The sequence below is a fragment of the Sturnira hondurensis genome, unplaced genomic scaffold (assembly GCF_014824575.4).
Source record: "Sturnira hondurensis isolate 20B ecotype Veracruz unplaced genomic scaffold, ASM1482457v3 Scaffold0014745, whole genome shotgun sequence".
Lineage (NCBI taxonomy): Eukaryota > Metazoa > Chordata > Mammalia > Chiroptera > Phyllostomidae > Sturnira > Sturnira hondurensis.
In genome coordinates, this window is record NW_028087376.1 from 1,296,111 (window position 1) to 1,355,250 (window position 59,140).

Sequence of the window (59,140 nt, forward strand, 5' to 3'; positions counted from 1 at the left end):
TTCCTTCACCAAACTAAGAAAGTTTTCTTTCATTATTTTTTCAAATAGATTTCCAATTTATTGCTCTTTTTCTTCTCCTTCTGGCACCCCTATGATGTGTATATTGGACCTCTTGAAGTTGTCTCAGAGGCTGCTTACATTATACGTGGGGTTTTTGGGGAAGGGTGGGGTTTTTTTGGATTCTTTTTTATTCTTGTTGTTCTGATTGGTTTTTTGCTTCCTTATGTTCCAAATCACTGATTTGACTCTCAGCTTTATCCATTGTACTGTTGTTTCCCCGTAAATTGTTCTTGATTTGTTAGTGTATACTTCTTTTCTGACTAGATCTTTTCTACACTGTTGAGGTCCTCACTAATTTCCTTGAGCATCCTTAAAACCAGTATTTTGAACTCTGCATCTGATAGATTGCTTATCTCCCTTTTGTTTAGATCTTTTTCTGAAATTTTTCATCTGGTCTTTCATTTGGGCTATGTTTGTCTTGTCATTTTGCCAGCCTCCCTGTATTTGTTTCTATGTATTAGGTAGAGCTGTTAGGACTCCATCTTGGTAGCATGGCCTAACATAGTAGGTGTCCTGTAGGGTCCACTGACACAGCCTCCCCTATCACTGAAGCTCGGTACTTGAGGTACACCCTCTGTGCAGGTTGAGCACACCCTCTTGTAGTTGAGCCTTGATTGCTGTTGGTAGGTCAATAGGAGGGATTTACCCAGGCCAGTCAACTCCAAGGACTGGCTGTGACCACTGACCACCAACCTCTCCACTCTGTGGAGGATCAGCTGTGCAAAGGGCAGGGTGGTGTTCCAACATGGTCTGTAACTGTCCACTGGGTATGCAGGCTCTGGGGCTTCCTGGGTGGTACAGGCCAAGTTCAGCCCCCACCCAAGTTCTTCCCAGGACCACCCTGCATGAGCTACAGAGTAACCTGCAGGTGGCTGCTGCTTGTGTCGGGCTTGGCAGTTCCCAGGCAAAGCCAAGCTGTAAACCTAGGCTGGCTGCTGCTAGTGCCAGACCTGGGACCATTAACAAGTGGTGCAAGGCCTGTGGACTGGCTAATGCTGGCTGTTGCTTGAGAGAATTTAAGTTGTGAAGCATGAGACAAGACAGGCCATTTATATGGAAAAGCCACTATTAACAGCTTGGGTGGACCCATAAGTTGGGAGGGGCAGAGCTTCAGGGGTTCTCCAGGGTGGGGCAAACAATGTTAGCCAGGTTGATGGAGTCTCAGATATAATACCTGGGGATTCTGGGCTACAGAGGGAAGGCTCAGGAAAAGTACAATGGCCCCCTGCCTGCCTTTCTGTCTGGGAGAATGCTATACTCCAGCTCTCACCTCAATGCCAGACACTCCAGTTCCTCCCCATATGGCACTGGTGCCTTTCAAGCTGCTACCCTGGTGCTGGAGCTGAGGGCATGAGTCTAAGTAAGTCTGTGTGTGGGTTAAGAGGAACTGCTTGGGACTTCTTCCACTGACTCAATCTCCGCTGGTTTTTCCATCCAGAAGTTACGGGGACTTATTTTCTTGGCACTGGAAAACTGGGCTGGGGCAGGTGGCAGTGGGGGCTGGGACTCCTCAATCCCGAAGTATCCCTCCCAAGTTTTATCCACCACATGTGGGTGTGGGACCGGCTTGTTCCATGTCTCCACATCTCTGACCCTCCTATTGGTCTGGATGGATGTAGTTTCTTTAATTCTGTAGTTGTTTGTTTAACTTCCATTCAACTCAATTTGTGATGATTCCAAGTGATGGTGATTTTGTAGTTTACCTGCCATTTTGATGTGATTGTGCAAGGAAACAACCCATGTTTACCTATGCCTCCATCTTGACTGGAAGTCCTCACTCTTTTCCCTTCTTTTGAAATAGTAACTTCTAAAAATAGATTTTGGTGTATGAAGGTGTATTTGGGTTTACTTTGGTACAATAAAAGTATCTTTGAAAAGTATTTCTTCTTTGTTCGTTTTATCAATTTGCATTGTTTTGTCTTATTGGTTTGTTTACTTTCCACATGATGGTATGGAATGAGTTCAATACACAGACATGTAAATACCCTTACTAGTGCATTATGTGCAAGAGCGTCTCTCGGTGTTTATACATTGAAGCACAAGTGCCAGAATACTCCAACATCAATATCTGTGGTCAAATTACTCTCAGCGTAAGTTGTTTTTCCCAGTATTAGCTATACTTTCATTATCACCTAGGGAATTAAAACTCACATGCGTATGTACAGACACATATAGTGGCACAAATCTCCACCCCCCAAAAAAAAAATATCTGTAATTACTTGACACTATTGATTTGATACCATGTAGTTGGGCAACTTAAACAGAAACTTATTTTCTCTCACTTCTCAAGAATGGAATTCCAAGCTCCAAGTGTCTAGAGGTTTGGTTTCTTCTGAAGCCTCTCTTTGCAATGCTGATGACCATCTTATCCTTGTGTCCTTAAACGGTCTTTCCTCTGAGTGCATGTCCCTGGTGTGCCTATTGGGGTAATCAAATTTCCTTTCCTTGAATTTCCTTTTCTTAGATTCAAGTGCACTGGCTTTGGCTTATGTTTTGGTTTGTTTATGAAGGTACCCCAGTCTAATGGCTTCCTTGTTTAACTACTCTAACACATATTAAGAAACTATTTTCAAAAAGTTTCCACTGCCCATTTATTTACTTATATTTACTTATTGATTTGAGAGAGAGGAAAACATCAATCTGTTGTTCCACTTATTTATGCATTCACTGGTTGCTTCTTGTATGTGCCCTGATTGGAGCTTGAACCCGCAACCTTGGTGTATTGGAACAACACTCTAACCAACTGAGATACCCAGCCAGGGCCTCCACTGCCTACTTCAAAATGTTAGAAGATAATATGGCTTACTTAATTCTGCACTGTGGACAACAGCCTTCAATTAAATACATAAACCATCACACAGAATAGTCATCAGCAAGCTTCTCTGCAGAGCCTAGATGAGCTCTTCAAATCTTTGTACACAAACTTACAACTTTATGTCTGAAGCAGCCCCAGGTGGCAGGTGACAAGCTCAGAAAACAACTTGATATAATCCCCAAAAAGATCCTAGTGCCAGTAAACTATCAAAATTGAAAGCTGCAGGTAAAAAAAAACAAAAGAACTAGTGAAAACTCTCCTTATTGACAGACACAACTATAGTGGTAGCTACAGACCCTAAGAGGAAAAGACCAGGAAGATAAGCAGAGTAAGTTTCAAGGTGATGATTATTATTGATAGAGAAGCATAAATTGTATTTGCTATAAGAAAATATGTTTAGGAAACAAAATAAAAACCCTAATTCCCTGACTGGTTTGGGTACTCACCCTCCCTTTTCAGGCCACATTCCCAGGAAAGGTTACACAACTAGCCCAAGGAACACAGACCTTGATGAATCTACATCAAGTCAACTTCATTCAGGAAGAGTTAGGAAGGGGCCTGTACCATAATTCTAGCCAATGAGAAGTCTGGGTGGGCTTCTGGGAAAGGCTGCCCACCAACACAAGAAAATATCTGGAGGAAATCCTGTCCTGCTGTTGGAATTGTAGCAGCCACCTTTCAAGTGCAAGGGGAGTAACCCACAGGATAAGCTAAAAATGGCAAAGTAGAAAAAATAGAACCCCAAAGCCACCCTACCCCAGGACTTCTTGTTATATACACAAGATATAAATCCCCTTATTGTTTAAAGTCCTTTGGGTTGTTTTCTGTTACATGCAACTAAATACATCTTATTCACATAAGCAGGTGGGCATATGATCCAGCAAATAACATTAGACCAAAAACAAGAGAGCATCAGAACAGTTCAAGCAGCAGCTTAAACTTGTTTTTTTTTTATTTTATTTATTGATTTTAGAAAGAGAGCAAGGGAGAAAGAAACACCAATTTGTTGTTCCACTCATTTATGCATTCATTGCTTGATTCTTGTATGTTCCCTGACCGGGAATCGAACCTGCAGGTTTGGCATACAGGGACAATGCTCAAACCAACAGAGCCACCTGGCCAGAGCCGCAGCTTTAAAACTCAACTGCTTCTGCTTAAAAGGAATAGGGGAGAAAAAAAAGAGGAAAACTACCAAGAGCAAAACCCACTGCTGCAGGGGAAAAGGGGGCAAAAAGGAAATGCTTCTGCCACTAATAAAGTTGTACGACTTCTTTAAGGCCTAGAAAATTTCAAAAGCTGAAGTATGGGGTCAGGTGATGGGGTGGTGGAAGAGGAACAGTAAGGCCCAAAATTTAACGGCCACAATAAGTAAAAAATTATGTCTCCCAGGGCACAAGCAGAAAAGTGAGGCCAGGTTCATGAAGTCGAGAAAAGAAAACCCAACTCAAAGAAGAGATATCCCAACTTCAGAATTTGAACAGCTTATCTTTTGAGTCAATGCATCTATAGCTCAATGCCATTAACCATTAAGATCCAACTAAGTTTCCTTGCTTAGATCTGTGCTGCCAAAAATACTTCTCATAACTTGTTTCCCCACATGTATCTCCCAGTCCAAGAAATGAAACGACCAGAGAAACTGTAAAATCAAATATTCTGAAAGTTAGTGGTTTATTAGAAGCACTGTAAGTTGGTATGTGTTTGGTTCAAACATGTCTCTTGGGAGTTTGGTTATAATAAACCAGACTCTTTTTCACCTTTGACAAAACCGGAATTGCTACTCCTTTAAAAGTCAGTAAGCTGTGGTAGCTTTACTACAAAATAGATATCCTAGATGACATCAAATGCCCACCACCCAACCGTTCCCACTCCCCATTTAAGAATTACCACTGTAGCGAGCTAGTTACAACTGGGAGTGGTTTACCTTCCAACATACCAAGGAACAGGGAAAGGTTAAGCATTTTGATTTAGGCTGAGTTCTGCCAGAAGCAGACTCTAAAGACAGAATTTGTATGCTTTGAGGATGTACTAGGAGGGAGGGGGGATGTGAAACAAGATACAAGAAACTATGTATTTCAACTGGAGACCTTTGAAAGACGGCATGAAAACCATTATCCAACTCATGGGGTATTTCTCAAATATGTATTCAGTTGTGTCATTTTTCTGGTCAGCAAGGAATCTGGATGGGTATACACCCTTAAATCCCCATGTACCACTAGCTGAAAGCCAGCTGATCCACAGCACTTCAAGCAGAGAGAGAGCCTCAAGCAGGTGCCTGCGGGACTCCTGTTGGTGGCATGTGTGGGAATGGTGACTGACTAGGGGACATGGATGGCACACTGACACTTCCTGTTACACACCTGACGGTTCCTGATTATTCCTGATTGGCTTCTGTCCCTTTTAGCTCTCAGCAATTTACCTTATTTTGCCATCTTTCACAGTCCTTGACACAGGTCTTCTCGTTGCTCCATCCAGAAGAATTAGCATCTTTCTAATGGCCTATCAGTTCCAAAATAGAAGCACTTTATTGATTACTCATCTAATTAATAATAAGCAAAAATGTCAGTTCCTTTACGAAGTTCCTTTAAAGTTTTTGTGAATACAATCAAACACTTATCGGAGATTCAAATACAAAGTTCCATTTATTTTCAATAACAAAAGCAACACAACAAAGAGGAATTAGTCCACGAATTTTAAAATCTAACATAGCCTTAGCATAAAACTACCCTCAAGAAATAAAAACTTATCACTAATATCCGAGTAAGACTATTCTTGAGACTCTATTTTGTAATTTAAACAAAACTGGGTAGTAAGTCAAGAAACACAAGCTTGACTGATACTTGACTGATAGGACTCAAAGAAAAGAACTGTCAAGGAACAGGGTCCCCAAATATTGTTAGCAAAAGAAACATGGGGTTTTCAAAGCAGTTTAGAAACCCAAGCTCATAAAAGATGCAAGGGTATGGGATGGTCCATGTTCAAGGCCTGGTAATGAAATCTTTCCATATTTCTAGGTTCTTGATTTAGAATCTATCACAATCTAGAGGAGCATCTGCCAAAGGATAGGAGGCTTTTTATTCACACTTCCAGAAAAGACCTGTCTCCTTATTCTTCTTTGACTTGGTCACTAGCTCTGTCACCAAAATAATAGAGGTTCCATTCAAAAAAAAAAAAGATTACTATGTAGACCAGCCTCTCTCTGGTTTATATTCTCCTTTCAGAAACACACCGATACTGCCAAGGACGCTCTGAATATATCCAGTATCTTTTATTTTTATCCTCCTACACAACTCTCTGTAGCTACAAAATCTGGGACTCAGAGTAATGGCAGCATTGGTCAGAAAATAAGTGTCAGTTCCAATATAAGAATCTCTAAAGTTCAATGGTCACAAAAATTTTTTTACCACCTCATCTGCCACATCTTTTCTCTTTTCTCATTGTCTTGTGAATTATTTCTTTCGGAATGCAATCCTCCGAGCTACATTCTGAGCACCAAATTTTTTCACCAATGCATTTCGGACATCCTCATCATCTTTTTGCAAATCTAAGTCATCCTGTCGGGACCAAATAGGATACCCATCAGCCCTCTGACCAGACTCTAAAAAAGAGGTTGTAGCCTCCAGCTCACCACTATTTTTTAGGAAGGCCTGTGTAACTGTTGACAGATCCAAGTTAAACTTTTCCATTAATTGCCGGATAACCTTAATGGCAGCTCCCACCTCTGGTGGAGAAACTTTTTCTTCTTCTTCTTCTTCATCAGGCTGTGTTTCTGAGTCTTCCTCAGGTGTTGGTGGATCATCATCACACATTGTTATGTGTATTTCAAAATCAGGGCTTTCCTCCACCTAGAGAAAGTGATGAACAAAACCAATCTAACTACCTAGTTACAAACATTCTTTTTTTAAAATATTTTATTTATTTATCTTTAGAGGGGAAGGGAAGGAGTGAGGAAGGAAACATTAATGTATGGTTGCTTCTCGTGCATCCCCTGCAGGGAACTGGCTCCTGCCGGAAACTGGCCTGCAACCCAAGCATGTGCCCTGACTGGGAATCGAACCACGATCGTCTGGTTCGCAGGTCCACACTCAATCCACTGAGCTACACCAGCCAGGACCACAAACATTCTTGCAATATCTGGTCTCTCCTAACTACCGCCTCCATGCCCTCTGCACTCCAATCACACTGGACTTCCTTCAGTTCCTCTAACATGCCATGTCCCTTCTTATGTTTAATTATCTTGGACGTGTGTGTATGTATGTATGCTCACATGTGATAGGGTAAGGAAGAATGTGTGTGCAAGTGGGGTGTATATGTGCATTTTTGCATATGTATATTTATAATTAACTATGATGTTCCAACAGAACATCAGAAGCTACACTGAATATGAAAAAATATATGTATATGCATATATATGTGTATATATGTCTGTATCAGATTATTTAAAGTATGACTTCATTCCTGGATTGTAAGCTCTGTAAGGCCAGAAATTGTATGTTTTGCTTTTCATTACATCCCCAGTGCCTACCAGTGGTTCCACATACTAAGTACTCAAAAAGCATGCCGTACTAGGGCCTCTAAGCTATACTACATTTAGGCACATTACAAAGCATGTTATGTGAGAAGAGACCTATGCAGGCCCTATTTGAAAGCTTTTGAGAGCATTTGGAAGTTTATGGAAAATGAACCTAATATCAAATAATAAAGCAAAATTCAGATTACAAATCCCTGAATTCTACCAATGTTTGTGCATTCCTTCTTTCACAAAATATAGAAATTTAAGTTATTTTCCTGAGTTAGACTTAGGCCTAACCATTTTTCTTGGCATTAATAAAAAAAAATTAAATATCTTTTTTCTTGGAGATGATATGCACATGTAATTTGGCTTTTTTCCCAATTACTCATTATTTTACTCAAGGCTCCTGACTTTTTCTATAACAATGATTAAATATGGGATTCCAACTGAGTATTAGAAGCTAGACTGAATATGAAAGAGCTAAAATTTTCCCACAAAGCTCTAAATACACAAAAAGCTAAATTTGCTTGGTTGAAAAAAATTACTCTTTTAAAAGAAGCACAGAAACATTTTTAAAAGATAAATCCATTCTTAACTTTGAAAAACTTATACTGAGATCAAAGTACTCAAAATGGGATGGTTTATACTGTTTAAGAATCCTCCTTCCCAACTTTTCTAACTCTCTCCCTAGATTTCTCTTGCCAAAAACTAAAATCTACATGTCTAGAACCTAGGTCAGTCCCAATTTCCACTTTCTTTTTCCATCTTGAACTTCTCCTACCTTTCAGGACTTGGGTGTATAAAAAGGGTAGATTGGATGAACAATTTCAAAGGAGAAGAATGGGGGTACAGAAAAAATGAGTTAAATCTAGTTAACATACCACAACATCCTCAAACTCCCGAGTGGCTTCCACAAGCATCTTTTTGACTGTTTCTTCATTCTCCTTGATTTCTTCCTTTACAAATTCTTCTTCAGGCAAATCTGGAGTTCTCTTATTCTGTGGTTCTATCGCAGAGAAGAATAGCACTAGATTAGAATGGGCCTCTTTTACAGAAAACAAACAGATAGTGCATGCTTTGTGAGCTTTGAACCAAAGGTGAGCCTGTACTTTTTTTCCCATTATTAGACATGTTTTTTATCAAAAAGATAAGAAAAACATAATATCTGCATGCTCAATAATTTCTACTCTTGCTTCTGAAAAGTTGTACTATCCAGGGATAATTTTTCCAGGTTCTGATATGTAAAATAAAAATATCCTTCAAGCTTAATTCATTTTTGCCTTGTATTGATGAATCTGCAAATTAACTGTGGAATAAATTGAGTTCTCTGGGAAGCAGATCCCAAGATAAAGGTTACTATGTAAGGTGTTCACTAGGGAGTGTACCTGGGAAGACCCCCACTGAAGAGAAGAAAGCAGGATGGGCAGAGAAAAGTTGAGCTCTGAAAGAATACCAAGGCCTCAACTGAAGCTAGGACAGTCCTTCTAAGTTGACCAGCTGGGGCAAGGAAGGCAAGATTTTACAAATGTATATATATCAGTCACTGGATACTAATCACCCTGAAATGACAGTACTTTGGGCAAGGCAGCTCTCCCAGCCACTGAAGACAGAGCTGGACAGAAGGGTACATCACAATCTACCATACCATCAACACAAAGGAGAGCGCCCTAAAGCTAAACATCCTCTTGATTCACCTTTATGTTTTGTTCTCCAAGGATTTTACCTAGCTCTTTTTCACTTAACAAAAAGACTACAGAGCAGAATGAGGGAGGTTTTTGTAATGCAACAGTTCTGTACCCTGATTTTTTCATACAAATCTACACATGTATTAAAACACACAATTGGAAAATGGTATGGCAGTTCCCCCAAATATTAAACAAAATTACCATATAAATCAGCAATCCCACTTCTGGGTTTTTACCCCCAAAATTGAAAGCAGGGTCACAAACAAATACTACTATACCCATATTCACAGCAACATTATCCACAATGGCCAAAAGACAGAAACAAACCCAACTGTCCATCCATGAATGAACAGATAAAAAGTGGTATAGATACACAATGAAATATTCGTCTTAAAAAGAAATGAAATTCTGACACATTATGCTAAATGAAATAAGCCAGACACAAAGGATAAATGTTGTTTGATTCCACTTATGCAAGGTACCTAGAGAGATCAAATTCATAGACAAAAAGTTGAATGCTATTTGTCAGGGGCTGGGAAGAGGGAGAAATGGAAAGTGTTTAATGGATACAGAGTTTCACTTTTGGAAAATCAAAAAGTCCTGGAAATGGATGGTGGTGATGGCTACCTGGCAATATAAATGTACTTAGTGCCACTGAACACCCAAAAATGGTTAAATGGTTTTATGTAATGTATATTTTACCACAAGAAAAAGTAAAACAAATTTTTAAATGTATGAACTCTACACAAAAATAAGTCAATTTTCTTTTATATAATTTTTAAAATAGTAATTAAAAAACAAAGGCTTGTCATTTAGAGCTATATGCTGCAATAGATAAAATGGTATGCTGCCTGGCATTTGCTTCAAAATAATCTCAAACCTAGATTGAAAGGAATAAATATTTTTAAAACACCTGATCATCAGCTATAATCAGGTGAAGTTAGGTAATGGGAACATAATTTGTTATACTACTTTTGTAAATGTTTGAAATTTTCTATAATAAATGAACAAACTATGGTTCATTCACATAACGTAATACAATCAACACGGAAAGAATAAGTCAAAGCAACGCACAGACACAAAGACTTCAAGATCTATCATTAAGTTAAAAAAAAAAAAAAAGCAGCCCTGGCTGGAATAGCTCAGTGGATTGAGCGCAGACCTGCAAACCAAAGGGATTCCCAGTCAGGGCATATGCCAGGGTTGTGGGCCAGGTCCCCAGCTGGGGGCACATGACGGGCAACCACACATTGATGTTTCTCTCCCTCTCTTTCTCCTTCCCTTCCCTTCCCTTCCCTCTAAAAAATAAATTTAAAAAAAATTTTTTTAAAGCAATTGAAGAACTGACTTCTAGTGTATTAGCACTATTACGAGTAAAAAGGACATATAACAAGGACAGTAGCGGTAGTTGCCTTTGGGAAGGGAACCAGAGGAAAGGGTATGTAGCAGGGAGACTTTTCACTGTGTACCCTTTTCTATGTACAGAGTATACCTGTAGGACAAATTCCTAGAAGCAATATTGCCACATTTAAAGGAACATACAATTTAAATGTCATCAGATGTTTTCAAAATGCCCTCCAAAGAAATAGTACCAATTTCCTTCTATTAATGTATGTGTGTACTTGTTTTCATATACTTCACTAACTTTGAGTGTTACCCATTTTGTCAATTTTTGTCAATTTTTTCTAATTTGATCCATAAAATATGACATTTCCTTGTACTGGTTTACTTTTGTTTTTTAAAAAAGACAAACCAAAAGATAAAAACAAGACACATTTATTATTTCACAATTTCCATGGGTCAGAAGTCCAGGCATCGGTTATCTAGTCCTCTGTTCAGGGTCTAGTTTACTTTTATTTAATAACAACATTTCTGTATTTGTTTATTGGTGTTTACTTATTCCCTTTTCTGGAAACTTCTTGTTCCATTTCTTTAGCTCATTTTTCTACTATTTTTTTCTTTTAGTTATTAACTTCTGCTCTTTGGATATTTAAGAAACTAACTCTGTTGCAATGTATTGGGACTATTTTTCCAGTTTGTCCTCTGATTTTATCATGAGAAGATTTTTATTTTAAATAATAGAAAACTTTTTCTTAGTCTTCTTGGTTTCAGGATAATCACTATGCTAATATTAAAAAGTAAATTCACTTACTTAGTCATCTTAGGATTTTAATTTTTACATTTACATATCTAATCAACAAAACACCATTTTGAGTTGGGTAAATCCAGGCTAATTTTGTCCCAAGTCACAAATGGCTTGCCAGTAGTCCCTACATGATCTACTTCACCCGTACACCTAGCCCTGTCCTCTCCTAGAATTCCCCCTCTTGCTTTCTCCATTCCAGTCACACTGATCTCTTTGTTTCTCCAAGAACGTATATTCACCTCAGGACCTTTGCACTTACTCACTTTATCTGGACCACTTTCTCAGATAACCACCTGGCTTACTCTCATTTCCTCAAATGTCTTTGCTCAAGTAACAGCTTATAGTGACCTTCCCTAACACCCTATAGAAAGCAACCTCCTTCCCAACCTTTACCCTGATTTTTCTCTATAGCACTTACCACTTCCCAGCTAGCATGTTAAGCTCCATGACCACAGGGACTTTTACTTATTGTTACATCCCAGCAGGATAACAGTGTCTGGTACTCAAATATCTGTTGAATGAATAAATCTGAAATGTCACTTATACCAAAAACAAAATTCCTACTAAGCATACTGAACAGGAGAAACAGACTTCACATCCCAACAGTTGTTCAACTGTTACAAGAAAGTCACATAAGGAAGAGAAGGGAAGTGGGGGGAAAAACACGCCTCTTTAAAAAAAAAGGCTTCTGTCAATTTGAGATATCAATAGCTATAATTACATTAAAGGAAGCATCTTCAAAGCTTTGCACTGAGTACAAACCACACCTGAATCTTAACATTCTCAACTGCGTTAAAAGCTCACTCTATCCATGAGACCAGGAAGCAACTTCCACATGACCAGAACCCTCTTGTGTGAATATGCAATTTAAACAAAAACATGAAAATAAACTGATCTGACATGCCTTTAAAATGGTTTATACTGAATCTGACCATAAGAGAAATATTTTTTTTAATTGGTGGTTGCCAGAGAGGAGTGGAATGGGAGGCACAGGCAAAATACGTAAGGGAGATTGAGAGGTTCAAAAGTCAGTCACCAGGATGTGATGTACAGCACAGGGCAGCAATTTTCAACCGTTTTCACCTCATGGCATATGTAAACTAATTACTAAAATTCTGCAGCACGCCAAAAATGTATTTTTTTGCCAATCTGACAAAAACAGGTATAATTTTTATTCATTTACGCCCACTGGCTATCGCTGTATTGGTTATTGTCATTTTTAAATTTCACAATCTAAGGAAAAAGATGTCAGTGTTCCTGACTAAATAGTCACGAATTGTTTTAAAAATTCTTGAGGCACACCAGTATGCCCACAAGAGTTGAAAATCACTAGCATAGACAATACAGTCAATAATATAACTTTGGCCCTGGCCAGTGTGGCTCAGTTGGTTGGAGCAGGCAGATGGCAGCAGTTAAGGTCACAGATTAGATTCCCCATTAGGGCACAAGCCTAGGTTGCAGGTTCAATCCCCCGACCCGATGCGTGGGAGAGGCAACCCTTCCATGTTTCTCTCCCTCTGTTCTGTTCTCTAGAAGTAGTAACAATTTTGTTTGATGACTAGACTTACTAAAACAAAACAGGACGAGTCTTTGAAATATCTGTTAAAACATACCCAAAAAGCTGGTTCCCCACATTGCCTTTGGGAAGGAAAACTGGATAGCTAAATGGTGGTTAGAAGGGGAGAACTTTGATACTCTTTTTGTACCATTTGACTATCAGACCATGGCAATATCCCAGTTATTGGAAAAGGAAACTGAAGTTAGAAAACAGTGCAATTTTACCCCGATGTCAAAGGGGGAAAGGGGCCGGAGGGTGATACCAAAAGAGCCTAAATGGACGCCAGACAGGAAGGGTGCGAGACGACCCGCCCCGACCAGCACAGGAGCAGGCAGCGGGGCCGCACGTTCGCAGCAGCAGGCCTCACCCCCGCTATCGGCAGCCTCCGGGTCTTCCTCCGCTTTCCGTTTGAGTTTCTGGGAGGACGGGCTCACGGGGGCGTCCCCCAACATGTACTTATGCTCCTGGCCCCGCAGGTGCTTTAAGTAGCGGTCCTTCAGGGACTGCCACGAGTGCTGAGTGAGCGCGCTTTTCTCCATCGCTTTCCACAGGGCGTTGCCCGTGACGGAGCTGGTGGAGCGGGCATTCTCCTTCACGTAGGTCAGGATGGCCACGTCGTCCGCATCCGTGAAGGCGATCCGCCCCGTGGGCGGCTGCCGCTCCGTCGCGGCCGCAGCGCCCTCAGCCTGAGCGCCGGGCTTCGTTTCCGGCGCCGGGTCGGCCACAGGGGCCAGGCCCAGCCGATAGGCCTCCAACGCGAGCCTCTCGTTGCGCTCCACGCAGTCTAGAATGTACTGCGTGGAGATGAAGTCGCCCGAGGCCTCGGCAGCCGCCTCCCCGGGCTGGGCCAGCAGCACCGCCCCGGGCTCCTGCACCCGGCACAGGGTACCGCCGCCGTGCAGGATGAGCGTCGAGAGCCGGCGTTTTGCCGGGCTGGGACGCACGTAGAAGGACATGGAGCTGCCATCTTCCCTCACGAACAGAGTCGAGGAATGAGTGGGCCCGTTGAGGTCTTTGCCCAGATCCATTGCCTCCGCCATAGCTGACGCCAGGAGCCGGGAGAATTAGCGCCTATCTCCCTAGGACCTCACTAACCTGAGTTACTACCCCGAAGCGGCGGCAGCGCCAAAACCCTTCACTACTCACGCTTGGCGGGAGCGCACGGAGCACCGCCCCCTCCCCCGGAACAGGCGGGGCTTCCGGCTCCGACCTGGAAATTGCGCTGTACTCCTCGTTCTTTTCAGTTTGGGCCTGCGGAGGCATGGCTACGTTGCAGGGGCCTGAAGTGAATGTGGACCGCGGCGAGGAAAAACTGAGCAAAAAGTAAGTGTCGCTGCGGCCACTAAGGCCTGTGCAGCCTGAACGTCCGGACTAGGAAGTGCCTCTAGGCTCCGGCAGAGGCGGCGTTGCCTGGGGCCTTCCTGCTGGTTCTCGTGGGCGCGGACCCGCCGGGAACTTGGCTAGTATGCCCCGGAACTACATGCCCCAGCTTGCTGTGGGACTTGGGGCTGGTGGGATCCTTACCTGTCGGACTCCTGGAATAGGAAAAGGCCGGTGGGGAGGAAATGGGGACAACTGTAATTGAACAACAATAAAAAAAGAGGAGGCGGAGAACTGAGAGGTGATTGGAAAGCGAACTTCTGAGAAATGCTTTTAATGTTGAGCCACGCTACAATAAGAAGGCTGGAGAAATGTTGATTTAAATATACTAGCTTTTCCCTTTTTAAAATGTTTTATTCATTTACTTTTAGAAAGGGCAATGAAGGGAGGAAGACACCGAGAGAAACATCACTGTGTGGTTGCCTCTAGCGCCCTACCGCACCCCCCACCCCCCACGCTGGAAACCCAGTCTGCAACCCAGGGTTGTGGAGACTGGGAATGGAGCAGTCCCTTAGTTCGCAGGACAGCGCTCCATCCATTGAGCCACACCAACCAGGGCTGATGACAATTTTTTCAGAAAGATCTTAATTTTCCTTGGCCTCACTAGGCCATTCTGAACCATGTGTCAGCCAAAAAGTCCATTTAGTTTTTTCCTGTAAAATAAAAGACATTTTTCATTTTCATCAGTAATTTTATTGATTTGGATATTTTGAGTCTGGGCTTCCTGCTCTTAGCTTCTATTGGGTAGAGGACAGGGGTACTACTAGACATCTTCCAATGCATAAGACTGCAAAGAATTATTTGGCCAAAATGTCAACAGTACCAAAAAACTTTGCAGACCACTTTTGTTATATGTTTTGTTCCAGACATGTGTTCCATCAGTCACAGCACCATCTCCATACATTTCAGCTTTTCATTTCGGTTTTTACCTTTCTTGAAGTAATAAAGCATAATATTTATTTTCTTCCCCCTTCAATATTAAAATGGCTGCAAAAAAATTCACCAATTTTTTAATGCTTGCTGATTCTAAGCTGTCATGATACAAAAAATTGTTTCAAATAAAATTAAACAGAACTAAGCACTAGTAGAACCATTGTATGGAAAACACTAAACAAACTTTCTGGCTAACTCAATGTTAAAGCAATCAGTTCTATCCTACCCACATGGGTTATTTAAAGGGCCACATTATTAAAGCAATATACCCACATGGGTTATTCCTTGTGAGGACTGAGGGAATGACCAATGTCTAGCAGTAGGGACTGTCTTAATCAGACACACCAAGCTGCTGAATATAACTTTGTTAATCATCCCAAATCCTTGGAGTGTAAAGGTAAATATAAATAAATCGAGATTAGCCAACCTTTTTAACTGTCTTATAGTCTCTACATACTACATTCCCTCTTAACCAGGGTTCTTTGCCGAACACTGATAATGATCTGAGTGACTTTTCTCAATATTCCCAAGGATGGTACATAAAATATATAGAACCATTCCAGCCCTGGCTGGTGTGGCTCAGTAGATTGAGTGCCAGCCTGCAAACCAGAGTGTCACCAGTTCAGTTCCCAGTCAGACACATGCCTGGGTTGCAGGCCAGATCCTCAGTAGCCAGGTGCATGAGAGGCAACTACACATTAATGTTTCTGCCCTCTCTTTCACCTCCCTCTCCCTCTCTAAAAATAAAATAGAACCATTCCAAAAGCATTAGGAGAGAAGCATTCTCTCCTAATACATTACATGTAAAGTATTCATTACATGTAATGGTTGCTTTAGTGCACTAAGGCTCAATTCTTTTCCTGAACCCTGATGGAATTGCACTCAACTAGTAAAAATTGATGTTTTCTTTGTGTGTCCTTTGGGTTATTTAAATATTCTAGAAAAATGAAAAATGAAATATTTAAGTTTATGGTCTGATAACACCCTAATATGTTGTCCTGAGAGTGTCTGGTGGATCTCCAGTGTTCAGAACCTGGTCTTGGACTTAGGTCTTTGGAAAGATTGACTGGACTTTGATCTGTTACTTCAGCAATTGAACTTTAGGGTTGTAAATCAGATACTTCCTAAGCAAGGTCTCCAGTTGAAAGTATGATTTAATGGTAAATTGAGGAAACTGGCTAGTTCTTTCTACTGACTTTTCTTAGATTAATCATAGCTACCACTTTTTAAAGCAGCTTTTATGTTTCAGGCACTGTGCTGGAACTATACAAACTTTTTTTATTTCTTATTCTTTTTGGAACTTCCTCGGTTTGAATCTTGAGTGAGCATCATTTTGTGCCAGTTGCTTTCACCAAAACAGATGGACTGCCTGACAGGTGACTCATTTCCAAATAAATAGCCAAATTTGTTTGAATGCAGTTATGAACATGATCCCTGTAATTCTGTTGCCTTCCAGTGTTAACATATAAACATAACGCGCAGTTTAAGTTCCTTCTTGAAATTCTCCCTTCCTCTTTATTCCTAGAGCTCCAAACAAGTCTTATCCTTGACTCAGGTACTTTTGGGTGGCTTGCTTTTAGCTTCATCTAGAGTTTGTGGTTGACAGTGACATTTTATGTGCTCCCCACTGCCAAGAGAGAAACCACATCAGGGGCTTCAGAAACACTGCTTTAGATCCTGTCTCCCATTTTCTAGAATGTTGTGATCATTTATACCTGTAAGTCATTGATTTACTTGCTGTTGACTTTTGACCCAAGATTCGCCTCTTTTTACCATAGCCAGGACTGAGAACACTGTCAGTTCCAGTAGCAGCAGGGTGTTAGAGGCTGCGGTCACTTAAGTAAAATGGGACACAAAAAAGTTTTGCAGCCTCCCCCTCCCCCAACCCATAAGAGTAGGAGTGCTGGTTGGATTTATGTATACTGTCTGTCCCATCTGACACCACATCTCTGTGTTTCCTGTTAGGTGGTGGTAATCATTAGTTCCAAGGTGTTCTGCCATGTTGACGCAAGCTGCTATAAGGCTTGTTAGGGGGTCCCTACGCCAAACCTCCTGGGCACAGTGGGGGCAGAGGGAGCTGCGACTGGGTCCACTTGCTCCTTTAACAGCGCTTCACAAGGACAAGCCACTTTCTAATAAAAGAAGGTTGGTGCCCCTTACCTTCTTTATTGTTCTGGGAGCAAAAGTCCTCCCCTTAGTTAGGTCCTTTCTGTTAAGCCTCTGGCAAAGTCTTTGGCCTTATTGCTAAAAAAAAAAAAGCCTTAATACCAAAAAATAGTCCTTTCTCATTTTATCTTTAATAAATTCACATTTTCTGTCCTTAAGTTCTTGAGATGACTGTGTTTCTTACTCTAGAACAGTGCTGGAACAAAACCCTTGCATGAATCAAGAATTTGTAGTTCAAGTTGTTTTCCCTTTCCTGTCGCTCTGGAATTTATTTGCTGCTGAGATTAATTTGGTTTCTAGTCTTATTTCTAATAAGGACCTTTTTTGGATTATCCTTAGGATTGATTTGATTTAAAGAGCAACACATAGTTGAATGAGTTTATTATATTAATGCTAGAAAGAACTAGGACTACCTGGTCCCTGACTGAAGTATATAGTCCAATAGGCCCAACACACTATTATCATTGGTGGTTTAAAAGAATGATCAATTTTATTTGAATAATGAGGGGATCCCTCTCTACCCAAATCTACTTGGTTTCTGGGTTCACATAGCAAGGTGTCAGATCATAAGAAATACCAAGTTATGTTAATTGCTTTACTTTTTGAGTCTCAAATGACAAGTACCAAGAGTTTGACCAAATCCATAAGATTTCTGTCCTGCATACAGAGAGTAAAGGGTTAAGATAGTGAGGGATATCTATAATAGCTCACATTTGCATGTTTATTATATGCTAGGGACAGGGTCAGCTCTTTACATACATTATCTCAATCGTCACAATAACATTTGGGGAGTAGGGGTTGTCTTATCCATTTTACAAAGATGGAAGGAAATTAAGTCACTTGTCCAAGGTCGCATAATTGATAGGTAGGTGTGTCAGAATTTAGTTTCAGGAAGTCTGACTCTAAAGATGGTATATTACCCTCTCTGCTCTGCCACTTTGTATACTGTTCTGTCCGGTCTGTTGTCAGAGCCAGGCTTCAGTGGGCAGAGTGAGACTAATGAATACCGAAGGTCATTGTCAATGGCCTGCCTCTCCTTCAGTTCTGTAGGAGAGATTATCAGTGGAGTGCTTCCCTGAACTCTGAAAAGCCATCCTTTCCCACTCCAGACTAGCCTACTGCTTGGAGTGGTAGGGAGGAGTAACAAACTGGAGATGTTGCCTTATCATATCAGGTCTGGTACTCAAGGAACTTCATATTCTACACAGGATAGATACCAGACAACTAAAATGCCTTCTGCCACTGACTTGGGGGATGACCTGGCTTTAAGTGGCTTCCTATCCTAATTCGCTTATAAACTAATGTGCAGGAGGGGGTTTTTTTTGCCATGAACCTCAGACTGGAAAGTAGATTCTCTCTCTCATGTATAGAATTTAGTAACCAAGAGACTAGTAACCAAGAAGTGGGGTTAGAAAACTGAGCAAGAGCATTTCCCCCAGGCTGTTCATATTTTCAACAAGTGGCTATGGGGCAGAACATAGTAGAGGGCTCTTCAGGCAACTGTCACATTGAACATTTTCATCTTCCCAACAGTGAGCTAAAGAGACGCCTGAAAGCTGAAAAGAAAATAGCGGAGAAGGAGGCCAAGCAGAAGGAGCTCAGCGAGAAACAACTAAGTCAGGCCAATGCTGCTGCCACCAACCACACCACTGACAATGATATGGGTGCCGAGGAAGAGGGCCTGGACCCAAATGTGAGTCCCCTGGACCACCACCCTGACGGGCACAGGGAGGCTTTTGATGGGGCTTCTGCAAATCCCTGGGAACCAATGACTAAGAAGATAAAATAGGGACTGGAATAAGCACTGAACCGTAAGTCACTGCAAAAGGATCAGAGAGCCTTCCCTTCCATCTGATTGAAAACACGGGCCCTTTCTCATCAGATGTCAGCAAGCATTTAGGAGAATCTAGTACTTCAGAGTGACTGATTAATCTTCCTCTTGGAACTTGCTGGGCCTCAATGCAGCCCCAGAGAAAGTGTCTTCCTAAAGATGGGTTAGGGTATACTTTAGACCAGAGATTGGTAAACTGGTCTGCAGGCCCGATCCACTCTCCCTCATTCCTCCTCCCTGGTGTTGTAAATAAAATTGTGTTAGAGCACAGCCATGCCTATTTTTTAACGAATGTCTGAAGTTGCAGAGTTGAAGAGCTGCATCAGAAAATGTTTGCTGACCCCTGGTACATAATATTCTTTTTCTACAGTCCTCCAGGCCCTGTGGGCCTGCCTTAGGGAAAAGTCTGATGTGGGTGAGAAAGTGGGAAAGAAGTGACTCACATGCAGATGTGTCCACAAAACTGGTAACTAAGGCCACCTGTACCAGTCAGGCTTATTACTTTAGATAGAACTCCACTTTTTCTACTTGTTGAATCTTGCTTTTAAGTGCAAGTCTCACTCCATATCCAATCCTGTGATTTCAAGTTTATTGGGGTGGGGCAGTTCAAGAAACCTTAGTGTATTGGGGGCACTCTTGAGGCAGAATATAGTGCTCTACCAGATGGTCCACTGGTCTGACCAGGTTCAACTTCTCAAAGGCGTTTCATTTTTGTTTTTTTATTTAAATAGCAATACTACAAGATCCGCAGCCAAGCAGTCCACCAACTAAAGGTCAATGGCGAAGACCCGTACCCACACAAGTTCCATGTAGACATCTCGCTGACTCACTTCATCCAAGAATACAGTCACCTGCAGCCTGGCGACCACCTGAGTGACATTACCTTAAAGGTGGCAGGTAAGAAGACTCCAACTTCACTGACCTCTCTTCTGTTGTTTTAGTGAAATGTTCAGAAATATAGCAGCTTGCTTTCTGAGATTTCCAGGTTCTCTTTCCCCTTCATTTTTGCTGGACCTTCTCTTTCCTTTGTATGTTTCCCTGGTTTTATTCAATTTTGTGGGGCTTTGTCCTAGAAGGGACCCTTGGCTGTTAAACAGAGTTCCTGCAGGCTACACTAAAGGGCATCATCCCCTCAACCTTAATGCAGCCCATTATACTCACTCACAGGCAGTAGGCAGAGCTCCTCCCAGTATTGGCTGCTGTTTCCTGCCACATTTTCCAGTGAATACCTGTGGGCATCTGGGGGATTTCCAGTTTTCAGACCCACTGGACACCCCATTGCTCCCACATAGAGATGTGGGGGCTCTTTTGCTCCATTGGTGGTGATTTGCCCCATTGCTTATATTTTGGGATTCTTGGAAATATTTTTCCACATGATTTTGTCATAAATTCTGTCGGTGGCTTTTTGGCCTTACCTGTCTAGTTGTATTTTCTATTTTTGTGTGAGAATTCAAGGAGATCCAAAAATATCCATGCTGCCACCACACTGTCATCTTGTCGGAATCCAGTGAACATCTTTAACTGGTTGGAATGGAGATCCAACATTGTCGTGAAGACAAAGGCAGGGCTTAGGCCTCTGGCTTAAATAGTTCTGGTTTATGTTGTGCCCAGACAGACAAAAAAATGTAGAGGGAACCTTTTTGGCACTGACATCAGTCAGTGTTTTTGCTGTTCATTTTCCAGGTAGGATCCATGCCAAAAGAGCATCTGGGGGAAAGCTCATCTTCTATGACCTTCGAGGAGAGGGGGTCAAGTTGCAAGTCATGGCCAATTCCAGGTATACAGAAGTATCCAATTACGCGGTTTCTGGGTTGGACCAGAACAACAAAGTTGAGGGAAAAGTCCTGTGTGGTCTTCTTTTCCTCTTGGTGTTTAAGGTTAGAAGAAGTGGGATATGGTTGGGTAAAGCTGAAGCGAGAGAAGGCCATGTGGTCACCTGGAAAATAGTAACTGCTTTTGTCTTGTGTGGCAATTTAAAATGAAAGATACTACTTTTTTTTAATAACTTTTAAAAGATTTTATTTATTTATCTTTAGAGAGGAAGGGAAGGAGAGAAATATCAATGTATGGTTGCCTTTCATGAGTCCCCTGCCGGTAACTGGCCTGCAACCTAGGCATGTGCCCTGACTGGGAATCCCACCATGATCGTGTGGTTCGCAGGCCAGAGCTCAATCCACTTAGCTACACCAGCCAGAAGATTTTACTTATTTTTAGAGAGGGGACAGGAGGGAGAAAGAGAGGGAGAGAAATATCAATGTATAGTTGCCTCTCACATGGCCCCCACTGGGGACCTGGCCTGCAACCCAGGCATGTGCCCTGACTGGGAATCGAATCAGCAACTCTTTGGTTCACAGCCTGTGCTCAGTCCACTGAGCTATGCCAGCCAGGCACATACTACTTTGTAATAGTTGATCTTGAATCTGAGATTTTTCTTGGGCTCGCATTAACTAGGCACTAACAGTTTAGTGAAGGTTCCAGAGTAAACCAGGAGTCGGTTTTAATTTAGAATGTTGTATACTGAATTACATTTTTCTTTTACTCAGGAATTATAAATCAGAAGAAGAATTTATTCATATCAATAACAAACTGCGTCGGGGAGACATAATTGGAGTTCGGGGGAATCCTGGGAAAACCAAGAAGGGTGAGCTGAGCATCATACCCTATGAGATCACACTGCTATCTCCTTGCTTGCATATGTTACCTCATCTTCACTTTGGCCTCAAAGACAAGGTAAGCTCTCGTGACCTTCGGCTGTGGTTTGTCATACCATTAAATCAGATGTGTTAGTGATCTCTGTTGCTTCTGGTTTAGGAAACACGGTATCGTCAGAGGTACTTGGACTTGATCCTGAATGACTTTGTGAGGCAGAAATTTATCATCCGCTCAAAGATCATCACATATATAAGAAGTTTCTTGGATGAATTGGGATTCCTAGAGGTGATGGAGAGTTCCTAACATGATAAGCTGCCTTGCTATGTTTTCCTCTTACTGTTCCTTCCCTTCCCTTTTTTAAGGCGTGTCATATGTCAATATCCTTCATGCTCAATGAAAAGTCCCCTTTCTTGCCAGCGTTGCATACCACCTTGTTTATTTAGTACCCTGATTAGGAAGGCAGAACCTGACTTCTAAGATAAAGGCAGCGTAAAGCCATCCACACAGTAATGATACCACATTCAATGTGTGATCAACTCATTTTGCTTTACTGTAGCATTAAAAAAATTCAAATTTATTTAAACTAAAAAATACATTTTTTTTTTTTTTAGGAAAAATAGGGGGTTTTTTTCTTTCTTAAACATCAGTGTGAAAGAGAAACATCAATTAGTTGTTTCTTCCATGCCCCCAACTGGGGACCTGGCCCTCAGCCTAAGCATGTACCCTGACTGAGAATCGAACCAGTGGCCTTTCAGTTTACAGGCTGATGCTCAATCCACTGAGCCATGCTAGCCAAGGCAAGAAAAACATTTTTTTTAATTATATGAGAAAGATGAATGTATGTTACTATCAAACAAATTCAAAAAATAAATAAATAGAACCAAAACTGAAAGTCCTCTTTTATTTCTCCCAGCCAACTTTCTTCTCCAAACTTGCACTTGATATGTATCCTTCTTCTCCATCTACTATGCATATTTACATGTATACCAATGCATGTTGTAGATGGGGTGCACATTTTGGAAGGGTTTTATTGCCTTTAAATATAAATGAAGTCATGGCCCTGGTAGCTTAGTTGGTTAGAATATTGCCCTGATACACCAGGATTGCAGGTTCAGTCCCTGGTCAAGGCACATAGTAATGTATGCATAAAGGTGAAGAACATATTGATGTGTGTATGTGTGTGTATGTCTCTTTCCCTCTCTCCCCCACTCCTTCCCTCCCTCCCTCCCTCCCTCCCTCCCTCCCTCTCTCTCTCTCTCTCCCCCCAACCTATGTTTCTCTCTTCCTCTTTCTAAAATCAATAATTTTTTAAAAAATACTAAACATAAATTAAGTCACGTTTATGTATTATAATGGACCTGTTTGGGGGTTTTTTCCCACCTAATATATTCTGAACCATTTGCATGTGTCTCTAGGCTGCTGATTTTCTGATAATATTTTAATGAACATCTTTGTGCCCTTGTGCAAGTGTTTCTGTAGGACAGATTTCTAGAAGTAGAGTAAGTCAAAGGATATAAGTAGTTAAATTTTTAATAAATACTGAAAATGTAATAAATTGCACTCAAGAAAAGCTTTTCCCCATTTGGATTCCCACTTAGAGTTAATGAAAGTTTATGGCACAGTAAATCTTCTCTTAATAGATTCTGTGAATTCAAGGGAAACAACATGTAATGAGATCAGTTTTACCACAAGGTAATTGATAAAAACAAGAGTTAAGTTCCTATGGCATCTCAGTGTTATAACTAACATTAACAAAACGTTATTCAAGGAACTGTGGTACTACGGTAAGGTGTTTGGTCTTAATAGAAATTGAAACTATTTTGAAAAATCAAGCTATCTCGAGTTTTTTGTCAAGCACTTGCACATTACTATGGAACTTAACTTTTACTTAGGTGTATAACATGAGCTTTCCTCAAGGCTTCTGGTGTGAGCACCTCTGAGAAATGTTTCTCCCTGTCCTTTAGATTGAAACTCCCATGATGAACATCATCCCAGGGGGAGCTGTGGCCAAGCCGTTTATCACCTACCACAATGAGCTGGACATGAATTTGTACATGAGAATTGCTCCAGAACTCTACCATAAGGTAATCAAGAAGATGCCCTGTTCCCTTAGAACAGCAGAAAACTGGGAAACCATTGGTTAGATAGGTACATTAGCAATAAGAGGAATAGTGAGGGCAGAACAGCCAGGAGAATGTTCTACTTTGTCGGGCTTGTGAGTGTTACACTGTCAGAATTTCTCTACAAGATCAGCTCTAGAGTGTTACAGGTCAGAGGGCAAAGGGAGTGTCTTTCCTAGGTGTACAGATTCTTCTAACATGCTTTAGTTTCCATAATACTTCATAGTTCTTGAATAATCTCTCTCTGGAAGTCTAAAATAACTAACTTCACATTACCAGAGTGAATATTAAAGACTATCATTCAAGATTCTTAGTTGCAGACAACAAAATCTATTATAGCTAGTTTAAGCAAAAGAAAAATACTCAAATATATGAGGAAGTTCCGTTTCCAGGAGGATCAAACAATCAGGCTTAGAGATCATGAGGGTTCTGAGTCCACTCTAAGATATCCCATGGGGAACCTCTTTTCCACTAGGCACAGTTACCACAGCTCACCCTGGCACTAGGCACAGGTCACTGCCCTTACAGTTACTACCTCTAAAAGCTCGATTTCTCTAGCCCCCTTGGCCAGAAGGAGTTCTGTACAAAGCCTACATCTTTCAGTAGCTTCCTACTGAAGTCACACAGATGTGTCTGATTGGTGAGGAGCTTTGGTCATGTGTCCTACCCCCAATAGAGGCATCTTTCTGGGGGAGGCTCACTCATAAGATGGGAACACGCCAGACAAAGGAACAGTATTCAAAGGTCCTAGGCAACCAAAATAAGTGGTGACTACCCACTGCAAAAGCCTAAAGAGAGTAGGGTAGTCTGCATTTAGGTAAGGACTCGAAATCATGCCTGAGCTATAAGAACCAACTTGTAGTTTTTATAGACAAAAGCTCTCTAGAGCCATTAAGATTAGCCACCATGACCATGCCCTGTGTTGTTATTAGATGCTGGTGGTTGGGGGTATTGACCGGGTTTATGAAATTGGGCGCCAGTTCCGGAATGAAGGAATTGACATGACTCACAATCCTGAGTTTACCACCTGTGAGTTCTACATGGCCTACGCAGACTATCATGATCTCATGGAAATCACGGAGAAGATGATTTCAGGTGACCCCCTCCTGCTTCCTTTGTCTTTCACGGGAGTCTCAGGGGCTGGTATGCTTCTTTCAGGACTTCCTGTGGGTCCTGTTTAAATGATATGTCTTTCCCAGGAATGGTAAAGCACATTACAGGCAGTTATAAGGTCACCTACCATCCAGATGGCCCAGAGGGCCAAGCCTACGAGATTGACTTCACTCCACCCTTCCGGAAAATCAGCATGGTAGAAGAACTTGAGAAAGCCCTGGGGGTAAAGCTGCCAGAAACCAACCTCTTCGAAACTGAAGGTAAAGTGATGCACTCCTCGATGTGTGCTCCCCCTTCCCTGTTTAGCTCTGAATTAGATTGTGTAGGGGCCAGCATTTCCCACACTGTTATCTTTGTATGCTTTTTTGCTGGGGTAGTGTAATGTCTTCTCTTGTAACCTGTACATTTGTATTACAGAAACTCGCAAAATTCTCGATGATATCTGTGTGGCAAAAGCTGTTGAATGCCCTCCACCTAGAACCACAGCCAGGCTCCTTGATAAGGTACAAGGCCATGCACTTTAGTACATGCCCCCATCCAGTGGTAACCAGCCCCCTGCTCCTTATGAAGGTGAACTAGAGATAAGAGAATAAACAAGTTTTGCTGTACAAAATATTAATGGACATTACCTCATACAGTCCTGAGGGGTTTAAGATAAATCCCCCTAGCTTCAGGTTTATGGGGAAGCTGATTCTCTTCCACCTGGACTGAAACAGTCAAACTGCTATTCAGAAAGGATCTCTAGGTCTCTTTTTCTTTCTCACTAAGCTTGTTGGGGACTTCCTGGAAGTGACGTGCATCAATCCTACATTCATCTGTGATCACCCGCAGATAATGAGCCCTTTGGCAAAATGGTAAGATAAAGCATGGTGTGTCAGTTGCCTATTGCTGCATAACCACCCCAGAAGTTGGTAGCACAAAAGTAGTCTCTCTGCTCTGTGTAGTGTTGGCAAGGTTAACTCAGGTGGCTTCTTTCAGCTGGGAACTCTGCTGGGGCACCTTCTCCTCCACATGTTTCTGACAGCATAGCCTGGGCTTTCTTACATTGTAGCAGCTGGGTTCTAGGAGGAAGCATTCCACAAGGATAAACCCTAGTGTGCAAGCATATCAAGCCTCTGCTGATGTCCCATCGTCCAGAGCAAGTCACATGAGCAACCCTGGGTATGTGTGACAGGGACTACAGAAGGCATGACTGCAGGAGGTTGTGGTTCGGTGTAACAGTCTACCACACAGGTTTCTTGTGAAGATAATTAGAAGTTCCTTGTCTCTCTGTCTAACCCTCCTCACTATTGTACCACATACTTTGGTGCTGAGAATGCATGTAGGCTTCAGTAACTTTCGAGTCAACTGGAATTCAGGAACTCTTATGTTTTCACCATATGTTAGATTATTAGTGAACCTCCCCTTTACTTTCTTGTCCCCAGGCACCGCTCCAAAGAGGGTCTGACTGAGCGCTTTGAGCTTTTTGTCATGAAGAAGGAAATATGCAATGCCTACACTGAGCTGAATGACCCCATGAGGCAGCGGCAACTTTTCGAAGAACAGGCCAAGGTAAGGAAGGAGAGTGAGCAAAGGCACGGATTTCACCATTGTCAGTACTCACTAGCTTGAACCCTGGCCTGTGTCATTGTCTGCATCTCTTGGTGACTTCAACAGAAATGAAGGATAAAGCCACTGGCTTCACTGGAGGAATTCACATTTCAGGATTGAGAACTGGACTGGTTTGGCCCTAGAATTTCCACATAAAAAGAAATTCAGGCTTGATTATCTGTGTAGGGAGTGCGACCCTTGTCTTGAAAATATATTTGCCTAACAAGAACATAATTTTTCTCATTTGGTACATTTACTGAAGTGGCTTTGGAGGCAGGGGTGAGAGGCAGATAAAGATTAGTGAAGACAGCCCTGGCTGGTGTGGCTCAGTGGTTTGAGTGCTGGCCTGGGAATCAAAGGATTGCCGGTTTGATTCTCAGTCTAGGGCACATGCCTGGGGTGTGGGTCAGGTCCCTGGTGGGGGATGTGCAAAAGGCAACCACCCATTGATGTTTCTCTCCTTCTCTTTCTCCCTACTTTCTCCTCTAAAAAATACATAAATAAAATCTTAAAAAAAATTAATGAAGACAAAGCCCCCGTAGACATCATGCACTAACACCATCACTGACGGGTGTTTCAGGAAATGAGTAGGACACTTGAGAATCATCAGAGACTGAAATCAGTCTCACTGGCCACACAGAGCCCCACTCAGTGGAGCTGTTTTCGTTTCAGAGAAGTTCGCTTGGGTCCTGAGGTAGATTTCATCAGTCCTAACCTCCAGGCTCCGTCCTGCAGTTAGTAGGAAACCCAATTCCCAGTGGGTGCTGTGTGTCCAGAGCATGGGTCATCCGAGTGTGTTTTAATGTGATGACTCAGACCCTGAGAGATGATGCAGCCCAGAATCGTGTCACTGTTTGGTCCTTCTCTTCTAGGCCAAGGCCGCTGGTGATGATGAGGCCATGTTCATAGACGAAAACTTCTGTACTGCCCTGGAATACGGGCTGCCCCCCACAGCTGGCTGGGGCATGGGCATTGACCGAGTCACCATGTTTCTCACTGATTCCAATAACATCAAGGTACAGCAACCCTGCATGCACACTGCCCTGAAGAGTCCCACTGTGTTGAACGTGGGACTTGGTGGGCCTGGTCAGTAAGAGTGGACTTTGGGCTGGAGGGAAGAGCGGCAAAGGAGTTTATATGCAACGCCATGGGCAGAAGACCAGAGCATCTAACTTTATAGGGTTTGTGGCAGAAGGAATACTAAGTGCTTGCATTTCTTGAGGATTCAAGAAATATGTTAAGTTCTCTGTGTGCATTATCTCACTTAAGTTCACCTTTGAGGTATACAGACAGTTGTTAATCCCAGTTTTATAGATGAAACCAAATTTTCAGAGTACCCCTATGTTTATTGATTGTTTTGACATTCTGCCCTGGGCAGTACTGTGCATGTGTTCTTTTCCATCTTCTGTAATTGAAAGGAACTGAGGTGAATTCAAGAACACATCTGTCTTTTCAGCTGGGAGGTACAAATATCTGGGTTTTTGTTGTGACAATAACCAGAGACCAAAGGAATGGATGGATAACTGAAAAAAATGGTGTTTCTTAGCTTCAAAATGCATTTATTTTATCTCTTATAGGAAGTACTTCTGTTTCCTGCCATGAAACCTGAGGATAAGAAGGAAAATGTAGCTACTGCTAATACACTGGACAGCACAACAGCTGGCAATTCTGTCTAGAAAACATTAATTACAAGTCACATCACTCAGGCACCTTTGCACTTCTGCAAAAGATCAAGGACTGCAAGGGATTTCTTGTATGTTGCTATCCATTTGACTATTGCAGTTCAGTCACCAGAGAGAAAAAGGGAATTAAGGATTCTTTTGTTCCTTGTTACCAAATAAACCATTTATCTCTACTCCTGCCTCATCATTCTTTTACCTTTGTGAAATGTCAGCTTTTTTCTCAGGTTCCTGACCTAATGAAGATTTAGGATTATACTGCTTTGTTCAGCAAATTTATATTAATGCCTTGCGTTGTTCTGAGAGATTAGAGACTCGGTAATGAACAAAAGCCAAATCCCTGCTTTCATGCAATTTACGAGATGAGCAGACAAATGAGACAAGTAAGTACATACTACTTCTGGTAGAGGTATATACTAAGAAAACTAAGGAGATGGGGTGCTATTTTAGAAAGGGGTGTATGGGGGCACTGCTGTTTCCAAAATGTGATCGGGCAAGGACCTCTTGTAGGTGACTAAGAATCCAGCGATAAGAGATCTAAGAGAAAAGGGCAATCCACACTAGAGGACCATGTTTGTGAGGAAGCACAAAGTTTGTGGTGTGACAAGAGGAGTGAATAAAAATCAGTGAAAGGCCAGATCAAGCCCCTGTAAGTCATGCAAACTAGTATTTTATTGTGAATGAGATGGAGAGCCATTAGGTTTTGGGCAAAGGAGTGTTTTTTGAAAGATTATTCGAAGTAGCATATGAAAGGCAAGAGTGAAAGGGAGAACACTCAGGCTATTGCAGTGAGTTTGGAGACTTGCTGGCTTAGACTTGGGTGGTTTAAGGTAATAGTTACAAGTCATTGGGGCTCTGCCTGTGTTGGCAGGGCCATCAGCAAAATTTGCTGATGGTAAGTGGCTGGTGAGAAAGCCTAAGGTAATTTTAAGGTTTTGGGCCTCAACAACTGGAAACTATAGAGTTGCCCTAAGTTTACAGAGATGGGAAGAACTGAGGAAGGCCAGGTTTGAAAAGGAAAGTCGAGCATTTGGTTAAGATTGACATGCCTGTTATCAAATGGGAATAGCACATTGAATAGTCAATCTAGAGTTTTATTTTTTCATTTTCCTTAATCCTCACCAGAGGACATGTTTCCTTTGATTTTTAGAGAAACGTCAATTGGTCTGCCTCCTACATGTGCCCTAACTAGGGATTGTACGTGCTCCAACTGGGGATTGAACCCACAACCTAAGCATGTGCCCTGACTGGGAATTCAACCGACAACCCTTCAGTGCATGGAATAACACTCCACCCGAGCCACATGGCCAGTGCTAGAATTTTCTTGTTTTCAGCTCAATTCAAGAATGACAAGAGAATGACTGAGAGACAACTGTTTTTATGGAGTCCATGATCCCTGACAGGGAGGCAGCCAATGGGATTTTTTCCAATGAGTGGAAAAAATACAACAGTGGACTTGTCTTCTTTCTGTACCTCAACAAAACATCAAACAAGCATCCTGGTTTGGAAGGTGCCACTCTAATTTCACAGGTTTCTCCTTAGCTGATAAAATGATGTAAGCATGCAGAATTACCTAACTGAGGGGTACTTCAGAGAGAGGTGACCACCTGGCCCTCTCGCTGTTACTTAAGCATAGGCTCCAGGAGAACTTGGCACTGATAGTAGATAACCAGGTGGCACTCCAGAAGAAACACTTCCACCTGACACATGTGGTGTTAAGTAAAATGAAAACAGTCATCTCACCAAGGGAAGTGTAGGGTCAAGATAAGGGCCTGGACTTCAGGCAACATTGTATTATCAATGTGCGCCTTTGGAAAAGGCAGGATTAATGAGGTCACAAGTGGGAAAAAGCTTTTTCGAAGGAGGCTGGGGACAGAACTGAAGCAGTAGTAGGCAACTACTACTGCTTGTAGGGTCAGGAAAAATGACAAATAGGATGAAGCTAGAAGGGTTATAAAGTCATAACCTCCTTAAACAGTTGAAGGCCTACAATTTGCCAACTGCCATCCTGGGGTGAACATAAAGGCATGGTGGCAAGCTTCATCAAGCTTCTAGAGGTGTAAGGAAAGTTTACATTTAATAAACCATTACAAATGTATAAAATGGCAACTCTAGTAAATGCTTTGAAGGATAGGTCCATGGGGTATTGAGAAACTAACAGACCTAGTTAAGGAAGGTTTCCCTGAGAACATCAGAGATCTGAGGGAAGATAATCAAAGGAGAGTAAGGGCTTTCCATGGCGCAGCAACTAGTGCAAAAACCCTGAAGTAAGAAATAGCATGGAAGGCCCTGGCTGGTGTAGCTCAGTGGATTGAGCACAGGCCTGCAAACCAGATGATCGCGGTTTGATTCCCAGTCAGGGCACATTCCTGGGTTGCAGGCCAGTTCCCAGCAGGGGATGCACAAGAAGCAACCATACATTGATGTTTCTCTTCCTCTCTCTTTCCCCTCCCCTCTAAAGATAAATATATAAAATATTTTTTAAAAAAGAAAGAGCATGGAGAAGGCAATGACAGCAGAATACAGACGCCCAAAGAAATACACAACCAGATGAGGCAGGAGGGGGCTGGTCATGCAGGACTGTGAGCCCTGCTGTGGACTTTGGTATTTTAAGAGTGGTGGATAGTGGTGACCACTTCATAAGGTATGTAATTGTCTAATCCCTATGTTGTGCACCTAAAACTAATACAACGTATGTCAACTATAATTGAAAAATAGATTTTAAGTGCTGGGAAGCCAATGAAATACTTAAACAAGGGAGTGACATTACATTCGCATTTTGGCTTCTCTGAAAAAGAACTGGAGTTGGGCAAGAAAAGGCAAAAGTTTGGGGTTAAGAAAAGGGAAATAACAAGGAGGGTGACTCACCTTTTAACTTATGGGACTAGATTGATGGTGGTACCAATCCCTGAGACAAAGAACCTTAGAAGATGATTCCCCCGCCACAAGCAGCTCTTTTTTAAAGATGGAAGGGGGAGTCTGTTGCAGATTAAAGATGATGGAGAGACAGAAAGAGGGTCAGGGTCCTTAGGCTTGGAGGAGGCCTCTGGAACTTGTCTCTGAACTAGAGAAAAGGATGGGATCAAGTAAATTGAACTCCTGTCTCACTTTTGAGAGCTAACAAGAAGAAAAGTGAATTCTCTCATCTTCAGTAATTGAGGTATACAGCTATGGGATTGTACAGTCTCCTGAATGACCCAGACAGCTTATTCTGCCCATCTCTGTCACTCTGAAGGTTTTAGACCTGTGCTAACCAATACAGTAGCCACTAGTCACATGGGGCAATTGAGCATTTACATGTGGCTGGTTCAAATTGAGATGTACTGTTAAGTATAAAATACAAACCAGCTTCCTTAAACCTGTACACAAAAATAATGTAAAATACATCAATATTTTTAAAGATTTTATTTATTTATTTTTAGAGAGGGGATGGGAGGGAGAAAGAGAAATTTCGATGTGTGGTCGCCTCCCACACAGCCCCCACTGGGGACCTGGCCCACAACTCAGGCATGTACCCTGACTGGGAATTGAACCAGCAACCCTTCAGTTTGCAATCCAAGCTCAATCCACTGAGCTATACCAGCCAGGCAAAATACCTCAATATTTTTAACATATTGATTATATGTTGCAATAATATTTGGATTTAGTGGGTTAAATAAAATATGTTATTAACATTAGTTTTACCTATTTCATTTGATTTTATAAAATGTATCTACTATCTACAGCCACACCACCCTGAACACACCACCTAAAATATATCCACTAAAACATTTTAAATTACATACCTGACTCAAATTATATTTCTACTGGGCAGCAATGTTCCATACAGAAATTTAGACTAGTGTTCCAAGACACGATACCATTCTGCTACTTGAACCATGTCTTCCCACGCAGTCAGTGTCTTTCAGCTCATTTCACAGATACTGCCTCACAGTTCTGCAAGCCATGGGACTGAACGCACCAAGCGCCGCTCCCGCAGCCTCTCCAGCGAAGGACTACAGGAGCCAGCGTTCACCGCGCACTTCTGGGGGCGGGGCCTTGGAGGCAGCCTCTTTGTGACGTCATGTTCCCTATTACCTGTTCCGCTCCTTCCCTCCAGCGTGCGAGTCCTAAAGGTGGGCGGGGGAGTTTCGGTGTGGTGTTGGGTTTACGTTCGGGAGGGCGCTGGAATGAGGCGGGGGACTCTGGAGCTTGGGGGGCGGGGTGGGGGGGGTTGAGGACCGTGCCACCCACGTTGCGCGGTACGAGGAAAAGTGCAGCTACTCGCCTGTAGAGCGGCGCGGGGTGTTGCGCACTTGCAGCAGCAAGACGTAAGAGGCAGGTGCGCACGTGGTCCCTGCCCTTTGGGCCGGAGTCTACCTTGTAACCTTGAGTTGCTGTTGTAACCAGCCGAATGGAGAGGTAATCGAGAAGAGAGCCGGCCTCCCAGGGTACTGAGGCTTGAGGGAAGTAGGCTTACGGTCCTCCCAGCACTGCTTAAACCCTTCCCCCCACCCCCCACCCCCGCCCCGCTGGCAGCCTATCTACCTTAATTTTTATTTGGAAAGGAAGTGGGTTCTTAAGATTTTCGCTATTGTTCTAACAGGTGGTTTTGTGGGGGGCGGGGGGAGGGCCTGTTTAATCCAGTTATTGTTGCACTGAAAGAAGCTATTCAAGAGCTAGGAGACAGTGGATTTTAATTTTAGTGGATCCAGTGTATCAAAAACATTCAACAATTGTGCACACTCAGACTTAACTATGTGAATGAGGTGATGGTATAGTTCTGGGATGCGTCATCTCAAGGAGTCATCGTTTCTTCTAGCAAGTTCCATCTTCCTTGGCTGCTATTAATGTTTTGTGATGTATCTGGTTTCGTAACAGGTCGGTTTTCTGAGTATCTGCCTTCATACTCAGAAAACCGACCTGTAATGAAACAATATATACTGCCTTGTGATAGCCACCCTCCACCCCTCCCAGAAATGAGAGGGAAATCCAAATGGAGGAGTTTAGCATCGTCCAGACTTTTCTTTTGCTCCAATATATGCAAGATTTATGTTGGTTTTCTGACTTTAAGGTAACAACCTATGTCAGTTCCTGCCAGATCCTTGTTTTAAATCACTATGGTCTGATTTTCCAGTGACCATTTATTGCAAAACCAGATCTGCATATGTGAACTGTTAAAAAAATAAATAGGCATATTAATATTTCCAAGAGCTTATTTGAGCAAAAACCAATACCAATCCGCCAGAACCAAACCAGAAGCACGCTGCAGGTACAGCTAGAGGAAAGACAGAAAATGCATAAACAAGAAAGGGAATTATTTGCACCCTGGCTGGTGTAGCTTAGTGGATTGAGTGCAGGTCTAGGCACCAAAGGGTCACCGGTTCGATTCCCAGTCTAAGGTTCAATTCCCAGTCTAAGGCACATGCCTGGGTTCTGGGCCATGTTTCCAGTAAGGGGCTCACAAGACATAACCACACATTGATGTTTCCCTCTCTCCTTCCCTTCTCTCTAAAAATAAATAAATATTTTTAAAAAGGAAGGGAAGGAAATTATTTGTTTGACTCTAGCTTAAAGCCTAATTGGCTGTTTGTGATTGGTTATCCTTAGTGTTTTGATGTAAGTTTTGTTCAGGTAAGAAATGTTCAAACCTAGGGAGAATTTTTATGAGTTTATTTGAGCCAAACTGACAATTGCCAGCAAACACAATCATGATGGATTGAAAAAATAGTCTGGAGAATGGCCATTCTACAGTTCATTTTATATATTAGAATACAAAGAGTAGGGAGGGTGACATGAAATCCACGTAGATTAAGGGGCCTGGAGAAAGCTAAGCAGGGAAATCTCTGGGATTGGATAAAAAAGGCAAAAGAAACACAGTTTTTACATTGTGGGTACAGAACAGTTAATAGTTAACTTTTATAGCACATAAAGTTGATATATGAGAAACAAGATAACAATGAGGGGTTCTGGAAAAGATTACTCTGATATTTCAAAAGTATGTTATCTTAGATGCGAAAGATAATACACAGTTTCACTTAAGGTAAATTTTGAACTTTGTCAAGGAAGCTACAGGCCTAAGATGTTACTACCCACCATAACTCACTTTTAGTTACAATTTCTTTTAAACTTTTTTTCTTAAGTTTTTGTAGATTTATTTTTAGATAGAGGGAAAGAGAGGGGAAAAAGAGAAGGAGAAAAACATCAATGTGAGAGAGAAACATTGATCAGTTGCCTCTTGTATTCACCCTGACCAGGGGCGGAACCAGCAACCCAGGCGTGTACCCTGGCCAAGAATCAAACCAGCAACATTTTGCTTTGCGGAACAATGCCCAATGGACCCACATCATTAGGAATTTTTGTGTACAGACCATCCATGTAGGTACTTTTGGTCTTGTAAGGCTGCCATGCAGGCCTCCCCTAAGCTTGTCAGGTTTAATATTTGGCCCCTTTTCCTCCACACCTTGAAGCATTTACAGGCTTAGATCTTGGTTTGCTTACCTAGTCCACCATGGCCATTAGAGCCATACAGGTCTAAGGTCCTCCGTATGTAGTTAATTTAGCACAAGATAAGGAGCTTATTGGAGAACATCGGGTTTCAGAAGGGTGGATGTATTGAGGCTCAGTAACATCTTTTTTCTTTTTAAATGTTTAGCTTTGTCCTGGTCACTATGTGTTCCCATTTTCTACAAAGAAGATTTCATATATTTCAGCCCAAATGACATCATTGATAGAGTCAATAGTCAAGAATGGGAGAGTTTCTAGCAAAGTAGCCTAGGCCTCTTTCAGGTCTGATCTAATGAATGGTTTTTATTCGTGGCTTTATGTTCCCACTTACAGCTCCCCTCCCTTTCAAGGAGCTCAAGGCAAATCAATCAGAGAAATCGAAGTTTCTTTTTAATAATATTAAAAAATATTTTAATCACAGTTGACAGCAAGTAAAAACTCAATGTTATAGCAGTTTTTAAATTTTTAAAAATTGAATTTAGAGAAAAAATAAAACAAAAAATTGGTTTTAGAGAGAGAGAGGAAGAGAGATAACAAACAAATATTGATTTGTTATTCCACTGATCTCTGCATTTAATGGTTGATTCTTGTATATACCCTGACCGGGGATCAAACCCAAAATTCTGGCCTATTGGGGCGATGCTCTAATCAACTGAGCTTCCCATCCAAGGCAGCAGTTGCTTTTTATAAATATTATTTAATCCTCACAGTAACCCCATAGATTAAATAGAGGGAAGAATACTGTTTGTTGTTCCTGTTTTAGCAGATGAAGAAACAGAAACAGACACAGGTTCATCTATCCAATTCCACACAGTTAATATAAGCAAAGCCACAATTGGAACCCAGGAAGGGTGACTCCAAAGACCATATTCTTCAAAATTTCCTATGAGAACACTTGACTGTTGAGAAACCACTGGGCTTGTCACTTTTCCCCTCTGCATCATGAAAAAACATTATCAGAGAAATTAAAGGGTTGCTTTCCTGAAAGGGGCATCAGTGGGAGATTTTCTACAGGGAGGTGAAGAACCAATGTGTGGGGGAGAAAAGAGAAAAATAAAATTCCTGAAAGAGGATTAAAAAACACCTTAAAGAAATAGGGTATCTTTTGGTGTTGGTGGGATTTGAGACTTTGATCTTTTCTTAAGATGAAAAGCAGCAGGGAAGTGGGAAAAAATTACCCATGGAGTAATTTTCAGCTAGAGAACCGAAGTATGAATGTGGTTGGGCTGCATCTGAAAGCCTGTTGAAGCATACTGATGCCAGGGTGTAGCATTGTGCATTGACCTTCCTTTCTGTATTTTTTTTTTAATTTTGAGAGTACACTTACTAAGGTAAAGAAGTGAGCCAAGGTGGGGCTGCTGTCAGCTCACAGAGAAAAGGGGGCCTTGGAGACAGGTTCAGGGGTTTAGCCCTGGTCGAGCTACAATTGCCCATTGCTCCCTGGTTGCAAGTCTTATATACCTTAGAGTTTAGGTGATGCACATCTGTGGGGGAAGGAGAGGGGAAAGGGAAAAGCTCCTGTACTTCTGATGGTTGTGGTTTTTGATTAGGGTCTCAGCACCAGCCCAGACCATGTGGACCCCGGATGAGATTGCAAGCCTGTGTTATGAGCACTATAGGATTAGGCTGCCCAAGCAGGGGAAGCCAGAGCCCAACCGTGAGTGGACATTACTAGCGGCTGTAGTGAAGATACAGCCTATAACTGACCAGGCCTGTGACTGCCCTGACAAACAGGTGCAAGGTGAGACTTTTTCTCCTTGAAACTCTCCCTTTTCTTTTCAGAGATGGTAGAATATACAGGGCTGTACAGGGGCCCTTGTCACCAGGTATCAAGTGCGCTGTTGGGCATGTTCCCCAGCTCTCCACCAGGTGATGTAAACACCAGTGATGTAAGTCGTGGGAGAGAGCCCTGCTGGAAGTGCAGTGGTCTTCGTGGATGGGTCAGCCCTATGGGGGAATACTCCAGTCTAGAGGAATGTGCAGACTTATTAAACCTGAGGACTGGGGACCATTCAGTTTCTGAAAGCTCACTTAACGATTTGTGTTTTTCCCCCTCAGTGACAAAGGAAGTTGTCTCAATGGGAACAGGAACAAAATGCATTGGCCAGTCCAAAATGAGGAAGAGCGGTAAGCCCACATGGGGTCTAACCAGTGCCTGTCTAGGGAGCTTTGGAAACTGTCCATGTTGCTCTTTCCCCTCCTCTTCATAGCAAAGGGGTCATGTTACTGAGGTGGCTGCCATTTCAGTTCACACTTGCTATTGCTCCATTTGGAAAGACAGAACTCACGTAAAGAATGAAAATAAACAGTAGAAGCAGAGGCTGCCAGGAACATGCTTTCTGAATGGGTTAAAGTTGGCCAGTATTTTCACACTCAAACCAGAAGTTTCCTGAGCTTAACTAATCCACATTATCTTACTGAAGCCCCAGAAAGCAATCTGGAATTAAATGGTAACTTTGGCACCAAAAAGAATATGGAAATTCCTTAGAGATCTGGCATCTTCACCTTCTGCTTCCAGTTAGCAGAGGCCTCCTGGAGTTTGCTTCCCCCATTTTCCTAGCTTCGCCTCCTGTATATGAGGAAGCTGCTCCAGGATCACTGTGGATTGAACTCCATGAGGTGGTTTCCCCATGAGCGCCAATGTGATAACAGCACAAAAGCTCCAGACCCCTGTCCTCCAGGTAAAGATTTCCCTATAGATTAGTAGTACTCAGCTGGGGGAGATTTTGCCCTTCACAGGGCATTTGGCAATGTCTGGAGACATTTTTGGTTGTCACAAGACTGGAAGGAGAATGTGCTGCTGGCCTGCCAACAGTGTTGCTCAACGTCCTACAGTGCACAGGACAGACCCCACAACAAAGAATTTTCCTGTCCAAAATGTCAGTAGTGCTGAGGTGAGGAACCCTTCTGTAAATGCATTGCCATTGATGATTGTGATGCTTTCTGGCAAAGCCCTCCAGAGCTACATGGCCATCCTGGGTGCTGGAGGAGGGAAATTGCTGTGTTCTGCTTCTAAACACCAGAGCTTCTCCAGGTTCCATCTGTCTTCACTGCTGTCCTGTCTTTGCCACAGGAGACATCCTCAATGATAGCCATGCGGAGGTCATAGCCAGAAGGAGTTTCCAAAGGTAAAGTCACATCCCCAGAGAGTCTGATTTGGCCAGGTTTGGGGGCCGCAGAATTTGCATTTCTAGTAAGCTCTTGAGTTAAATTGATTTTGTTAGTCTGTGAACTAAACTTTGAATAGCACTGCTCTATATGGTGGTTCTCATGCTTGAGTGTGCATCAGAATCACGTGAAGGATTTACTAAAATCCAGATTGCTGGGCCCACCCCCAGAGATTCTGACTCAGCAAGTCAAGGGAAGAGCCTGAAAAGTTGCATTTCTATCAAATTCCAGATGCTGCTTACACTGCCAGTTTAAGGACCACACTTGGAGAATCACTGGTCTAGATCATTCTCATAATTCTAAGTCATTGTCCATCCCATTGGTCTTTAGATCTTTCTTTCTTAGTAATCACCCAGCCAGAATCTTCCCCTTTACCACAGAGTCTGGTGTTCATTCTGACAGCATCCTGTACCCATTAGGTACCTTCTTCATCAACTTTATTTGGCAGCCGCCCTGGAGGAGAGTAGCATCTTTGTGCCAGGAACTCAGAGAGGACTGTGGAAGCTCAAACCAGACCTGTCTTTTGTATTTTTCTCCAGCCATACGCCCTGTAAGTGCATTCAAGCCTGTGAATTAATATCATATTGTCTTCTTCCTTATATTTGTTTTATCCATAGATATGTTCCTCGAAAAAGCACTTCTAGCTGAAGTATAGCTACAACCAGCAACAGTGTCTCTTTGTGAACAGACCAGTATGCCTGATCATTTCTCGGCCAAGAAAAGGCAGGGTTGGGGATGTTGCGGGGGGGACTCACTCACGCTTCAGTTACCAGTCAGGACTGGGAAACCTAAAACTGAAACCCCACTAGGTCTGAAACCAGCAGTAAGGTTTAGAAGTCCAAACTCATTTTATTCATTCGTTCATTAAACAGATATTTTCTACTATTGTCAGGGACAGTGTGACATAGTGGGTGCATAGCAGGGAATAAGACTAGTCCCTTGCTGACTCCCATAGAGTCTTTTAGGGAATGTTGACGGTCATCTTTTTGGTTAGGTAAACTTTCATGAATCTTAAGGGGATGTTCAGGTGCTGTGGTTGCATTAGGCAGGAAGACCAGACCTAGCCTACAGAGAGTCATTTTGATCCTCTGTTTTCCTGTCTTGAAAATTAAGAATCACTTCTGCCCTTTGTAGACAACAGCTCAGGGATGGCAGTAAAATTTCCTCACCCAAAATACTTTGAAATAAGGATATAAAATTATCCTCTGACTATTAAACTTTAAGAGTAATGCATGCGATTAGAGCAGAGATAGGTAATCACTCTAAGAAACAGAATAGCTGTCAAGACTTGATCATAAATCAAAAATATAATACAGCTTAAGAAATAATAAGTCTATTGAAAAAGAGTTACAGAGGTAGGCAGGGATCATCCACAGTGAGTGCTCTGGTCCAGGGGCCAAAGGATGTTCCTGACTCGGCGCTTCTCAGTCACCCAGGGATCTTGCTAAAATGCAGATTCACATTCTGGGGTGGAGCCTAAGGTTGTGTGTTTCTAATGAACTCATGGTTGGTGCCAGTGGTGTTAGCCTGTGGACCACACTTTGGGTGGCCAGGGCCTGGCTGATTCAGTCGTCTTATTGTGGAGACAGATACAGTCTGGGGATCAAACTGGCCTGACCGCTGCCTAATCAACAGGCATATCCACAGGCTGGTACTTCCCTGTGAGAGAGTGCTTACTGATCTACAAGAAAAATAAGTACTAGGTAGTGAATTTTTTAAAAAGCTGCTTTCTTTCCATTTACAGTTTATGAAAGTTTAGTCATTTTTAATAATTACAGCTGGGATTTTTAAAGATCTTCCTTCATGGAATAAAAAGTTGGCCACCTTCTGGAAAATCTTCTGGATATTTTACTTGTCTGTGAAATCAAAATCTAGAGCCACTGATCTAACTTCCCTGGATCATTTTTAAAAAATTTTTAAACGTGCTATCCACCCATGGTTTGTCTGCAGAAAGAAAGAACACTACATAGAGAGTGTGACTTTCTGGCTTTCTTAACATTTATTCCTCATTTCTAATTGATAATTTGGTGCATAGGTTAGCTACTTCAACGCTTACTTATGAGTTTTATTAGCTTGAGTCAGCCTCTCAAGTTCAGGCATCTGTCAAGATTAAATCTCTGAGCCTGCAGAGTAGGAGGCGAGCCCTTGTGCATTCTCCAAAGTCACTGTCACTTTGTGAGGTCTCTGGAAGTCTGCCAGCCGGCCTCTCTGGCAACACTCCCACTGCTACATCTCTTGCTCTCCCACTCTTGGGTTATAAGGCTACAGATGTATTATTCTCACATTTTAGAAAAACAGCACGCATCAGGTTAGTGTTCAAAGAAGTAGCTCTCTTCTCAACAGGAAGCTGTGCCTTTTACTAACCTCTGGGTTTTTTTTTTTAAAGATTTTTATTTATTTTTAGAGGGGAAGGAGAGAGGGAGAGAAACATCAATGTATGGTTGCCTTTCGTGCATCCCCTGCTGGTAGTTAGCCTGCAAGGAACCGGTTTGCAACCCAGGCATGTGCCCTGACTGGGAATCGAACCGTGATCGTCTGGTTCGCAGGCCCGAGCTCAATCCACTGAGCTACACCAGCCAGGGCTAACCTCTGTTTTTTTTTTTGTTTGTTTGTTTGATTCCCTGTAAGCACAGAATAGGTCAGAAATCCCTAAACCAGCACAGCTGGGAATACCAGCTGTGTAAGTTACTGCAGAGTTTAAGGATATGCACATACATCTCTAAGATGGGGAAGTTGCAAACTTTGTTTGCCAAACTTATTGGATTGGCCAAAAAGTATGTATGGTGTTTTTTTATAAACAAAAAACACATTTTTCATTTTCACCAATAACTTTATTGATTTGGATATTTTGAGAATGTACATTGATTGTTCTCAATTAATGTCTCAATTTGGTCACTATCAACTTCAGCTGCTCTACCTGACTGTGGAGCATCATCGTCCAGTGAGAAATCTCCAGTGCAAAACTTCACAAACCACTTTTGACACGTTCAATCAGTCACAGCACCTTCTCCATACATGGCACAAATCTTACTTTGTGTTTCAGTTGCATTTTTACCTTTCTTGAAATAATAAAGCATAATATGCTGAAAGTGTTGTTTATTTTCTTCCATCTTCAATATTAAAATGGCTACACAAAAAATTCACCAATTTTGATACTTTTTTAAAAATGCAGACTGAAGCTTTGCACAGTGGCAGTATCGTAGCTGATGAGGTTTATCCAAGGTGTGATTATTGCTAATGAAAAATGCACTCTGATATGACAGCTGCCAAAATACAATTGAGCAAAATTGTTTTGAGTGAAGTTAAAGACAACTAAGTGCTACTAGAGCCATCCTACAGAAATTTTGGCCAACCCAATATTTAACCATGAAATCAGCAACCCACTTTTGTTTTCCAGTACGTCTCGTGGGATAACATTCCACAAAATGCACATGGGAACTGCTTGTTCTAAACCAGCGGTTCTCAATTTAGGTCTGTTTGTTCCCTAGGGGACATTTGGCAACATCTGGAGACATTTTTGATGGTCAGACTAGAGACTGCTATTAATCCAGGAAGGTTGCTAAACATCCTATGATGTATAGGACAGACCCCACAGCAAGGAACTATATGGCCCACAATGTCAATAACATGGAGATTGAGACACTCTGGTCTAAACTAGTGTTTCCAAAACTTCCTGTGTTAGGAATTACCTGGGATCTTAATTAAGATATTCCATTTTCCAGACCCCTCCCCTCTAGAAATTCTAACTCAATGAGTCTAGGAGAGGGTCAGGAGTCATCAGCAAGATGATTCATATTAGGGCAATTTGGGTGAGTGTTCTTAATTCCTCTCATGTCAGCTTTGTTTAGATGAGACCAAGCACATTCAGGGTGGTATGGCCGTAGACATATTAAGCTTTGTTTAAAGCAGTGGTTCTCAAACTTGAGCTTGCATCAGAGCCTGGAGAGTTGATTAATACCCAGACTGCTGGGTACTACCTCCAGAGTTTCTGATGCAGCCGGTCTTGTGTGGGTCCCAAGAATGTGCATTTCTAACAAGTTCCTAAGAGATGCTGCTGTGGCTGGTCTCACTCCTGAGAACCACTGGTTTAAGGGGTTTCTTCTCCTGTAGGCGGGGATGCCTCCATCATTCCAATGCTTGAGTTCGAAGACCAGCCTTGCTGTCCCGTCAGTGAAGATTGGGCCCATAACCCAGCAGTAGAAGCCAGTGGTAACCTGGAAGCTACTGAAGATAAAAGAAAATGTGAAAACCCGGACAGTCCAGTGGCCAAAAAAATGAGGCTTGAGCCCAGAACTCCTGCCAGAAAAATTGCGAATGGTGAGGCTCACTGTCAGAGTTTTGGCAATCAGGAAAGTGGCCCAGTCCCACCAAAAGTTGGCAGTTCTAATCTCATCTCAGAGGAACTGGCCACTGGACTGGCCCCCAGTGGTGCCAAAGTGGTAGATGTTTATAGAACTGGAGCCAAGTGTGTGCCTGGGGAAGCTGGAGACTCAGGAAAGCCTGGTGCCGAGTACCACCGGGTGGGGCTGCTCCGAGTGAAGCCAGGCCGGGGAGACAGGACTTGCTCCATGTCCTGCAGTGACAAGTTGGCACGGTGGAACATCCTCGGCTGCCAGGGGTCACTGTTGATGCACTTCCTAGAAGAGCCCATCTACCTGTCAGCTGTGGTCATTGGGAAGTGCCCGTATAGCCAGGAAGCCATGCGGAGAGCACTAATTGAGAGGTGAGAGGACGGGGAGGGAGGGCTCCGTTGGAACAGCCTTTTTTTTTTTAAATATATTTTATTGATTATACCATTACAGTTGTTCTATTCCCCCCCTTCAATCCCTTCCACCCACACCCTCCCTCCCCCACCATTCTGCCCCCCTTAGTTTATAACCACGTGTCTCAAGTTCTTTGGATTCTATATTTCCCCCACTATTCTCGCCCTCCCCCCTATCTATTTTCTACCTACCATCTATGCTATTTTCTGTGCCTTCTCCCCCCTTCTCCCCCTCCCACCCCCCTGTTTCTAACCCTCCATGTGTTCTTCATTTCTATGGTTCCACTCCTGATCTAGCTGTCCTCTTGGTTTGCTTTTGTTTTAGGTGTGGTTGTTAATAACTGTGAGTTTGCTGTCCTTTCACTGTTCATATTTTTCATCTTCTTTTTCTTATATAAGTCCCTTTAGCATTTCATATAATAAGGGCTTGGTGATGATGAACTCCTTGAACTTGACCTTATCTGAGAAGCACTTTATCTGTCCTTCCATTCTAAATGAAAGTTTTGCTGGATAAAGCAATCTTGGCTGTAGGTCTTTGGATTTCATGACTTGGAATACTTCTTTCCAGCCCCTTCTTGCCTGTAAGGTCTCTTTTGAGAAATCCGCTGACAGTCTGATGGGTACTCCTTTGTAGGTGACTGTCCCCTTATCCCTTGCTGCTTCTAGGATTCTCTCCTTCATTTTGGTCTTGGCTAATGTAATTATGATGTGCCTTGGTGTGTTCCTTCTTGGGTCCAACTTCTTTGGCACTCTCTGAGCTTCCTGGATTTCCTGGAAGTCTATTTCCTTTGCCAGACTGGGGAAGTTCTCCTTTATTATTTGTTCAAATAAGTTTTCCACTCGTGGCTGTTTCTTTCCCCCTTCTGGTACCCCTATAATTCGGATGTTGGAACGTTTAAAGATGTCCTGGAGGTTCCTAAGCCTCTCCTCATTTTTTTGAATTCTCATTTCTTCATTCCTTTCTGGTGGGATGTTTTGTTCTTCCTTCTGGTCCATTCCATTGATTTGAGTCCCAGTTTCCTTTCCATCGCTATTGGTTTCCTGTGCATCTCCCTTCATTTCAATTAGTTTAGCCTTCATATATTCCTCTAATTTGTGACTATAATCTACCAGTTCTGTGAGCATCCTGATAAATAGTGTCTTGTATTGTGCTTCTGAGAGGCTGGCAATTTCTTGGTCGCTGAGAGTTATTGGCTCTTGGACTTTGAGTTCTTCTTGTGCCATCTTTCGGGTTGTTCGTGCCTGTTCCATAGCAGGATCAGAGCCCTAAAATGTTCACTAGAACAGGGCAACTAAGTCGCTGGGTTGTGACGTTGTATGTAGGGGTGGGGTCAAAGAGCGACAATGGGGTCAAAGACCTGTATTGCCAGGCAACTAAGTCGCTGGGTTGTCACGCTGTATGTGGGGGCGCGGTCAAAGAGGAACTCTGGCGTCCTGTCCTCCGCCTGCCGCCACGGCCCTCACCAGTGCCACAGTTGCTGCCGTCACTGGGCCCACTCGTTTCGTCCCACTGCTCGCGAGTGTGCCACCGCCGTCAGCCCTCGCCCCCTGGGGCCTGCGTGGTCTGTTTCACTGTGCGCGAATATGCGCCCGCAGTCTGCCCCGCACCCGAACTGGTTCCCGTCTGCCTGCGTGCCTGGGTCGGGGGCCCTGTCCTGCCCGACCCTGCTCGCTGCTGGCTCCGCCCCTCTTACCGTCCCCGTTGAAAGGTTAGATGTAGTCAGACTTCCGTATAATTCAATTTTCTGTCCTTTGGTTGTGTCTTTGTTTCTCCAAACCTTTGTTTTATTCAAACTTGGTTGTGGGAGAAGGCACAGTGTTTCCACCTATGCCTCCATCTTGGCGGAAGTCGGAACAGCCTTAACAAGAAGCAGTCTGAGAATATGTCCCAAGAGCCCTAGAAATATCTATGCATTTTGCTCCAGCAGTTCCACTGCTAGGAATTTGCCCTAAAGAAGTAATTAAGGAAAGGTTCAAACATTTAGCTTCCTGTGTAGTCATTTTTAAAAAAAGAAACCACTGCTCTGGCTGGTGTAGCTCAGTGGATTGAGCGTGGGCCTGCCAACCTGAGGATCGCGGTTCGATACCCAGTCAGGGCACATGCCTGGGTTGCAAGCCAGTTCCCAGCAGGGACCAGTTCCCAGCAGGGGATGCACGAGAAGCAACCATACATTGATGTTTCTCTTCCTCTCTCCTTCCCTTCCCCTCTAAAGATAAATAAATAAAATATTTAAAAAGTAAAAAAGGAAACCACTAAAATGGCCAGCAATAGATCAAGTGATTTTTGTTAAGACTCCTGTAGAAGAAATTTAATATGGTAAGATGTTCATTATGTTTAAAGAGCAATTCATTTTATTTTATTTTTCTTTTATTTTTTCCATCACCATTTATCTCCCTTATACCCCCTCTCCCTTGCAGTCACCATACAGTTGTCCGTGTCCACAAGTCTTTTTTCCTTTTTGTTCAGTCCCTCCACCCCCTAACCCCCCACCATAGCTGCCATTCTTCTCTATGTCTATGAGTCCAAAGGGCAATTTAGAAGATAAAATAAGTTCATGCTGGTCTTCAAGTATATATGCATATGGAAAAATTGTAGGAGGATATACACAAAGGTATTACTGTTATTACCTCTGAGATGTGGTATTATGGGTAGTTTTTTCTTCTTTGTGATTACTGTTCTAATTTTTCTACAGTGTACAAATATTGCTGTTAAATTTTTTAAAAACCTTCAATCATTAGTGTTAATATTTGAAAAGATAAGTGATAAAGGATGACCACTCATGTGTGGGCTTCCTAAAGAAGGCAGCCAGACCCAATGAGTGCTGCGATAGCTGTGGGCAGGATGCAGCCATGGCCAGGGGCAACCTGTGAGCCTATGTCAAATGACCATTCCTGAAGCCAACTCCAGGAAGCAGCCCCAGGATATGGCCCACTAATTCGACTTCTGGGTACATACCCCAGAGAAATGAAAACACATGTCCACGTAAAACTTGCACATGAATGTTCACAGCAGCATTCATCATAATAGACCCAAAGTGAAACAACCCAAATGTACACCAGCTGATGAAGGGATAGACATGGTATGTCCATACAGTGGAATATTACTCAGCCACAAAAAATGAAGGACTAATACATGTGCAACCTGGATAAACCTTGAAAACCTTATGGCCAGTGAAAGAAGCCACATAGTGTATGATTTTACATAATGAAATATCCAAAATAAGCAATCTATAGAGACAGAAAGTAGATTTGTGGGTACCAGGGGCTGAAGAAAGAGATGGGGAGTGACTGCCAAATGGTGCAGAGTCCCCTATTGGCCTGATGGCAATGCTATAAACTCAGAATGTGGTGATACTTGCACAATTCTGTGGACACACTCAAAAACTTTGAATTGTATACTGCAAAGGGGCAATTTTTTTGGTATATAAACTATATCCCAATAAACATGTCTAAAAAAATAAAAGTGACCCTAACTACTCTGCCCAAGATGTTTTCTGTGTTTTCCATTTTTTCCCTACCCTGATACTTTTAAATTGCTGTCTGCTCAGGTCTAAACCAACCTCTTTTTGGCACTGAGTTTATGAGAAAGAGAAACAAATGAAGCTTTATATTATACGGTAACTTTGGTTTCTGGTGTGTTTGAGAATTCCCTAGGAAGCAGGTGCCAACAAATTAATATTTCCTCTTACGGTTTTCAAATCTTTCAAAACCGATATCGGGAATGGAGTTTGGTGTTACCAAAATCACTGAGGGGTAGTTAGACTCAAATAGTTACCCTTCAGAGTAATGGGAGGGGGTCTTCCTCCAGCCCTGAGTTTCTGTGATTTAGATTGCCTTCTCCCACACCCTCCTGTACTTCCCTCCCCATAAACAGACAAACCGACATGCCTCCAGAGGCCTTTGCCTCCCACCGAGACACAGTGGCAGCAGTGGGGTCCACAATCCTGTGTATTCTCTTTCTCAAGGAATGTGCCTAAACTGGATGATTTCCCCCTCACATTTAGGTGTCAGAATATCTCAGCTTTACCCAAAGGCTTCGGAGTTCAAGAAGTGAAAATACAACAGTCAGATTTACTGTTCGAGCAGAGCCGTTGCGCCCTGCAGACCGAAAGGGCTGACAGCCCAGGCCGACTTGTTCCTTGCGGAGCAGGTAAGGGATCCAGGTTCCACTTGCCCTGGAGTAACTTGTCCCCAGACCACCGAGTGCCTTGGGGTGGGCCACATCCTCCCAGCCTGGGGAGGCAGTTTACCACCCAAACAGTCAATAGTGTGGGCTTTGGAGACACCCACACTCTGTCAAGTTCATGTTCTCTGTGACCCTGGGCAACCTGCTTAGTCTCTCTCAGCCTCAGTTTATTCATCTCCAGATAAAAATATCATTTATTTATCAGAATTGTTATGAGAATTAAATAAATTCTGTTTCATAAATGCTCAATGATTGTCAGTTGTTATGATAGTGATGATGATGACGATGAATCATGAACAGACCTCTAGTGCTCTGTGTCGGAGTGACAGTCATGGTCTGACATTCTATCCACTCATGGGTCTGCAAAAGCGGGGAGAAATTTTCATTGAAACACCTCTGGAACTTGTAGAGGACTGAATAGTTTTCACTCTAGAACCTTGCTTTTTTATAGCCATCAGCTGGACTGCAGTTCCTGAGCAGCCTTTGGATGTCACTGCCGATGGCTTTCCACAAGGAACAACGAAGAAGGGCATTGGAAGCCTTCAGGCCAGGTACAGCATACTGGGGCGGAAGGAGGTGGTGGCTGTGTGCTCACGACTCACCACTAACTCCAGATCATTTCCGCCACCCCATAAGAAAACCTTATACCCACTGGCACTCACTCCCCACCCTTCCCTCTCCCCACCCCTGGCAACCCCAATTTATGTTCTCTCTCCACGGATTTCTCTATTATGGACATACCATATAAATGGAGTATACATTATGTGGCCTTTTATGTCTAACTGCATTACTTAGCATGTTTTCAAGGTTCATCCATGTAGCATTTATCAGTCTTTCGTTCTGTTTTATGGCTAAATAATATTCTATTGTACAGATATATCACCTTTTGTTTATCTGTTCATCCATTGATGGATGTTTGGATTATTTACTTTTTGGCTGTTAGGAATAATGCTGCTATGAACATTTGTATACAAGATTTGAGGTGAACATTTTCTTTTTATTTTAAGGTTACATTTATTAAAGCTAGGGACAGTGTAACAAGGAAGGCCTTAGGAGAGAAGAAGCGACAGGTGAGAGAGCCTAGGTGGGGTGCTTTGGCTCCCTAGAAATGTTACGAGAAACAAGGGAGCAGAGGCAGGACTGCTGTCAGCTCCCTGGGAAGTCAGAGAAAAGAGGCCTTGGACACAGGTTCAGGGGGTCAGCCCGGGATGAGTTGCTGCTGCCCATTGTTTCCTTGGTTGCAAGTCTGATCCCCTAGAGTTCAGGAGATGCACGCCTGTGGGGGAAGAAGAGGGGGAGGGAAAGGCGCGGGAGTGCTCCCAGAGGGGAGAGCACCTGGGCACATTTTCAGTTCTCTTGTGTATGCCGAGGAGTAGAGTTCCTAGGTCATGTGATAACCTTGGGTTTCACTTTTGAGGAAATGCTAAACTGTTTTCCATAACAGCACTCCACCATTTTAAAACTTCCCCCAGCAAGGTATGAGAGTTTCAGTTATCCTGCGTAATTTACAATACTTGTTACTGTCTGTGTTTTTTTTTCTTATTGAAGTCATTCTACTGGGTGCCAAGTGCTGTCTCACTGGGGTTTTGACTTACATATTCCTTGTAACTAATGATGTGGAGTATCTTTTCACATACTTGGTAGCCATTTGTATATCTTTGGAGAAATATCTGTTCAGATCTTAGCCCATTTTTTAAAAAAATTATTTATTGATCTGAGAGAGAAAGAGAGAAAAACACCAATTTGCTGTTTCAGTTATTTGTGCATTCATTGGTTGCTGCTTGTTTGTTCCCTGACTAGAGATTGAACCTATAACCTTGTCATATTGGGATGATGCTCTAGCCAACTGAACTACCCAGCTAGGGCCTTAGCCCATTTTCAGAATTGTTTTATCTATCTTTTATGGTTGAGTTGTAAGATTTCTTTCTACATTCTAGACACTAGCCCTTTATTAGATATACTTTACAAATATTTTTCTCCAATTCTGTGTGTTATCTTTTCACTATTTGAGAGTGTTTTAAAAGTTTAAAATTTTAATGTCTATTTTTTTTTTTTTTTTTTTTTGCAATTTGTGCTTGTGGTGTCTTATCTAAGAAACCATTGCCTAATCCTAGGTCCCAAAGATTTACTGTGTTTTCTTCTAGTAGTTTTATAGTTTAAGCTCTTATGTTTTGACTGATCCATTTTGAGTTACTTTTTCTATAAGGTGTGAGGTGGGGTCCAACTTTATTCTTCAGCATCCAGTTGTCCCCGTACTATTTTTTGGAAACACTATTCTTTCCCCTGAGAGTTTTTGAAAGGAACACTTGCTTGGGCTTTTCCACTAGGGATTCTGGTTTAGTAGGTCAAGGTTGGAACCCAAGAATCACTTATAAAGCTCCACGGTGATTGCATTGGCAAAAAGGGCACCGTGGGAATAGGGTCTTGTGTCTTCAAATTGGCTTTTGCTGAGTGTAGAGCTTAAGAGCTGCTGGACGCAACACAGTTTTCACTGGTGTGTGTTTGGAGGTTCATGCATCTATCGTGCTGCTTCCTCTTTTGCTAAATGCTCTGCTGGTCTCTCCACCCTGTTTTTCCCTCCTACGGAGCCACAGGTGTTCTGCAATAGCCTGAGGGTGGGAGGGGTTGTGGCGGGGTGGCCTCTGCACCAAAGGCTTTTCATCTCAGGCTGGGTTGAGCCGGGCTGAGCAACCCCCTTGTAGGACTCCCACATTTTATAGGTAGTCTTTTTGATTTTCCTAAGTCTTTTCTAAGTTGATTTTCCATTTTTTGTATTATGCCTTTGTAGAGTTATAATTAAATTTCACAGGTGGATTTTTTTGACATGCTTATTTGCCTGATTCAACACAAACAATAACAACTTATATCTTATTAGACTTAAAAACAAAAGTTTGTTCTTTGTAGCCATTAACCAGCTTTAAAATAGCCTGAATGGCAGACTTGGCCTGTCTCCTGGTGGCCTAGCATATTGATTTGAGCAATATTTACAAACCTGTTGTGGGTAGAGACTTTTGGACGTTTTTCCCCATGTGCCTTCCTGGCTTCACAACACTGTTAGCCTTGATCTCAGGGGATCAAGGCTATGTGAGCAGAGCAGGTCACAAGGGACAGGGGAAGGAATCACGTGTTTCCTGCTGAGCTGTGTTGGCAGGCTAGAGCAACTCATAGGTATGGGCCCTGCCCACCTGACTGCGGTTTGGTTTGCTGCTTTGCTTAAGTCTAAAATGCCCTTCTTCACTGTGAATCCACAGTTTTAAAAACTCAGCCCAGCCGCTGCTGCCTTCTGGCTCAAAATTACCATCTTTTCTTTAAATTCCCATAGTATTGTTCTCCAGCTTCTCCCAATACAACATTGCTCTCTGTGTGATTGGGAGTGCCTCCTGTTCTCGCCCTTGCTCTGTCTCCAGCTATCCAGGTGACTTTGAACAAGTCCAGTTGCTCTCTGGGCTTCTGTGTGTTCATATCTGTAAAACAAGGATGTTGGAATAGATGATCTGAGACCTCACACATTGTGGATGCCTTTCCCATTTAGAAGGCACACTCCATACAGGGAGGAAGTATATGGTGGAAAGAGTAGATGCTTTGTGGTTTCTGGTTCCCTTTCTCCCTGGATGTGTGAACCTGGGAAAATTACCTCTCTGCACCTCTGTGTTCCCAGCGATGAAGTGAGGGTAACTAAGAGTTGCTGTTGCCCAGGAATGTTATAAGAACTAAAGGAGAGAGCCTCTAATACAGTGCAGGGGTTGCAGGAGAGATCTGGTGAAGATTGATTTTCCCTTCATTTGTCAAATAAAGCTTCATATTATTTACGAGTCTGTTACTTTTATTCTAAAGACCAGCAACCACTGGGAAGAAAGCAGGTTTTCTCATGGCTCATTCCCAAGTGCCAGTGTCCAGGGGCCACCTTCTTTAGAACTACAGGGAATATGAGCTCCGACTGGGGTGTTACAGACATTTAATAGACTCGTGCAACACAAAAGGGACTATTTTATATAAATCCTGTGTGTGTGTGTGTTTTACCAACAATGAGATAACAGGACCCTCATTTTTAAGAAGCTTAATTTTGCTCTGCCTGTTACAGGCAAATTCCTTTGCCCTAAAGTAGAAAATTGACCTCCCCTCCCTGTCCAGATACCAAACAACCTAGAGAATCACTATATGGCCCATTGGGTTATAAAAGATGAAGGGATTAAAAAATAAATATAAGTATATCTAAGTATGTTAGAGTAAAGATAGTGCTGGATTAAAAACACCAATGTGAATTTTTAATGTTTAAAAAACTACAGCCCTGACCTGTGTGGTTCAGCTGGTTGAGCATCATTCCACGAAGAAAAAGGTCACCAGTTCAATTCCTGGTCAGGGCACATGCCTGGGTAATGGGTTGGTCCCCCATCAGGGTGCAGACGAGAAGTAACTAATTGATGTTTCTCTTTCACATTGATTTCTCTCTCTCTCTCTCTCCCTGCCTTCTTTCTCTCTAAAAATAAATAAATAAATAAAAGATTTTTAAAAAATTACATATATATGTATAGCTTTCCTAGGTATATGTGTGTGTATATATTTTTTTTCAGTAAAGTTCAATTTTCTTCATATAAATCTTTCACATCTTTATTAGAGTTATTTCTTAAATGTTATGCTAGTTATCTCTTGCTATATAACAAGTTATCCCCCAAAACTTAGGGGCTTAACATTTAACAATGTTAACAACAATTAACATTTATTGTTTCATAGTTTCTGTGTCAGGAATTTGGGAGGAGCTTAGTGATAATTCTGGCCCTGGGACTCACGAGGTTACAGGCCATTATGTCAGCCAGCACTGCAGTCACCTGAAGGCGTGACCATGTGTGGAGGATCCAGTTCCAAAATGTCTCACTCATGTTGCTGACAGGTCAGGGCTGGCTGTTTGCAGGAGGCCTCAGTTCCTCACAAGTTGGATCTCTCCATAAGGCTACCAGTGTTCATCTTCATAACACAGTGTCTGGCTTTCCCAGAACATGTGACCCAAGAAAGCAAGGCAGTAGGCAGAGTATCTTTTATGACCTAGCCTCAGAAGTCACACTGCACTTGCAACCTCCCAGGGGTTATACAGGTCAGCCCTATTCAGTGTGGGGGCACAAGGGAGGGTTGCACAGAGGCGTGAATTGCAGAAGGCAAGAGTCAGCACCTCACAGGTTGGCTGCTATCAGTGCTATTTTAAGTAATTTCTGTTTCATTTTCTGGGTATTGCTATTGCAGCCAGTTTTTTGTTTCTCTCTGCTGCAGCCAGGGTTTGTATCCAGCAACTTCATTAATGCTTATTATTCTGCTGATTTATATGGGAATTCTTTTGGAAGTTTTTAATATAGATAATCTTTTGCAAGTAGAATTTCCTTTCTAATCCTCCATTCCATTCATTTCTTGACTTACTCTGCTGCCTAGAACTGACAATACTACACTCATCTGTAAATAATGGCTCTGGTTTTTTGCTTCTCCATCCTTATTCCTTTTATTTCTTGTTTTACTGGCCAGAACCTTTTGTATAATGTTAGATAAAAGCAGTAAAAGCAAGACCCCTGTCTTATTCCTGATTTTAAGGACATGTATTTGCTGTAGGTTTTTATAGATACCCTCTATGAATTTAAATACCTTACTTAGTCCTCATTTGTAAAAGGTTTTAAATCATTTGATGTTGAATTCTAACATGAGTTTTCTCTATACATTTTCCATAATTATGTTACTTTTCTCCTTTAATCTGTTAATGAGTTCCATTAGTATTTTTGGCTTTGGGGGTTTTTAAATGTTAAAGCAGCTTTATGTTCCTGAGTGCAAACAGCCACTTGCCACAGTTCAGGCCCGAGAAGAGCAGCCTGTGAGGGCCTAGAGTTCTGCTTTAAGCAGTGATTCCTTCAGTAGGCTAGGCCCCCTCCAGGAAGGGTAGGTTCTTGACAGACTCTGCAATCCCTTATATCATAGGTACCATCAGCAAGCTGATGGTACAGTTTGTGAAGACAGTGAAAGGTATGGTGTGTAAACATGAGACTACACATTGTGGGCACTCACAACGGTCCCCAGCTTCTAGATCAGCTCATGGATTGTGTATATGAGGGAAGGAAGGAGGCACATGCAATCCAGGCCACAGCCAAACTGGATGAGCCAAACCAAGAAGGCCCAGGTGGGCTGGTAAGGAATCCACACTCACTTCCTTCCCTGCTCCAAACTGCAGCTTCTATGAAGCTTAATGTTTGAAGCAATAGGTTGGCCTTCAAAAGCCCTTAATGCTCAAAGGGAGAATCTGGAGATTCTGCCTCAGGTGGCTCATGGAAGTAGACTTCAAACAGGTAGAAGCATTCAAGTTTCTGACACAAAACTTTCCATTTCTTGTAAGTAGCATTACCCAAGAGGCCAGTTCCCTTGAAAGGAGGTAGCCAACATGGCTGGTAGGTACCCTGGGGGGAATTTCACCTCTACCTTTATCCCCTTTGAACCTGTCACCTTGATTTTATGCTGATGACATTTTTTAAAAGATTGTATTTGTTTGTTTTTTAGAGAGGGAAAGGGTAAGATAGAAACATTAATGTGCAGTTGCCTCTCTAGCACCCCCTACTGGAGACCTGGCCCACAACCCAGGCATGTGCCCTGACTGGAAATTGAACCAGTGACCCTTTGGTTTGAAGACCAGCACTCTGTCCACTGAGCCACACCATCCAGGGCCTGATGGCATTTCTTAAGATGAGGTTCCTTTTTTTGCCTCTTCCTAATCAGACCCTTGAGTCTAGATTTTCTCCTTACCCAGTCCAGGTGAAAATGGGGACTCAGACACATCCAATACCATTTGAATCTTGGTAACTTTGATAGGGATCTGGCACGTAACAAACAATAAATCCTCTTCATCTTTTTCCAAACAGATCTCGAATCAGCAAAGTGGAACTCTTTAGATCATTCCAGAAGCTGCTAAGCAGTATTTCAGAGGACAAGTGGCCAGACTCCCTCAGGTGATGCTACTGACCCATGTTTTTCATATTTAGGAAAACTTCTGGTTTATTCCTGGCTTATGAGTAGCAGGAAGCTTCAGCAGGAGTGGTGTTTCAGTAGGCCAGTGGGCACTGACCACGCGCTCTTCCATCCCCATGGCTCTGCTTGCAGATACATGTGTGATCTTAGGTATGGAGTTGAGTGGTTTGCTGGTACAAAGTCACAAGAGACCAAGGGTGGAATTGGGTCTGGAACCATTCCAGGCCCTCCTTTCATTTTACCTTCAGATATGGGAAGCGTTGTGAAAATAGGAGTGCTTGGAGAGCAATATGATTAGGAATAACAAGTCTCTTTTTCTTTTTTACTTTTTTTTTTAAGATTTTATTTATTATTTATTTCTAGAGAGTGGGAAAGGGAGGGAGGAAGAGAGGGAGAGAAACAACCATTAGTTGTCTCTTGCACGCCCCCAGATGGGGACCTGGCCCACAACCCAGGCATGTGCTCTGAGCAAGAGCCAAACCGGTGACCTCTCAGGTCACAGGCTGACGCTCAATCCATTGAGCCACTCCAGCCAGGGCTCAAGACTCTTTTTCTTTTGTTCACATCATTGGTTGTGAACTGCAACTCCATGATTGAAATCACTCTCCAAACAGGAATGTAGAGAACTATGAAACCACTTCAGGTGGGTGGGTGCAATTCAGACACTTAACTACCCAGAGTTGAGCCAAATTTTACAGAATAGAGGGCATAGTCCTTAGAAACTGCCCTCATTTCTGATGCTAGCCACAAGCTTGGGGGCTCCCAGCCACCCAAACTTCTGACCAATTGACCACAAACTCAAGATTTCCACTACCTACTCTGGTACAGCAATTCACTAGAAAAACTGACAGAATTCAGGAAAGCAGCTATAGTTACAATTACCTCTGACTGTAAAGAGTACCAGTGAAGACCAGCTAAAAGAAGGGACAGATAGGATGAGGTCTGGGAGGGTCCCAAACTCAGAGTCTCTCTGAGACTCAGAATGTATCACCCTTTCAGCACCAACCAGGAAGCTGATTTGAGCTTCAGAGTTTTGGGGGGTGGGTTATTAATAAGAATGATTGATCAAATTGTAGTTCACTCGATGTGATTGAACACAATCTTATATCCCCCTCCCACCCTACAAGGTAATAGTGCTATCAGGTGGCTCAGTGCTCCAAGTCTCCAGTCTTATGGTTGGTGCTTCTGGCATGGCCAGCCCCATCCTGCAACTCTCCAGGGCTCACCATGAGTCACCTTGTTAAACATGAACTTAAGTGTGATCTGAGGGGCCCACCATGAATAACAAAGGCAGTCCTATCCCCTGGGAAATTCTAAGGGTACCTCTCCCAGGAACTGGCAACAGAGACCAGCCAAAATCTTTATTATACACAGTAGGGAAGCGGAGGAGTATCCAGAAACTGTTACATGAAGAGACTAGCCACTGTTATCACCGTCATACATACTGTGGTTAGTATCGATGCCCTCCAGTCATTTGTGGTTGGTTTGCTTGTTTCTTGTCCAGAAAAATGAATCAAACTGGAACTGGGTGGGTTTTGGTACATTCTGTGTATTAAAAACAAATCTGGACTTAGTTAAGGAGAGAATTTCACTCAAAAGGACTATTGTAGTAAGAGAAGGAGTCTATTATGATAGGAGAGGACTGGTACAATAGCAAGAATACTTCAATCATAAGCTTTGCAAGCTTCCCAAAGACACATGGAAAGGAGTCTTCTTTTATACAGAGAGGTAAACAAGGCTGAACAGCACCTGGAATGGGGGAGTGGGATGAGCAGGTGGTGTGATAGAACAATTGAACCAATAGGGAAATGTCTTTTCTTGCTGTCAGTTGATCCTCAGGAGGGGCTGTTACACATTCTGAGGCTGTATCAGAGTTCTGGGGCCTGGGATAAGGAGAGAAGCGCACCTGATATTTGGTCAAGTTAGCAGGTATTTTGTCAAGATTGGTCGGTGGATTCAGCTAATTGTTACGGGTCAAAGAATGGGAATTTAGACGGTCTCTGTCTGGCCATGTGATAGGTGAATGATAGGGGAATCCAAGAGTCTTATTTAAGTCATGGGGAAGGGCAGTTCTTTGCAGTCAGCCACATCCCAAAACACAGAAGGGTGGCAGGGAGATTCCTTACCCATAGCTGTTTTTTAGGAACTTGGGGCTCCAGTAAAGTTTAACATTGTCATATGTATAGGTCCCACCCATTAACCAACAAAAAGCTGTAGGAAATTGATCAAACAACTGAAATCAATTTTTGCTGCAAATAGCAACTTTGCTGAAGCGGGATGAAGTTGGATCAATAAGACATGAGTGTCAGTTTCTTCAACTATAAGATACAAGGACAGAGCTCAAGGTCCAAGTGGAGAAGAGAGCTGCAAGGAGCTTGACTCAAGTTTGGTCGAAAGAGTCTTGGTTACAATGAAAATCTTTTAAAACTAGATATAAGTATTACGAATATTATTCAACATGTCAGCCATTTCTTAGCAGTCAGAACTAAGAGATTGGGAGGAGTGTTGGTTGTCGGTGTGTAGGAGGTAAGTATGGGTGAAATGGAAAGTGCTTTGTGAGGGAAAATGCATCTAAGGAGTTTCTAATGGCTGTATCTTCTGGTGGAAATTATACACGCTTAGAAAACTTTCAACCAAAAAAAATGATAGTTATTTTTGTTTTTATCTGATTTCACCAGGACCAGACAAAACTAGCATTCTTTTCATTCTTGCCTGTTTTAATCCATATTATTTTGTAGTGAATTCCCCACAGAGGAGATAGATAGAGTCTGTCTAGGAAAGCAAGCATACCAAAATTCTCCTGTTCCTAAGTCTCTTGTAATGAATCTGTCCAATTGATTGCTCAGGTTTCTTGTTGGCCATGGTGGTGAGCTGTTCAATGAGAAACTGTTTGGTGGTGTTGTGTGCATTAGGGTGCAGAAGCTAGAGACATATCAAGAGTACAAGGAGGCTGCATCTGCCTACCAAGAAGCCTGGAGCGCACTCCGAAAGCATGCATTTGGATCCTGGATCAGAAACCCACCAGATTATCACCAGTTTAAATGAGAAGGGAAAGTTCGCAAAAAGCAAACTTACTGGTAGCAAGGTGTATTCCAGCCCTTCCTGCTAGACTGCCTTCTTCCTTTGTGCTGGACAAGCGTTAGCTTTTCTTGTAGCTGAATCGGGACGAAAAGTCTGCCATCTACCAAAGCAACGTATCTCTTCTGTGTAAGAGGGATGGAATTTTGGAACATGGAACAATCTATACTTGACTGAAGTAGCTCTCTGCTAAAATGGCATCTCACTAATGACTTTGGCTTCTGTCCTAACCTGTGTTTTATTACTTCTCAAAATTATGGAATAAGAATTTGAAATATGATACTTTAAAAGTGATGCTGTTTTGTGTGTTCCTGCATTAATTCAGCAAGTATATCTTGGGCTGAAATCATGTTTAAATCTCTGCAACTTCTAGAGCTTTACTTGGCATAAAGGACATATATTTTGCATACCCAGTCTTTCTTCTTTCAGACAGCCACTCTGTCCTGCTCAGTAGGAAACCATGCAACCATGAGACTTGGTTGAACCAAACCTTATTCCTGACTCCAGGAATGTGAGCTATTGAGCCCTGGACAGGCCTGAACTATTGCAAGACCTATCAGGAAAGATTCTCTCTCCTCTTGTATCAGGAGCTGGGAGGGCCACATATTCTTGGAACTTTGCCTACCTCATAGAGACAGCCAGCTTTAGAATGAAGGCAACAACAATTGAAACAGATGCCTGAAGCCAGTGCCCACCCTGGACTTCAATTATAGGAATATAAATTCCTACTGTTTTGAGTAAGCCTGTTTGAGATGGTTTTCTGTGAGTTTCAGTGGAAAGTGTTCTGCCTAAAAGACCAAAAGTCTGTAGAGTAAATCAGCAACAGACTTAGCAATCAAGCCTGTCTAACTAACATCTAATATTTAACTCTTTACCCCATTCTCATCTTAAATTATTATCTGACAATAGAAGCTCTCCGTATTGAGATTACTCAAGGCCCTTGTCAGTCTTCAGCATTTCTTTATAGCTTTAAATCTGTTTTAATAAAAAGTTTTATTGAGTTATAATTCGTATACCATAAAATTAACCCACTTAAAGTATACATTTTAGTGGTTTTGGTATATCCAAAAAGTTGTGCAAACACCACCACAATCAACCTTTAAACATTTTTTGTTGTAAATGTCTGGGGACACTATTGAACTCCGGGCGGACAATACAGTAACTTCCCGTTTCCCTTCAAGCCCTTTAGCCCCAGGACAAGCAGTAGCCCACTCTCTGTCTCTAGATGTGCCTGTTCTGAGTATTTCATGTACTGGAATCATACAATACACAGACTGGCTTCTTTCATTTAACATAATGTTTTGTGATTCATGATGTCGTAACATGGATTGGTACCATGAAATATAAATAATATTCAGTTGTATGTGTATATTGCATTTTGTTTATCCAGTCATTTGCTGTTAACATTTGTTTCAGTTTTTGGCTATTGTGTGTGTGTTGTTATATTTTTTTTTAAATTATAGAAATGCCCTGGCCACTGTGGCTTAGTGGATTGAGTGCCGGCCTGCAAACCAAAGGATTGCTGGTTCGATTCCCAGTCAGGGCACATGCCTGGGTTGCAGGCCAGGTCCCCAGTTGGGTGCATGTGAGAGACAACCAATGGATATTTCCCTCTCTCTAAAAATAAATAAAATCTTAAAAATTTATTGAAAAAGTAAAATAAAATTACAGAAAATATATTTGTCATAACAAGTTGTCCTTGATTTTTTTTCATAAGAAATTCTGTTACGTAGCAGGAAAGAAAGGTAAAAACACCCTACCTGAAGGCCAGGCTCTGACATGATGCTTTAATCAGAGAGACCCTTTGCTGGACCTCAAATCCCATGTTATAATAGCAGTTAGGATACCTCAATTGGCAGGAACTTTTATCCACAAAAGATTATGCATCTCTATTATGAGATTCTATTGCAAAGGATAATGATTAATAGAATATAAGGAGGTGATTTTTATTCCTAAATTTTATGGTAAGTTTGTCAGATTTGTACCAAAAAATCTAAATATAAACCCCTAAATTTAGACTTCAGAGCAGAGGCTGGGAAAATTCTGAAAGCTAGTGATGAAAGACAGCTTCACTGTGGGCTCTGCCTGTTTTATCAAGAGCTGAGAGTGGTTATTAGACAATCAAATTTCTACATTTTAATATCTAATATGCAATTTGTGTTCAGTTTTCTCCGTTGTCTCAGAAATGTCTTTTGACAAGAAGCTTCTTGAGGATGGGAGCTTTGTCTTATT

General features: G+C 42.3%; 3 protein-coding genes and 1 non-coding gene across 9 annotated transcripts; 3 read left to right on the plus strand and 1 right to left on the minus strand.

The window, feature by feature from the left end:
* Positions 1–4,524: 4,524 nt before the first annotated feature.
* Positions 4,525–13,908, minus strand: TERF2IP (TERF2 interacting protein). Its single transcript, XM_037063590.1, has 3 exons — positions 13,142–13,908; positions 8,267–8,391; positions 4,525–6,717 (listed from the first exon to the last, which is right to left on the minus strand). Exons 1-3 carry the CDS (start codon positions 13,812–13,814, stop codon positions 6,322–6,324), a joined length of 1,194 nt encoding a protein of 397 aa, XP_036919485.1. The 5' UTR covers positions 13,815–13,908; the 3' UTR covers positions 4,525–6,321.
* A 77-nt stretch (positions 13,909–13,985) lies between these two features.
* On the plus strand, positions 13,986–28,414 carry KARS1 (lysyl-tRNA synthetase 1). 2 transcript variants are annotated; one of them, XM_037063588.1, is made up of 15 exons: positions 14,004–14,097; positions 17,053–17,232; positions 18,787–18,946; positions 19,816–19,981; positions 20,768–20,861; positions 21,628–21,814; positions 21,896–22,021; positions 23,701–23,820; positions 24,789–24,951; positions 25,056–25,229; positions 25,387–25,472; positions 25,738–25,823; positions 26,394–26,520; positions 27,432–27,575; positions 28,137–28,414. In XM_037063588.1, exons 2-15 carry the CDS (start codon positions 17,087–17,089, stop codon positions 28,233–28,235), a joined length of 1,878 nt encoding a protein of 625 aa, XP_036919483.1. In that variant the 5' UTR covers positions 14,004–14,097; positions 17,053–17,086; the 3' UTR covers positions 28,236–28,414. The 2 variants fall into 2 exon arrangements, with proteins under 2 accessions (XP_036919484.1, XP_036919483.1); XM_037063589.1 differs by lacking the exon at positions 17,053–17,232 and having other exon boundaries at positions 13,986–14,097.
* A 3,905-nt stretch (positions 28,415–32,319) lies between these two features.
* ADAT1 (adenosine deaminase tRNA specific 1) lies at positions 32,320–58,286 on the plus strand. 5 transcript variants are annotated; one of them, XM_037063595.1, is made up of 10 exons: positions 32,320–32,353; positions 36,275–36,465; positions 36,783–36,851; positions 37,798–37,852; positions 38,312–38,442; positions 42,003–42,615; positions 46,659–46,804; positions 47,292–47,391; positions 53,725–53,811; positions 56,677–58,286. In XM_037063595.1, the coding sequence occupies exons 2-10, from the start codon at positions 36,297–36,299 to the stop codon at positions 56,873–56,875; spliced, it is 1,569 nt and encodes a 522-aa protein (XP_036919490.1). In that variant the 5' UTR covers positions 32,320–32,353; positions 36,275–36,296; the 3' UTR covers positions 56,876–58,286. The 5 variants fall into 5 exon arrangements, with proteins under 5 accessions (XP_036919490.1, XP_036919488.1, XP_036919491.1 ...); XM_037063593.1 differs by lacking the exon at positions 32,320–32,353 and adding an exon at positions 32,502–32,639; XM_037063592.1 differs by lacking the exon at positions 32,320–32,353 and adding an exon at positions 34,481–34,595.
* LOC118999282 (U4 spliceosomal RNA) lies at positions 41,070–41,212 on the plus strand. The gene has a single exon (XR_005069073.1). It is a non-coding gene; the product is annotated as a U4 spliceosomal RNA (small nuclear RNA).
* Positions 58,287–59,140: the final 854 nt, after the last annotated feature.

Coding starts and splice junctions, on each gene's coding strand:
- KARS1 (XM_037063588.1), top strand. CDS start 17,087: ATGTTGACGCAAGCTGCTATAAGGCTTGTTAGGGGGTCCCTACGCCAA. Junction 18,947..19,815: donor AAGAGGGCCTGGACCCAAAT/GTGAGTCCCCTG, acceptor TTATTTAAATAG/CAATACTACAAGATCCGCAG. Junction 19,982..20,767: donor CATTACCTTAAAGGTGGCAG/GTAAGAAGACTC, acceptor TTCATTTTCCAG/GTAGGATCCATGCCAAAAGA.
- TERF2IP (XM_037063590.1), bottom strand. CDS start 13,814: ATGGCGGAGGCAATGGATCTGGGCAAAGACCTCAACGGGCCCACTCAT. Junction 8,392..13,141: donor GGAGGCTGCCGATAGCGGGG/GTGAGGCCTGCT, acceptor TCTCTGCGATAG/AACCACAGAATAAGAGAACT. Junction 6,718..8,266: donor GGGAGTTTGAGGATGTTGTG/GTATGTTAACTA, acceptor CACTTTCTCTAG/GTGGAGGAAAGCCCTGATTT.
- ADAT1 (XM_037063592.1), top strand. CDS start 34,546: ATGCCCAATGGACCCACATCATTAGGAATTTTTGTGTACAGACCATCC. Junction 42,616..46,658: donor CGGAGAGCACTAATTGAGAG/GTGAGAGGACGG, acceptor CCTCACATTTAG/GTGTCAGAATATCTCAGCTT. Junction 46,805..47,291: donor ACTTGTTCCTTGCGGAGCAG/GTAAGGGATCCA, acceptor GCTTTTTTATAG/CCATCAGCTGGACTGCAGTT.